Source organism: Akebia trifoliata, chromosome 9, assembly GCF_017979445.1.
Source record: "Akebia trifoliata isolate Shusen 1 chromosome 9, ASM1797944v1, whole genome shotgun sequence".
Lineage (NCBI taxonomy): Eukaryota > Viridiplantae > Streptophyta > Magnoliopsida > Ranunculales > Lardizabalaceae > Akebia > Akebia trifoliata.
The window spans coordinates 9953059-10025147 of NC_141383.1; the positions used below are offsets into that span (position 1 = coordinate 9953059).

The following is a 72089-nucleotide window of genomic DNA, read 5'->3' on the forward strand; positions in this document are numbered from 1 at the left end:
TCGAGGTGATAGTGGTAGCCGAGGTCGAGGGGTAGAGGGAGCTCGTGCTTCGATTCCTGCAGAGGCCAGAAAGGGTGTGGTGGATACTCCTCTTCTCATTGGATTGAGCAGGCACGTCTCGATGTACGTGCGAATGGACGTGCCGACTCCTTACCCATCCAGCAGCTACAGGGGTAGTTGGAGGACTTTTATGTTAGAGTTCACCCAGTTTACTGAGGATCTGAGGGGCCAGTTTACTCGGGCAGGCTTTGGAGCTTTCTTGAGGATTCCCTACTTTAGGTCAGACCGACCTATTTTTGTTGCGATGATGGAGAGGTGGTTCCCAGCCACGCATACGTTTCATATGCCAGAGACTGAGATTGGCATTCAGCCGTCCGATTTTGTCACTATCACTGGGATATCTATAGAGGGAGAGGCCATCTTTCCTCATATGCTGCCATTAGACGAGGTTGCCGAGTTGATTGGGGCTCCTTATATTCCCGCTGCCAAGATCGGCAAGCTACATAGGCTGGGCATGAGGTTTTTGTGGTCGACCTTAGGCCAGCGGGGTCGGACCGTGAGGCGAGGAGATGCTGACTTTGCTGCAGTCTTCCGTCTCAGTTTCTTACTTTTGTTGGGGAGCTGCTTCTTTTTGGAGGACGAATCCACGGTGATGACCTGGTTTCTCCCTTTTCTTCGAGACATCCGCCGAGTAGCTACCTATGACTGGGGGAGTCTGATTTATGGCACCATCCTTGGTGGCCTAGATCGTATCGTGGAGGGTATCACTTCCCCACGAGGTGGCGGTATCTCTGCCAGATTCTTCTGGCCCTTTATCGAGGTACTTTCTTTCTCAAGTCTTTGAATTTTTGGGCATTTCCTTTCTTTTGATTAATTGGTCTGATCTTGTCGTTCCCTTTTTCTTCCAGCTTTTTGTACATGTTCACTTCCCGTACTATCTGCCTGAGATGCGCCATCCAGATGAGGGCTATCCTCTCGGTGCTTTTTGGGCGACTCGAGACGGGAGCACTATCAAGAGCAATGCCCGTAGTGCCCGGGCCCATTTTGACAGGTGTAGGCTTCATGAGGTGAGTAACTTCTTTTGGTTTGTAGCACTAGAGCTTCTTTCCAATATCTTAGAATCTCATTGTTTCCCTTTTCTTTGTTGTGCAGATATTTTCAGTCACCTTTCCGGACCTCCCTCAGTCGGTCCAGTAGCGCCGAGAGGTGTGGGCAGCCTTCGATCGAGACATGCGACGAGAGCTCTATCCTTGTTTCATCGGTCGTCTCTTCTATGTGTACTACTTTGGAGAGCGGCTATTCTTTCAGCATGATTGATCTCTCAGTATCCCAACAGCTCCGGTGACGCCTTCTTCTATGGATCTATCGGTTGAGGAGTACTTGGCCCAGGTCGGTGGGGTACCAGCACGAGGGCTTCTAGTGGAGGGTGATTACATTGGTTGGTTCAGGACCGCCTCCATTGGTTGCCTGATGCCTGCTATGCCCATGCGTGCTGGGATTACTGAGATCGGCGGAGTCTTTATCCGGGAGCATGATGACACTGTAAGTTCTGACATTTCTTTTCCTTTCGTCTTTTGGTTCTCCATATCTGTTCAAGTCTGATTTGCTACTCTCTTCTCAGATTGATGATCTGCGTCGCCTCAGGGAGGGGTACAGCGTGATCGAGGCCCAGGCGGCCCGTTGTGCTGAGATGGAGGCTCGGTGGAGAGCGGCTCAGGCCGAGGTGGCAGCTCAGGCCGAGCATATTCATGAGCTAGAGATGAGGCTGGCCATGAGGGAGTCTCGTTCACAGGCTGAGATGGTACGTTCTTCTTTTCCCTTATCTCTTTCAATTCCGTATTTCTATCACTGTAGGCTGATTGCTTTGTTTTCATGTGATGTTTCAGGACTATCATCGACGCCATGATGGGGCCAGCACATCTGCTCATCCACCCCCCTACTCAGGTACCTTTAATTTCAGTTATTTTCTTCCATTAGCCTGCTTGCATATTTGCCTGTCATTTGAGTGCATCTGTTTATCTTTTCAGGTTTCGGATGGCGCCGGACCTTCTACCCGACCCCCCAGCTTTTACTGTAGATTCTTCTGATATGGGCTTAGGGATGCATGATCTGCCTGCCTCTTCGGGTACCGGCTCTGTCTTCTCCGGACTGAGGGACGTAGATCTTTCTGGTGTTGATTCTGCTGCTCGAGATGCTCCTGGATCAGATGATGATAGATCTTAGGATGTATTTATGAACATTTGAAACACATGTATATATATCTTTTTGTATTTCGTGCACATTGTGTGACTCATTTTGATTATATATATGACATTGTTTATTTCATTTTGGATCCTCTTGTGAAATGGTGATTAGACCCGTCGTTGAGCAATCGAGGCTGGGAAGTGGTAACATCAAATAACTAGGGTTTATGGGCCCCTTTATGTATTAATTCATGCATCAATTCAACATCTTGGATGTACTGGTCCGTGCATGAAACACGGACTGCGCTAATTTTGAACGGTCCGTGCTTCATGTACGGACTGTTTGAATTTTGAACGGTCCGTGCTTCATGTACGGACTATTTGAATTTTGAACGGTCCGTGCTTCATGTACGGACTGTTTGAAATTTGAACGGTCCGTGCATAAAGCACGGAATCAAGTGAATTTACTCAGTCCGTACTCCATGTACGGACCAGAACCTTTCATTTTGCCTTTTAACTCGCAGACCTTCATTTGGTCATTCTCTTTCACAATTTTTAGGAATTTCGCACCCCCTAGGGCATCAATGGAGCCCATTCATGTTTTGGAGGATTCCACCAACTTTGATCTTATGGTTGAAAGCTCGTCTCCCGCCCTCGAAGGTAACTTCAATCTTCCAAATCTCAAAAGGTATGCCGTTGTAGACCCATTTTTACATCAATGGCTTAGTTCTATGACCCATGAAGAGAGAGTTAGGTGGGATTCCAACAAGCTTGGGTTCACTCTCTCTTTGTCAAAGGTCACTATCATGTGGGACTTGATAGAGGCTCTTATGGGATCTTGGGTCCCGGAGCTCAACTTGTTTCGTTTTGGAGACAAAGAAATGACTCCTACGATTGAAGAGTTTGAGCGCATACTTGGCCTTTGCCAATCGCCTCGGGTGGTTGTACCACCCTTACGTGAAAGTTATAGGAAAGAAGCATCTGAATTCTTTGGGGTCACCAAGCAACAATTAGAACGGGTGAATGGAAACTCGAATCTCTTCAAGGTTTCTAAATAATTTTTGCTTCGATGGCTTGGGGACATGGATTCTCCATCTCGATTTGATGTTTTGACATTGGTGGTAATGAACCAACTCTTGTTCCCTCGCAATGATGAGTATGTGAATCTAGCTTTGATAAGTGTACTTGACCAAGTTCGACAAGGTTTTAGATTGGCTCCCATGCTTCTAGGAGAAACCTATTTGTCTCTCACGGCTTGTTCGAGCGAGGAGAGAGAGCGAGTGTATCATGGGTGTGCTCCATTGTTGCAGGTAATGTCCATTTCAAATTTGGAAACATCATGATTAGAGTTGAAGCTTTTAAATTTTGAGGGGTTATGATTAGAGTTGACTTCCCTTTTTGTGCAGCTTTGGTTCTTCGATCATTTGGCTTTGACTACACCTATTAGTCGTCCTTTCAACGTCCATGCTGATTTAGTGACTTTGATGAACAAAAAGAAATCTCCCGTCCATTCTGGTGGCAAGTTGGGTTGGTTTGAAGGTTTGCAAAGTATGCCAGATGGAGAGATACGTTGGTTAGGCACCTTCCAGCCTTCTACTTCACCGGTTCTCTCATTTTCAAAGAGTTGTTTTGCCGTATTGATTGGATTGACTGGGGCTACTCACTACATCCCTCTTCGTGTGTTGCGGCAATTTGGTGAAGAACAGGGTATAGTGACTCATGGAGATTTTGGAGAGTTGATCGGGTCTTTTTCTCCTTCTCCCCCCTCATGGCAATTGCGTAATGGTTAGAGAAAGCTTGGAAGAGCGTGGTGACTCTTGATCATCCTGTATTTCCAGGTTATTCTTTTCAAAACTACCAACTCTGGATGCAACAACAGATTGCTGAGAGAACTTGTGCCACGCCTTCAGTTCAAAGGAGGTCTTCTGATTCTCATTCCTCTGACCACCGTGATCGACTGGCGGAAATGAAGATGTCTCATAAGCGGATTGAAAAGATTTGGCTACGTTCTGAAAATGATCTGAAGAACCAGATAGTTCGACTCGAGTTTTTGAAGAATGAAGAGTCTTCTATCCTGAGGGCAGAGATTGAGGATCTCGGGGAAAGGCTTGCCCAGGGTCCTTGTTTTGATGCCTTTGCATCTTACCTGGTGAACCGTGATGCTTCGGATGCCGAAGTGGTAATAACGGGGCAAGCCGCCCGCATTCGTGCCTTAGAAGAGAGACTCGATTCCTTCTTCATTTCTCATCGAGATGTGTGATTGGCACCATTTTTTTTTTGTATTTTCTTTTCCTTTGCAAAACGTAATGTGAAACTTTTTGGAATGAAAGGAAAATAGGTTTTTTACTTACTTGGCCTCAAGTGTATCTATTGCTTTGAAAACATGATGTTTGAATAAGTCCTAGATTTTTCATCATCGGCCCAAAATAGTAGTTTTGAAAGCATTTGAATTTTTTTATTTTTGGGTTTGTCTTTGTCTAATTGGTATTGTAGATCCAAAATATGAAAACTTTTTTTTTTTTAAAAGACCTTTGTTATTTCGATGATATTTGTGTTTTTGCCAACTATTGAGGATATAGATGTCAGCAGTTCTCAAGCTCTTTTTAGAGTCATCCCCAGTGCCCCAGTACTGGGTGAATATCGATTGAGCATGGGACTTGGGAAATTTTCGTCGTTCATAGTTTATACTCATGCGGGCCAGGAGTTTTTCACTTTTTTTTTTTTTCTTTCTTTTGTTTTTCCTTATTGCCCCTGGTGCCAGTTACGGTTTTCACCAGACCCGATTTCCACATTTTTGCGCATCGACGCCTTTTTGGGTTTTCATCGTGCCGGTGGTTTTAATCTTGCCATAGTCTGATTCTTTTACTCATAGCGCCCTTTCAGGTTTTCACTATGCCCTTTCAGACTATGCTTGTATTTCTTTTAGATTTATACATTACAAATCTTATTTGGAGCCTCTGTGTCTTTGTGGCTTGGTGACTCAAGTTGAGCTTCGAGATCAGCGACTCTACTCTTGTAGTGGCACTCTTTCTCGAGTAACGGATCTAGATTCCCCTCTCGAGTTTGCTGACGACTGTTCGTGGCTCGACAACTCAAGTTGAGCCGCGAGATCGATTACTCTACACTTCGAGTACTCTTTTTTTTCGAATATTCGACCTGGACTCCCCTCTCGAATCTTCCAACGACTAGCAAGACTTTGGGGTCCGGACCAAGTCGCAAGATCATTGGTGCTGCCACCGTCATTATGATACCTTAGAACATTCCCTGATCTGAAAGGACTTTTGGTGGGACGAAATGTTGGCTAAGGCTAAGTGTAATGGAAAGGTACAAAAGAGGTTAAGGTCTGAGTTTATCTAAAGTGGGCTAGACATGAGGTTCGTCTATTTTTGTTTCGAAAAGGTGATCTATGTCTCCTCCCAGCATCTCTCGAACTTGTTTAGGCTGGAGATTTGGGTCGAGCTGAAAGCGCCCTCGACCCGCGGGGTGCGCGGATCCGCTTTTGACCCTTGAGGTTTGGGAGTCGCCACCTAGTTATTGTGGTCTAGGAACCAAACTGACTCTAAAATGGATAAAAACTAATCTACTATAAAAATCTGAATCCGGGGATCATGTTACGGGGTTAGTCCATACTCTCTTCCATAGGGCATCACCCCTATAGTATGATCATTTGAATTTAAATAGTCCACAAGTTTGTTTTCAAAACTGTGGCGCCCCGCCAAACGCTAACACAAATCCCCATGTCAAATCTCAAGGTATTATGTAACACCTCGAAATTTCGGCATGATCTCCTCTGTTTATGTTAGCATTCCAAGGCATTCAACCTGCACCTGATAACCGACATACAATCCTGCATACATATATAAAATATAATACTAGCGGAAGCTTATATACGTCTAATAACATACGAAAGATCAGAGTGCGGAAGAATAACTAGAATACAGGATTATACAAAATTTCTCACTCTAACAGAATTCCTAACACTCAATACAGAATCCATAAAACTACCTAGGGGAATTGACACCACTAGGGGGTATAACCCTAGTACTTACCAGGTGACGAACTCTGGTTGTCTATCTGACCAACCAGATGATCCTCATTCGTACTCTATACTTGCCTCGCCAAGCTCTGAATCTGAAACTAAAAAATAGAGAAGGAAAGGATGACTAACAATGGTTACTCAGTAGGGAAACAAACAATTTCTGCCAATAACCCCTCCTAGCATGAACGAATAAGCATACTGAATCATTTTAAAATAATCAAAGTTTTACATAATAAACTACGATTAACTGGTACATATAGCCAGGGATGAGCAACTAAATATTTTAAAACTGACATTACATCAATCAACAGTACTCACTATATCATTTTCTATATGTACAAATCTAATTGATCAAATGGAAACATTAAACATGTATTTCATTTTATATATCAACGTAAAGCAGCAGATACATAATACACAATGGTGGAGTATTGGAATTAGAGTGTTGGGATTCACGACTGGATCGCTCCCAGTCGGGACATGATGTTACAATTTCTCTCTGGCTTTTAGTTCCTGATTTTGTGGCCGGTCGCTGCCCTTACCACGTTTGGTTGACCATTTATCCGGCTCAGGCTGGCCGTTTGACGTGACCGTAAGCAATGGGTCTCTTTTCGATGTGTCAGAACGTTCGACTACTATAGATTGTTAGTGATCACTGACCAATCATCTTCGTCTATGCCTATCAGGCGTACATGTGATTCCCAAATATACAAACCATTCGTTACAAGTTCACTGGTAAAGATAGAGAGGAATAAACCCGGATTCCAGTTGTGACTCCACTCTCATACGCGTCCCATACCACGTATGAGCTTGGTGGTCCCTACCGTACATCCCAGGATAGTACACCACTCCGGATGATATGACGTACTATCCCTTCAGGCATTCACAAACTCTTTAACAGTTCACAAAATAGGTACATATATATATATATATATGGGTCCCCGTTCGGCACCCTAAGTTTTACCACACACTTTAACAAACGCGTTTTGTCTTACATGGGTTAGAAGTTTCGGAATGAGCTGATTTTTGGTGAGGATGATCTCTATGGTGAGGAGATCATCCTCACCAAAAATCAGCTCATTCCAAAACTTCTAACCCCATCAAAATTGATTTACAAAAAATGGACGGTTCACGGTTTTTCAACGTGTAAACATGGGGCTAAACATTTCGGAATGGGTTGATTTTTGGGGAGGATGATCTTCTAATCATAGAGATCATCCTCACCAAAAATCAGCTCATTCCAAAACTTCTAACCCATGTAGGACAAAAAACGTTTGTTAAAGTGTGTGGTAAAACTTAGGGTGCTGAACATTTTCCTATATATATATATATATATTATTTTCATTTGAAAACAAAAGAGAAATTAACAATACAAGGTTGAGAATAGATATCCAGTTTCCTACCATGCAAGTGTGGCCACCGGGCCTAAAATAAATAACATAACGGAGCGCCTCGCGCTAACAGAAATTTAAATAAACATGCAACTAACAATATTATCCCTGGATATCTATTCACCAACCTGCACACAACACAACAACGTAAAATACAGACATCACCCCTCGAGTGTGACTCTGACATTTTACCGTTTCATACCCTTTTTCCCTTTTTTTCGATTTTTACAATTTTCAATCTCTTCAATAAAACATCCATTTTCTGATATTCATCAACTCAATATGAGTTCATTGAATATTAAATCACATTTTCCAACTAACGAATTTATTTTTATCAATAATATTGAAAAAGAAAACAAATTTTATATCAAAACGGGGTCCGAGCAGTGCACAAGACCCAATTGATGGAAATAACCCGTTAAACTACCTTACCCACGTATAATTTGTTAAAAATACAATTAAACATATCAATCATGCAATTTTTGGCGTGAATTTTTTAAATGAAAAAAAACTTCTACATTTCGGAAATACATCCAAATTTTTTTTTTATAAAATCCTAAATGCAATTTTCACAATCTACGATTACTAATAGAAATTGAGAGTTCCTTACAATCACTAAGCGACGGAATTGAAACACGTGCGTGAAAATCGAGGCGAACGGCACGGAAATCGAGACGGACCGAACTTCGAAGCGGCTGATTTTCGAAACCGGCCCGGTGGTTTTGAAGATCTCGATGTACTCGTCTCTTCTCCCTTCTACGGCGAAAGACGGTTTGACCCCGAAATCGATGAAAATCGAGGTCGAAATTACGAAAATCTCCGTATAAAAATACGGCTGATTTTTGACTATACGGGGTGAAAAAGACAAGAAAACGGAAGGAATTTGATTGGGTTGTGTAGAGAATGAGGCTGCGGACGTTTCTCCCTTCTGCGTCGGAAGACGGTTTGACCTGGAAACGGACGAAATCCGAGGTCAAAGTTTCGAAATTTCCGTATCCAAATACGACTGATTTTTGACGATATCGGGTGAAATAGAAAGTGAAATGAAAAAAGGTTGGTGGGTTTTGTAGAGAACGAAGCTGCGGACCTTTTTCTCTTCTGCGGCGATCATCGAAAGTGGACCGTTTGCGAGAGATCTGAGGTGGAAGGTGGAAGAGAAAAAAAATGTCATTTCGTATTGGTCTCGGCTGTTTAGACGCGGTGGGGAAGATGAGATAAAAAAAAAATTAAATTTATTATTTAAATAAAATGTGGGACGAATTCGGTATTTTGTCAATTGTTTCGATCGATGATAACTTGATCATCCGGACTCCAAAACTGACGAATGAATACTCTATTTCGCCTAATTTTTCGTTCCGGATCTAATGGTGTAGTCAATTTCTACAAATTTTATCTCTAACAAAAATTTACATTTTTGGCCTGAGGTGACCCCTAAACTTGATGTCGTTTTCGTTTTTGGTGATAATTCGACTTCCTGATCTCCAAAAATGACAAATAAATAGTCTATGTTGAATAATTTTTTGTTATGAACCCAATGGTATGATCAAATTTTAAAAATTATTCCTCTAACAAAAAATCACTGTTTTAGCCTGGTCCGACCCGGTAATCGAGGATTTTGCAACTTTTATATTCGGACTCGCATTTGAGCGTGCTTACAGGCTAAACTATGTTTTTCTATCATTCTGAATCTAATGGTGAGGTCAGATTCCATTAAAAATGATCAGAAACATCCTAAAGTTTTACCCCTAAATCCCACTTTTAAGATTTTCTTAAAATTCCACTATTTATTTTTTCCTCGAGATACGAATTAAAAATTCGGGGTGTTACAAAAACTTTTGATGTTTTAAATCAAAATTCATAAAAAAACCTTGAACAAGTTGAAAACAAAGCTTTAAACAATTTTACACGTCGGGAATCATCTTATAGAGTTATTTGGAATAAAATAATCAAGTTTGGTCGAGATCAAAAAATATTTATTTGTAAAAATTCATTTTGTATTGGTGGCACCAATGGGTTTGTCGATGTTACCGATAAAGCCTTGAACGGTGGCTGATGGTGGAACCAACGAGTTTGTCGGTGGCATCGAGAGAAACTACTATAGAATACAAGTTTCTGCTAGGTGCGATCTTGGACTTCAAAATTTGATTTTTCTTCAATAAAATAGGAAAGATTAAATTTTAAAACTTGGTTTTATCTTGAAATTATCACACTACAAGATTGATCGTGAGTTTTGCAAAAATAACGGATTTTCTTATTTTTTAACAACATAGTTAAGGTTTGGATAAAAAACTTATGATGCATGAAAACTAAAACTATTATAGAAGTTTAGAAATTCCCTACTTGTTTTGACGCTAAAAATCCATGAAGAACGTAAAAAATCTGGCATAACTTATATGCTCTTCTCTTTGGAGTGATTGAAAACTTTAACTTTACATTTCTCCTTGAAGCTTTCGATGACTCAGACAATCTCATCTCCTATGAAAAACCTTAATGAATCCTCTCAGAAATCAAGTCAAAAAGTTTTTGGAGGCTAGAGTTTGCTCTATGGTTTTATTTTCTTGAAAAGGAAAAGTACGTAAAAAAAAAATCTGTAAATTCTTATTGAGTTTAATATTTAAAGAGTTAAAAAGACGTAACAGTCATTTGATAATTTATGTTAAGAACCTAAATGTCCTGTGCTTTGATTTTCAAAAAATTATAGTTTATTTTGATTAATTTTTCGTTGCGAATCTAATGATGTAATTGATTTCGTCAAATTTCAACTTTAAGAAAAAAATTCACATGTTTTAATCTAAATTTTTTTTCTTGAAATACACATAAAATATGTGGCATTACTCAGACGATTGGACTATGCCATCTAGGATCTTTGGGTTTATACTCCAAAATTGGAGTTGATGCCAAAGTTGACTCAACTTGACATTCCCTGTCTAGAAGGGGAGGCATTGTTGTAGGCATGCAAGGTGAAAACTTATTTTTAGGTAGACCATTTCTTTCTGTTAAGTGGTGTACAACCCTAAACATATGAGACCAATTATGGTATTTCTTTTAGAATATTTTTACATGTTTCAGAATTCTCTTATTGAGAGAAATAAACCCCTCAAAGTGTGACAATAGTTAAAAAATGTCGAATTCAACGATGAAAAAAAATCAACAACTAAAGTTGAGTTCTCTAAAAATGGCATAAAACTAACTACCCATGGGTTGCCTCTCAAGAAACAGTAAGTTTAATATCTTCAACCAAACTAAAGCCCTGGATTTGGCTTAGATGAGATAAACTGGTTCTTCAAGGGGAATTTCTTCACCCTCTAAAGGAATACACTCGAGAAAATATTTTAGACGTTGACCATTGACTTGAGAAGTTGATCCATCTTTTAGATTAAGGACTTTGACATCACCATGATGATGAATTGTTTGGATGATAAATGATCCAATCCAATGAAACTTAAGTTTCCTAGGAAAAAGATGAAGACGTATGTTATAAAGAAAAACTTTCTAGCATGGGTGGAATTCCTTCCTAATGATATATTTATTGTGTAAAAACTTGGTACAGTCTTTGTACCTTTTTGCACAATCATATGCATCATTCCTAAGATCTTTTAACTCATTGAGTTATAACTTACTTTTTTCACTAGTTTTGTTCACACAAACTTTCAAAAATTCTCCTTTCACCATGCAAAAGATGTTAGCACAAGTTGTAATCATTGTACTAGAAACACTTTTATCCATGGCTATCCACAATGGTTTCGTGATTTTTCAAAATTCAGGAATTCGATAATGATAGAATCTTATGTGACAACAAAAATTCTAATGTTTTTAACTTTGGCGTAGGGGAAAGTTGTGAGATTAATTCCAATTTTTCTTTTTCAACTTTGATGCCCATTCGAGAAATAATGTGACAAAAAATAATACCCCCTTTAAACCAAGGTCCAAGGGACTATTTATAAGCTTAAGTAGAGCATTTGAGGTTTATAAACACGTGAGATCAACGATTACAATTTTCAGTACAGAAAACAAATCAAGAGGAGGTCCATGACCTAATAAGATTCATGGGCTACGCCATGGCTTTCAAGAGGTGGTTTCACTCTAACTGTTGATGATTGAATAATTCACATGCTTGGATTGTAATGCAGCTTCTAGTTTTGCCTTTTAGGTCCTCAATTTATCTGACTTTGAGACACCTACAAAATAATTGTGCATAATTAGACTCCTTTAATTGCACATTAATATTGCCAAAATGCACGAATTAAGAAATTAATATGTGCAAGGCATGAAATTGACCTAAACATGATTTTCTAAGTAAAACCTTGAATGCTACCTATAAAAGTGGATATATTCCTACAAAATATATAAATAAATGTGAACATTTAGGCACTCATCATTGGGCACCCCAATCCTCGTCCTAAAGGAAGACTTCTTTTACCATTGCTTTGAAAAATATCTTGTGCTTTGCTTTGTGATTTGATATTTTGAGTGGTGAGTGAATGTGAGGATTCAATTTGAATTGTACTTTGTATAGGAAAAATGATAAATCGATTTGAGCTCTATTGATTGGTTTTGAGTGGGAAATAGAACGGAATAGCCTTTCGTCGTTTCATTTGGTCTTTCTGAGTGTACAATACACAAGGATGAACTCCAGATAATTTCATTATAGTGAGAACTAAAAACTAGATACTCGATTGGAAATTAAAACTTACAACATAAATAATTTATTTAATTACATTTTTATGCCTAGAAGCTCAATAGATGATTAAACAAAACTTTGACAGGGTTTAGCTTCTCCGAGTTGGGATGTCGATAGAGCTTCCCTTGCATAAAAAAAAATAGGGGCAATGCTTGATGACGATTAGACAAAGGTTCGACGGTATTAGGAAAAAGTGGGAGATGGTTTGAGTAAATCAGATAAGGGTTCATATATTTGAGGAATAAAGTGAGAAATTATTTGGTTGGTGCAAGCATAGGTTCGACTATGTGGGTGATAGGGGAGGAAATTATGCAAGTTAAAGTGAAGTAGATAGAGTTTCAGGGTCATCGGGTTGGGTTAGATCATTAGGAGGTTGAGAAAGACTTCTAGACAATAGAAAACTTAGTAGGAGAAAGTTAGAGCTTTAAGGAAAAGCTAGTTTTCTTGAATGAGGGGGGAGGGGGGAGGGGGGTTGACCTTTTTATTATACACATCATAGATCGATATTGAATATTGATTTGTGAGTTTTCTTCTCACACACATGTTGGGGGTAGTTGGGGTGGTTGATAAGTTAATTATGACCGACCAGATTGATCTTGCAAGTTGGTCTAGACAGTCTCTAATCAAATCAGATTGATTTGACTTGGAGAGTGGTTAGGGGTTGACTTTCAACTTGGGTTGGGCCTATGAGGGTTTTATAGAAGGTTTCGAGAGCTCGACAAAAATCCTTACTTTCTTAAAAATTGGGGGATTGATACAATAATTTGTAGGAAGGGTATTTGGGGTTCAGTAAGGTTGTAAGAAGACTCAGAATTGGTATTAGATTTCTAAGAAGAGTTGGGAATGTATCTAGGAAAGGTTTAGGATTTCAGGTCTGAAAAAGGTTCAGATGTCTAGGTTTCGGAAAGGCTTCAAGGGTTGGTCCAAGGGTTCTAGGAAGTGTTTCAAGGATGGTGGTGTGCTTTTTCTCTACCCACTAACTTCTTGGAGAATCATCATCTTATCAAAATACTATTGTTTTGTGGTAGAAATGACTGATGCTCAAATTTTTGGTATATACAAGCGATAAATGTTGTTCTTAATGATTTGAATCGTCAATCTCAATTATTAGATTTTTCTATTTAGCATGGGAGGGAGCATTAAGAAATAAATATTCTACTAACCGTGTTCTTGACGTTTCTCTCGAAGAGGAAGGTGCACTAAGGTGCTGTTTGTTAAACTGAAAAAAAGAAGTGTTGAATAGCATTAAACGTTAAAACTAATAAGTGCTGAAAAAATTATTTGTTTAGATGCAGAATCATGTTTGTTACACATTGTTGAAATTGATAAATTATCTTTTTTACCCTTATAATCATATTATACATTGTTTTGTATATTTTAAATGCCTATTTATTATTAATAAATTGAATAAAAAATATTTTTTTTATAAAATTAAAATACAATTCATTTCTAAATAATAAGTAATATTCACATTTTCAATTTATAAATAATAATTTTTATTTCAAAAAGCCCATAAATTTCAAATTAAAAATAATAATGTCATACAAGTCACAAAAATTTGAAATCAACATTGAAATAATTTAATTTGGGTTGAATAATTTTCGATGGAAATGAAGGATGTGTAATTGTAAAAGCACCCTACGAATTAACAAGGGCAACTTACACCACAACTAATTTTTTTTTGTCTTATATGAGTTAAAGTTTTTGAAATGAACTAATTTTTGGTGATGATGATATATATGGTCTAGAGATCATACTCACTAAAAATTAGTCCATTCCGAAACTTCTAACCACGTCAAAATTAATTTAAAAAAAAAGATGACGATTTACGATTCTTGAACTTATTTTGATTGGGTTAGAAATTTCAGGATGGGCTGATTTTTGGTGAGGATGATTTCCTCATTGTAGAGAATACTCTCACGAAAAATCAATTCATTCCAAAACTTTTAACTCATATAAGACAAAACAATTTGATCATGGTGTGAATTTATTAATTTGTGGGGTGCTCATATACTTATCTAGGAGATATAAGAAATAATATCCTTTTAAGTATGGGTCAGGTTCAAAGGACAACCATTTCTACACACATATAGACAACGTGTTTTGTCTTATATGGGCAAAAATGTTTGGAATGAACTGATTTTTTATGAGGATGATCTATGTGATGAGGAGATCATCCTTGCCAAAAATCAGCTCATTATGAAACTTCTAGACCGTCCAATTTTTGTTGAAAAATTATAGACCGTCCAATTTTTGTAAATCAATTTTGATGGGGTTACAAGTTTTGGAATGGGATGATTTTTTGCCAGGATGATCCCCTCATCACAGAGATCATCCTCACAAAAAATCAGTCCATTCCAAACATTTTTGCCCATATAAGACAAAACACGTTGTCTATATGTGTGTAGAAATGGTTGTCCTTTGAACCTGACCCTTTAAGTATAGGGAAGGGATCGGTAGACAAAATCTTAGACCAACATCTATACAAAATATCGTGATCATTGGATCACGATAGATCTAACGAAATCTCGCCGTAGAATTTGACAAAAACAGCATGTGCGTTTATTCACTTAAAACTTTCATTATTTAGAAATACCTCCCCGTATTTATAGCTACTCAAATCAAAATTTTCTCTTCCCCATCGTCTTCTCTTCTCTTCTGCGACTCAAACCCTAACCATTTCCATTCATTGAAGACGACATAGATCAGGTGAAGACACCAGATGAGAAAAATTTGTGGCCCAAGGGGCATATGATATGCACAACATCTTCCAGTCGCTTGATTTGGCATGGACACTACTTCGTATTTTCCCCGGTAAGCTCTTCCACCGCATATCAGCAAAGACCTTAGATGAGTTCTACAGTCGAGACATAGTTAACTGACCAACTCTTGATCCTAGTCTTTGCTTAAAATCTGTAACCTTAGTCTGTTTTTTTTTTTTTTTGCTTTCTTCATCCCCAATAGGCCACATAGTTTGTCAGATTCAGCATAAATGAATGTGGGTTTTTCTGTTTTTCTGCTTAGAATCGTTGAGTTTTCTAGAATCTATACTTAATATTTCTTTGAGTTAACTAGGAATGGCATGGGTAAGAAACAATTAGGGCTTTTGTGATATTCTGGGTATAATGCACTTTTGTGTGTCTTGCTTGTTGCTGGTTTGCCTTTCTTGAACGTATTGAGATCTTTGGAAATTATTTTTGTTTAAAAAATCAAAGATTTATTTGGATGCAATAGATCCTGTACTTGTACATTAAAGGTAGTTGCTGCTATTTTACAATTTATTTGCAATACCTCTATTTCTTTGAGATAATTTTTTTTTTTTTTTTTGTAATTGTATACATGTACATCTTTAAAAAAATAATAATAAAGTAATAATCAATGCGTTTCAAGTTAGGTTCTCAATGTTTATGTGGGGGTGTTAAAATTTGTTTTTTGTTAGACCCCTCTGAATTAGGTTTAAGCCTTTCAAAGTATTTAGATCCTTTTCTCATGCTGGAAAGATTGATAAAATAGAGTGTTTTCTAATTTTGTCTTGATTTATTAATTTATCTATGATGTCAAATTTAATTTCATTTTTTTTTCCTAGGTTTTATGACAGTTTTGTGTTCTATTAGTGTGATGCACAAAATAAAAAGGGATCGGTAGCAGCTCTATGGTATGGCATGCATGTGCATTGCACATGTAGGACGCACTAGTAACAATTGATAAGATCTCACTTAAACGAGAAATTTAGACCACGTAGGTGAGGTAGCATCATATTTCTTTGTGGGTCTTTAATTGATGATTCGTGCTGAAGTGACCTCAGGATTGTACCTCGTATCTGACGGGGAAGTGTGCAGAGATGCTTTTTCACTTGTTAAGCATCTATAATTTATGCACACTTCCCCGTTAGGGATGTGCGATATGAGGTACAATCTTAAGAGTTGTGACTTTCTGACTCCCTATATTACATATTTTATATTGATATTTTTACCAATTCATATTGGTACTGTAGAACCTCATCTTAATAGGGCATGTATTCCTTGATTCTTCAATTTTTTTTGGTTTCCTCAAGTTCAATGTTGCTCAACTCCTGATGTTACTCATTATTGCTTGCTCTGTAGCTTTCTTTTCAAATGTGGATAGACCAAATGCAGGAGACCTTGAATTCTAAGAAACATGGAGACACTGGTTTTCGAACAAAAGATTTTGCGACTGCCATCGATTGCTACACTCATGTAAGTCCTTAGAAGGAGAACCCACCAAGCTGTATAAATGATTATTAGCCATAGTTAGTGTTTGGCTTTACATTTTAGAAATGTAGATAAGAGATGAGCTGTTGGACATAGTGATCTTGGTTGAAATGTGACATTTCTATATATTTACATGAAAATTTAGATAGTAACATCTTGTGTGGATATTATTTAAATATGCCTTTTAGCCTAGACCAATAGAAATGCATTTGTAAATATGTACCATATACTTAATGCTAAAGGACATCAAACGATAAAATGAAATCTTGTCTGTAGCTTTATTTACATCCTTTATGTTCTTGACAATGAAACATTTTCAGGAAATACTTTCTGTGTCACATAGTTGTCTAGAACTGAATTAGATTGACTACTTGAGGAATTCTCCAATAGGTGCCACTTAATCACGATTAAGGTTGAGTTGAAGGGGTACCTCAGCCCTTATAACATTAAAAACCACAAGACTTATTTCTTTTAATATAATAAGACTCCCATTAGTTCGAACTAGCAAGTCATGGTTTTCTAGCTTAGAATCCTTGGCTAAGTTTCAAGTTGCAACAGCTTAAGCAGCCCCCCCTAGAGTTTGATCTATTCATTCATCATGTAATGATACAAACTATTTTTTGCATGTCTTTTGTACAGTTCATTGATGGTGGAGCCATGGTATCCCGACGGCATTTGCTTGGCACTGCTTGTCTTATTTGATGAGTGATATGCTACGAGAAGCCCTTGGGGATGTAATGGAAGCCCAAGTCATATCCCCTGAGTGGCCCATAGCCTCCTATATGCATGCTTCTGCCCTTTTTAGCCTCGGGAGGGAAATTGATGCCCAAGAGACTTTTAAAAATGTCACAGCCTGAGAGGCCAAGAAGAATAGCTGAAGCTGAAGGTGTATAGTATTTTTTATTTATTTTGTAGTCTTGTGTTTTGCGCCCCTTTTTTTCTGTATCTATTTTTTTTTAAAACCTTTGTATTCAAGTTTTTGTCAACCTAAAGGATTCTTTTGATCATTTATTATTGTTGTTCATGTTTATGGAATCTTGGAGGAGCTTCAATTGAATTCTTCATGCCAGGGATGGGGAATAATCAAAATTCTGACTTATGTTAGCAGTCGAAAAATAGTGATCATAAGGATAAATGAGTTTGGCACTGAAATTATACAATTTTCCTCATGTTTGTATGCATACTTTATTTGTCGTGCCGTGAAAAGCATTCAATTTAATGTCCCCACCAGATAGTATGAATGAACGTTCTTAATCACCAAGTTGCTTTAGTTCCAGTTTAATCACTCTCTGTAAGTCCGTTGAGAGTGTACTTGCACCCGCAAACCAAACGTTAACTGGCTTGACAGGGAAATAAGTCTCTGACCATCCTCCAAAGTCCCAGAATTCCAGATTGCCATAAAATAAAATAAATCCACTTTGGATTTATTTTTTCTTCCCTTTTTGGTAAACATCAAGCATGCTTTGCCGTAGTAGTGTAAGTTGGCAACTCTCGTTCGTACCACCATATGTTCAGTCTCTAACTTTGTCCAACGATTTAGTATTTACACAGTCACTGATTGGTTGTGCTCTATGAATGTGTTTCACACTGTTGTTACATATCAAGAAAGAAGATTTTCCATTTTTGGATCAGCACAATTCTCGAGTACCGCACAGATTAGGCAACAGTGGTAAACTGGAGATGGAACATCCCATATCTTCCCTGTCATGGACTTCAACCTTTCAAATGTACATATTACCAAAAGAAATCACCAAAAATAAAAAATAAATAAATAAAAATCACCAAAAGAAATGCTGAGAAAGTTAAATCAGACATACAATTGATTTCATTAGAATAGGTAAATTTCAGTCTAGTACAATATCCAACTACAAGATGAATGATACAATCACAAATTCAATTCATTTATATTGGTAATGATTTCCTAGCACGATCTTCCTCGCAGCTGAATCAAAAATATCTATCAGATTCTTCTTCACAACTTCATCTACTGCAAATTATTTGCTGAAATTTCTTAAGAATTTAGGTGATCCATGCAAATTGTTTGCAATACAAAGGCTTATCCAAGAAACAATAGCTACAATGGGAAGCAAACTTTTGTGACAGAGGAATGGAATTATGTTTTTCATCTTAACCTTAGATACGACAACTCTATTTCCACGCCAAGAAGAATTAAAACATAGAAATTACTCTGTTTATCTCATTCATTGGGTATGAAGAAATCAAAGATAACATCAACAGAGCCAGACCTTTCACCAATATCTTTGTACTCGATATTTGTTATCCCCCCAAATTCATCTTGGTCTTGATATTCAGGTTTCACCCACCAAACAGAAACTGTGACAGAGTACATGGTCCCAAGACTCGGATTTGTCGAGACACTGAGTTGGACCTTATCTTGTGACTCTATCTCCACAAAATCTGATAAAGCACTCACTATGTTGCTTACAATCTTTTGCTTTGCCTCGTCACTAACAGCACATCGATCAGAGTAGAGGATCATCTACATGCATTGCTTGGCGATATTCACATTTGAGCTTCTTTTCGTTGCTAGTGGTGGGAATAGAATCTTCCACGCCAAGTTTAAATTCTCGAAGAAACTCATATTTATGGCATTGAGGAGCAAACCCTCGACCTCCTTATTTATGGCTTTGGGAGAGAGACTATTCTCACTTGTAATCGCAAAAGACTTGTGGCAATGATACTGCATGTTATGGGATCCGACTTCATTTCGAGGCCAATTGGATGTAAACTCAGAAATGCTAGATACTCCAGTAAGGAAACCATTGAATCTAATCTGCAAGGCAACAAGAAAAAAGAAAGAAAATATGGGTTCTGTAGTACCAATATGAACTGATAAAAATATCAATATAAAATATATAATATGGGGAGTAAAAAAGTCACAACTCTTAAGACTGTACCTCATATCGCACATCCCTAACGGGGAAGTGTGCATAAATTGTAGATGCTTAACGAGTGAAAAAGCATCTCTGCACACTTCCCCGTCAGATACGAGGTACAATCTTGAGGTCACTCCAACACAACTCATCAATTAAAAACCCACAAAGAAATATGATGCTACCTCACCTATGTGCTTTAAATTTCTCGTTTAAGTGAGATCTTATCAATAGTTACTAGTGGGCCCTACACGTGCAATGCACATGCATGCCATACCATAGAGCTGCTACCGATCCCTTTTTATTTTGTGCATCACATTGATAGAACACAAAACGGTCATAAAACCTAGGAAAAAAAATGAAACTAAATTTGACATCATAGATAAATTAATAAATCAAGACAAAATTAGAAAACACTCTATTTTATCAAATCTTTCCAGCATGAGAAAAGGATCTAAATACTTTGAAAGGCTTAAACCTTATTCAGAGGGGTCTAACAAAAAACAAATTAAAACACGCACATAAACATTGAGAACCTAACTTGAAACGCGTTGATTATTACTTTATTATTTTTTTTATAAAGATGTACATGTATACAATTACAAAAAAAAAAAAAAAATTATCTCAAAGAAACAGAGTTTGTGCAAATAAATTGTAAAATAGCAGCAACCACCTTTAATGTACAAGTAAAGGATCTATTGCATTCAAATAAATCTTTGATTTAAAAAAAAAAAAAATTTCCAAAGATCTCAATACATTCAAGAAAGGCAAACCAACAACAGGCAAGACACACAAAAGTGCATTATACTCAGAATATCACAAAAGCCCTAATTGTTTCTTACCCATGCCATTCCTGGTTGACTCAAAGAAAATTAAGTACAGATTATAGAAAACTCAACGATTCTAAGCAGAAAAACAGAAAAACCCACATTTATTTATGCTGAATCTGACAAACTATGTGGCCTATTGGGGATGAAGGAAGCAGAAAAATAGACTAAGGCTACAAATTTTAAGCAAAGACTAGGATCAAGAGTTGGTCAGTTAGCTGTGTCTTGACTGTAGAACTCATCTAAAGTCTTTGCTGGTATGCGATGGAGGAGCACATCGGGGGAAAATACGAAGTAGTGTCCATGCCAAATCAAGCGACTGGAAGATGTTGCGCATATCATATGCCCCTTGGGCCACAAAATTTTCTCACCTGGTGTCTTCACCTGATCTGTGCCTTCTTCAATGAATGGAGATGGTTAGGGTTTGAGTCGCAGAAGAGAAGAGAAGACGATGGGGAAGAGAAAAATTTGATTTGAGTAGCTATAAATACGGGGAGGTATTTCTAAATAATGAAAGTTTTAAGTGAATAAACAGCACATGTTGTTTTTGTCAAATTCTACGGTCGGATTTCGTTAGATCTATCGTGATCCAACGATCATGATATTTTGTATGGATGTTGATCTGAGATTTTGTCTACTGATCCCTTCCCTTAAGTATAAAGACATACTTGTCTATGCCCAAAAAAATGAAAGTATATTTGTCCATGCCCAAAAAAGTTAAGTACTTATCGCTTCAACATTTTTTTTTAACATCAAAATTTTCAACATCAAAGTAGTGCAGAATTTTTTTTCACCAATAAACACTGAATAATAACACAAATAATTACCGCCTCAATAATTTTCTTCTAAAAGAATAAATGATAAATAAAAAAAGTGATCCGTGTCTTGGGATTTAAAGAGGTCCCAGCGTATGTCCGACTCTAATTGCATCTTCAAGCTTTTCTCTCTCTCTCTCTCTCTGCCTTTTCGCCGCTGTTGCAAACTTTATCTACCTCCTTCGTTTCCCTCTCTCTATCTAGCACGCACGAGCACCAAAGCGAGAGCCAGGGATCCAACTCTCTCTCTCTATATATATTTCTACATAAAAGATCCTCACATCTTGAAGGGCCACGTTCTTCTCGCCATCTCATCGTACGGTTAATACTTCCTTGTCAGCGTTTTCTACGTAGTTACTAAACTCATTAAAAAAACCATATTTTTTAAAAATCTATCTTTCTTTCTTCTCATCATTTTTTTAATTATAATAATTTGGATTGATCTTTGTCTCTCCGTCCACTTTTTTTAATCTCGTTTTCCTCATCTAAAGCTCATGTAATCAATTGGTAAGCCCATGTAATAATTTTTTTTCTTAATTTTATTTATTATTTATTGTTAGTTTGATTTTTTCGGTAGTGTTTGTTGATGACAAATTTGATTTTTTAATTACATGCAATATGCTTCTTAGGTTAGGAAACTTTTTCATTTATGGTGTTTTCCGATTTTTATTTTTTGAATGTTTTCCTTATTGGATGGAAAATGCAATCTGTTTATTTAATTTTTGTTGATTCAGGTGTTAATGTTTGAAAAAAAGATAAGTTTATCAAAAAGAAAAAAAGAAAAAAGTGTTGATTTTCGTATTTGTTTGATTGATTATTGGTTAAATAATTTGAAAATAGTACTTAAGCTGGTTTAATTCTTTATTTTAGATGTTAAATCTGCAGGTCGACATAATCTGTTATGTTTGTATGAATAATTGCGTGTATGGAATTTCGATTTTTGGTGGGTATTGAGAATTCATCGAATTATTAATATTAAGTAATTGATTTAAAAAAAAAAAAAGAAATTTCACAAATTTAAAACACACATGAACACGATCAGTTATGCTATGTAAAATGTTTTACTGTTGTTGGACCCCTGGTAGTGAGGTGGGATTCACAAGTGAAAACCAAGCTGAATTGTTTGAGAAAATGCATCAATGGGGATGTTGTTCATGATTTAGCTATAGACATAGAGAGTATAGGGTTGACATGGAGATGGGGTTCATTTTTTGGAGGATATGTTGTGTGGAGAATAATTTCTTAAATATGCTGATGGGGACATCACTCAGAGATCTTGGGTTGTCCTACATCATGTCAGAACTAAGATTGAATTCCTTTCAAACATTTTGAGTTAATACATCCTTGGTTGATTTCTTTCATGGTTCATTTACAATTGCAACTATTTTAAAACCATACTAATAGTTTGACATAATAACAAGTCGACTGGGACAGCTATTATATATGATTTGGAATGCTATTGGGTTATAAACGGACTTTGACTTCTAAAAGTTGTTCAGGAGGGGAAACTACATTGATTTTGTTCCCTCTGAATTCTGAAAGAGATGAAATTCTGATACCCTAATGTGTGCATGCCTCTAAAACCTTATTTTATTGATTCTATTTTTTTTTTAAGGCTTTGGTCATTCTCTGTTTATTGGGTTATATAATCATTCTGGGTTTACTGTACGGGCCATATTTTATTCGATTGCTTTTCATATGTTTTAATCATTCTAATATATACTGATCAAGTCATTCATGTCGTGCACCAAGCTACATTTTGTTAGTTTCTATTTTAGTTGTTTGTCATTTCTATTGAGTAGTAATTAATAAACACTGATATGCATGCATATCATATTGTATTAATTTTAGATGTTATGGTAACCAAAATCAATACTTAAATGCTTATTAATAATACCTTTTCTCTTTAAATAGCAATTACTAAACCTGTCTTTCACTTGCTAGCATAAGCTTTCTTGTGAGAAGTACATTGTAATGCAGATATGACTTCTGCTACTAGTTAAAAGTTTAATGATTAAGTGAAAGGTTCTACGAGGGTTTGTTTATATAAATCAGTAAGTCTACTTGTGTGTGCTTGCTTGCTTCAGCTGGAAACCCTTTCATGCTAAATATCTTAATGTAGATATAAGGAGAAGCTGGGGTTGGATAATTATTAACCATTTTCCCCTTTCTTTGGCAATTTGTTTTTTGTAGCACACCTAGGCTTTTCCGCAAGCCTTAGCCAATGCTATTTGAATATCTGAGGGTGACTTTACCTATCAAAAAAGAAAATAAAGAAAAAAATAATAATAATCTGAGGGCAATTTCTTTCTGTGCATGGAATTTGACATATTTTTCTCTTGAAACCGTGTGGAGAATTTATGCAGAGGATTTCCACATGAGCGAAGTGCCTTCATAGCTTTGGGACTGTTCTTGTTTTCCCTAGTTTATTCTTTCATGACTTCAATTTTTTGGTAGACCCAGTTAGTGTGTTTTAATGTTTGGAGTTCACATTGATAATGTGGTTGATTAGAATACGTGGCTCCCAATTTTTTTCACTTTAACTGACTTTTACTAATCTGCCTTTCACATGGCACTCAATAAGTTTTAGTATACACTTGAAAACTTATTTGCCTACCGATATGGTTAGATGATTTTTTCCCCATTTTCTGGAAGCTATATAAAAAGAACACTCCATTTTTCTATGAACTCACCAGGTCGGACACCTTCGGACTCGTGTTGCACACATGATTTTTTTGGACATTTCAATGTGCCAATTTTTTTTGCATCCATGTTCTGTTTATTGGTTCTATGATATTAAAGTATGTCAATTTATTTGAACATGTTCTATATTGTACACTTAGCATGAAGTTATGAATTAACATAGTTTCAATATACCTCTCAAACATATGGGATAAAATGTAATGGATGTCTTGGTGTATAGGGTTGTGAAAGTGTGACTGACACCGACATAAATTTCTGTGTCTCTGTTACATTTTCTTGAAGTAATATGATTTTGATGTGCTCATCTTGATTAAATATTCCATTGGTTGTTTCAGTACAGTTTCATAGACCTTGTCTGTAATTTGGGGGAGTCATTAAATGTTTAAAAAACATTCAAACTACTTATCCAAAAAAAAAAAAAAAATTTAAACCATCACAAACACTTCTCTTTGGAAACGGATACAGTGGCTCAGATGTTATGTGAGATAATGGTTTCTTCTTTCACTAATATTTCATGAGCCTATTGAATCCGACGTCCTGTTTAGTTTCTCTAGTACTTGCCTATCAGCCATGCACTAATGCTAGTGAGGATTCACATATCCTGAAACAAGATTGCCAATTTTTGGTATTGCTTTTGTAAATATAACCAAATATTATCTGTCCCACAAATCAAAATGTTCTTCTATGATTTGCAGGGAGTAAGTTACACCACTAGAGAACCAGGCCTATGGAACCCAATGGTCACAAAAAAACAAGAAGGGATCTTATTGTTCGAGAAAACAACGAGGTGAACTTGCTGAATGGTGGCGATGAACTCGATCCATGGACAGCATGGGCGTACAAGCCTCGTACTGTTTCCTTGCTACTTATTGGTGCATGCCTACTTATGTGAGTACCAATGCTCATGAAGAGTTAAGCGATTTTAGGATGCTTTTCTTTTTTTAACTTTTCCCTTTTTTTGTTTTTTTTGTTTTTTGTTTTGGTGAAACATAGTGTTTCATTGTCTTATGGGATAAAGAATTTAAAAATTTTCCTTTCCATTGTAATATTTGCTTGTTTGTTTTTTTTCTCTCGAAGGAATTCCTATGTGCCCGAAAATATCATGTAATAACTTTTTGATTGTGTCTGGTTGGAATTTTTTTTCTTTGATTGTTTTTGTCCTTTTTCTTTTAATGATCTATTAAATCTTGTTGCTTTTGTTGGCGTTGGTTGGATACCAGCAAATACCACCATACATTAATTTCACTTAGTGCTGTCAAATCCAGTGCCTTGACCAACTTTTGCTGTAAATTTGCATCTTCATGTTTTGACCCATGGTGAACCTCTAGCAATTAGAATCATGTTTATCACTCATTTAGGAAGAAAGATAACTGGATTTTGTTCATTGACATGTTTTTTTTTTTAATGTTTCCATAGAATTCTCATTATTTTACAAAGAGCTTCATCGAGGGAAAGGAGCTTGCTGTTAATGAAGTCAACGTCAACATTTTGGGGTTAATGTGTTTGTGGTGTAAGGTATTTAAGGAATTTAGGGATTTCTTTTCCGAGGATTTCATGTTTAGGTGGCATTCTTTGAATAGTGAGTATCCTTAAGGGTGGGTGTTTGTTCAGATCTCATGGGGCCTTGTTTTACCTTTGTTGTTTTATTTTTTATTTATTTATTTTTAATTTTTAATTATATATATTATTTTTTGCATACTTGCCTTTTCTTTCTTAGTGAAATCTTTTTACTTGTCAAAGAAAAGGAATAATAACACAATCTCTCAAATTAGAAAACTAGGGCAAAGGAGCTTAGGATTCTCTCAAATAAAATGAAGACGGAGGAAACCATTTCTGTTTTGGTGATTTTTGACCTTATTGCATTAGGCGATGTTATGGTGAAGGAACAAAGGAAAACCTTGTTTACTTAGTTGTGTTTTTGCCTTGATAGGATGAGGTACAAGCCTCATTCATCATCTGGTCATCTCCCAACGGAAAAAATAAGCGTTCGAGGTCAGTTGAATGAATTTTGTTCTTCAATTCAATTCTGTCTAAGGCCTCAATGAATCCTGTTAAAGCTTAAGCCTCAAAAGTTGCTTCTTTCATGCCTGCAAGCACTTCTTTTCAAAAGGTAGTATAGCTGTGTAGTTCATCAGAAGGGATGTGGTTAATATTGACTCATGTTCAAATCTACTGACCGCAAGACTCGTGTTTTTCATGGCCTATGTCCCTAGTTCTGTTTATGTGGAGATTAAGGACAGGGTGATGTCAAAATTTTATTTTAGGAAAATGATTTGAAAAACTTCAAAGCAAATAAGGATCATTGATGGTGGAAAAAACTGGTCCCACATGCCTTTCTTTTTGTTGCTTTTTCTCTTCTTTGTATTTGTGGTTGGTCTCCTCGGCCTCCTTTTAGTATTATGAACATATTTGTTTGCCTATCAAAAAAAAAAAAAAAAAACTGGTACTACATGTTCACCTAGCTGGATTATAGGTAGAAACATAATTCTCCATTGAACAACCAACCACCGGCCCTGCTTCCAAACACATACTGATCTTACCGATCAAGAGGAAGAGAAATGCATATTGGCCTTCTTTTGGTAGGGGAGGTGGGAGAACTTTGATATCTACTTCTCTAAGAATTAAGGGTCATAAATGTATAATGCTTGATAAAATATGGATTTGATTGATGATATGGGATCCAGAAAGATCATATTTATCACTGGAAATTTCGAGGGCATCCCAAATTTTCCTTATAGATTATGTAAATGATTGTAATGCAGGAGTTTCTTTGACTAACTACTCAAATAATTTTTTTTTAAATTTTTGTTGCATGTCCTTATCAGTTGGGCAAGTGGGGCACTTGATCCAGAAAATAGTTCATCTGGAGAAATTGTTGTTATATCTGTGAAGAGGTACGTTGCTGTTTGAATATTATTTTAATGACATGATGGACATTGTTGAAAGTTTCTGTTTTTTATAGACTTTGTTAAATTGTTGCTGATTCCTATTCATTGTTTTCGATAGGGGGGTGTGGGCGATGATTGCTGTTTTCCTCACTTATTGCTTGCTTCAAGCACCTTCTACGTAAGTTAAGAGTCCAATTACAAGGATGTAATGATTCGTGTTTTACTTTTAGCACGTGAATAGAAGATTCAAAGATACAAGTCATTTCTTTTATTTTGGATGTAGTGATTGTTGTTTTCCTTCTAGCACGTGAATAAAATAATTGAGAAGATTTTAAGATACATGTCTTTTCTTTTATTTTTGAAACATTTTATTATGATATATATATTTTTTTGATAAGTACAAAGTTTTAAGAAAGAGAAGGAAAGACTGTACAAAAGCAGGCCGAGGTGTCCGACCAAAAAAGACAAAAGACTACCCCTGGCCCTCGCACAAAAACTCCCAACGGAAGAAAAATCCTTAAAAAGACCCCTCTAAATTCTGTACAAAGCTTACACTTTCACCAATAAAAAAGAAGCCCAAGTACCTCTAACAAAACATCCTCTGACTTGAAAAATCTGCATCATTGAAGTTAATTTTTATGTGAGTGGTAAGTGACACAACACCTTTTCCTCAAACTTTCATTATTTTCTCCTCTTTCATTATCTCCAAAACCGTAACCCTATAAAATCTACTATTTGAATCTCTATTGAAGTGTCGATGATCCATTTTCTGCCTCCATTTGTTATTTTTTTAAATAATCAATTATGGTTTTTTATTGGTGAAAAGTCTTGTGTCCCCATAGAGCAAGATCATTAGTTTTAGTGGGGTGGTGTGTTGAAGTCAAGGGTATGTTGTTTGTGTATCATCTGGGAAAGTTCGTAGCTCTCACATGGCTTATATTAGTTCTCAACAAGTGTTTTCGTGATTGTCCTTAGTGTATTTTTCCATGTCGGAAGTTAGTCAATCTTTTAATGCATACCTGATGGGTGGTGAGAGCATGGATTTGTCTCATAAGGAGGCTCTGAATTTTCAGATTGCAATTATGAAGCTTAATGGTCACGATTTCCTTGTATGATCTCAATTGGCCATATTATATCTCAAGGGTAAAAGAAAGAAGGGGTATTTGACAGGTGACAAATGTTCTCCCTACCCAAATGATCCATCTTTGGGAGATGGGATGCAGAAAAGGCTATTGTTAGGTTTTGGCTACTCCGTTCTATGTAGCCAATCATTAGTAGTAATTACTTGTTTCTATCAACCACATATCGGAATTAGGATGCTACCAGAAAAATGTTTTTGAGGTAGGCAACATGGCGTGAGTGTATAAGCTACAACAAACTATTTGGAAATGGAGAAAGTCGAAAAACCCATATCCACATACTATACAACTTTCGTCTTTTATATGAGGAGTCAGATCATTATCAGAATTCTAGGCTTAGTGTTTGGTTGATGCAGCCACTTATAAGAAGTTGGTAGAGGAGAATCGAGTGTTTGAGTTACTTATAGGGCTAAATCTTGAGCATGAGCAAGCCCGTGTCAAAATATAGGAAATGAGCAACTTCCTTCTTTGACAGAGATGTATGCTTATTCATGTTGTGAGGAGCATCATTAGAGTGCTATTGTCACGCCCCAAAAATTCAACCCGAATCCCCATGATTCCCAAGTTAAATTCCGAGGCATGATATAAAACCCATGTCATGATAATCAATACATAAACTTGAACGACAAATAATATAACTATATGTCATCCCTGATCATTGCTCAACAGAACACACGTATCCTCAAACATAAAAAACACTTGACATATATACATAAAACAGTAATGACATACTATAGTGTTCATAATTACATAACAAAAAACGATAGCTAAAGACTTAAACCTAACTCTAGTTTAAGACTTATTACCAGTAATACCCATACTCCACTCCTGAAAGCTTGGACTGATCATCTATAAGGCCCTGGCACTGAGCCTCCTCGGAAGGATCATCTAAACCAGGTGCGCCTGAAATTTGTGATGTCGTAGGGTTGAGTAACAGGGGAGTTACCCAATAGGGGAATCTTACAATTCTAAATAACAGCATCCTATATGCAGTTTAAACATTCTAAGAATTCATAAATCATGCATATTTGATATTCAACACATAGTTAAAAATAATTGAACACCGATATCATAAAATTTAGTAGGAAATTAAAACACTTAAAAATCTGAAGAAACAATTGTTCGTAATATAATCATCAAATAATAGAGTACTATAATAGAGAGTTGAGGGTCACGACTGATGTGAACATCTCAGTCAAAATACGATTATTCCAATACTTTACCAGTGTGGAACCCCACCGTTAGTTCCTGATTCTATGGCCAGCCTCTGCCACAATTTGGGTAACTTTTTTCCGGCTCAGGTTGGCCGTTGATCAAGGCCTTAAGAAACGGGCCAAATCAAGGAGGTCATTCTTTCTTGACTACTCTAGACTATTAATGATCATTAACTAGCCATCTTCATCTATGCCAATCTGGCGTGCATGTGATCCTCGATATTCTCTATCAATCATACAACTATCTACATCTTGTTCTCTATTAAAGATAGAAAAGAAACTCCCGGATTCCTGTTGTGATGTTGTGTTCTTATGCATCCAATAATACATAAGAACTCAAACAACGCAACTGTTATCCTAGAATAACATATCATTCCGGAAATGTCACAACATGTTATTCTTTATAGGTTTTCACAATCTCTTTAATAAATCACTAAAATACTACATATAAGTATTTATTTTCTTTTCAAAACGTAATGAAAATAAAACATACACGTGTTTTAAATACCCAGTCCATTCTTAAATGTACAGTCTCATATCTCTTTTCTTTTTCTTTCTTTCGTGTCTTACATGACCCTTAGTCGAAGCATTTCACTCATTCGTGTCTTACACAGTCTATGACTGAAGCATCACTTCATCTTTTCTCTCCTTTTCATGTCTTATACGGCATACGCCGAAGCATCTCACTAACTGGGTATTTTAAAAGTACGACATTCAATTGAGAACTCGTTCTTATATTTATTTTAATAAATTACTTTTCTACCCAACTTTTAATTAGAAACATTTCTTGGAAATCCATCACTAAAATGATTAAAGTAAACTGTCCACCAGTTTAACTTATTAAAAAAATCATGTATGTTTATAAAAATGTGAGCAAAATATATATATTGTATGTAAAAACAACAACTTATATAGTTGTTGTATTTTCTTTTTGATAAGTACAAAATACGTATAAAGTACTTATAAAATACGTATAAAGTAACCAATATTTTGAGCATTCATTTAAAGTATATATAGTAAAATATTATATAAAAACAGCAACTTTCATAGTTGCTGTATTTTATATTTAACACGTATAAATACGTATAACGTACGTATAAAACACGTATAACGTATGTATAAAGCAACCATTTTTTTAAAATATCCTATCTAGCATATATATTGTCAATTTAATACAAAAAAAAACAGCAACTTTCATAGTTGCTGTATTTTGTTTTTAGCATGTATATTTACGTATAAAACATGTATAAATCAATTACAAGCATGTAATAATTCCTTTTAAACAAAATAACAAATACTAGCATGCTTTAAAATCATAACAACAATAATATAAATATGTATAAAGAATATGCATGTTAAAAATTTACAAAACAATTTTAACTTTAAAATTTCTAAATCAAAATTGTTTTTAAAAACAAAACAAATCCAATTTTTACAACTATAAAATCAGCATTATATATATTTACTAAAACTATTATAAATAGTTGCAAGGGCCTACCTTCTTTCTTTTCCTTTCCTTCTTTTCTTTCTCTTCCTTCTTTTCTTCTTACTTTTCTCTTCTTTCTTTGTGTAAAGAAAATGAAACAACAAACTAAAAAAATCAGCTAATATCTTTATTTGATATTTTCAAAAAAAATATCTAGATATTTTAAATATCTAGATATTTTAAATATCTAGATATTACAAAAATTCTAATTCTTTTAGAATTTCTTAAAAATATCTTAGTCAATTTGACTTAGTCAAAGTTGTTTGACTAGTCAACAATAATTGACTTGACTTGACTTGAGTCAACAATAGTTGACTTGACTTGACTTGAGTCAACCTTAGTTGACTTAGTCAACATATATATATATATATTAAACATTACAGCTATACACTTACCTACCACACTAGAAAGACCAGCCCAAGCCTCTTTGTCACTGAGGGGTGGCTAAGATAGTTGTCGTGGTAGGGGAAGAGGTCGTTCAAGCATGCCAATGATGATCGTGATAACTTGGAAGTGTGAACAATGTGGTTGAACTCATCACACCAAGAAGACAAGCTGGGAACTCTATGGCTGTCCACAATAGAGAGGTGGAGGTTGAGGAGGTAATCATTATAATGGAAGAGGTGTCTTGAGTATTCTTTTTGTTACCTTCACTAAGACCTTGGAGCATGATCATATGCCTACTCACACTTCAGGATAAACAATAAAAACATGTAAATTGTTTTTGTGAACACTTGAAGAATAGGGAGGTCTACAATATTTGGCAAATTCACACACTTCACATTGAAGGTTTGAAACAAAAATAGAAAGAAACAATTGAGGAAACATACATCTAAGAAACAAAAAAGATGGATGCAAGTTTGGGGTGAAGGGTTTTGGGTGGGAAAGTGAAGCTACAAAAGAGATAAATGGGTGCAGGGTGTAGAAAGGTTTGCCCATGTTTACAAGAATGTTAGATTTAAGGTTGGGCAGGGGAACCAAGTTCGTTTTTGGGAAGATTGTTGGTGTGGTGACACGTTGTTCATGGAGAAGTTTCCTCTCCTATATGAGTCATCCTAGATAAAAGGCGATATTTGCTTCAGATCGGGAGAAGAGAATTCAGTCACTTGGGACCTTGGCTTCAAGAGGGGTTTTAATGTTGTGAAGTGAAGGAGTTGGGGAGTTTATTGAGATGTTTAGAAGAGTTTCATCTTAATTGGGACTTTGAGGATAAGCGACTTTGTGATACAGGAAGATGAGGGAAGAAGATAAAATATGGGGAGATGGGAATCTGGTTTGGGATTTTGGGTAAGGATTTGGGTTACAACTTACAATAGGGTTATCTTAAAAGTTTAGGTTAAAACCCTAAGGGTTTGGTTGTGGGGTTTAATTATAATGGTTTGCAATTACAAATAGGGGTTTAGGCTTGTATGGTAAAGGAAATGGTTAAAGGTTGAGAGATTTCATGGTACCATGGTAAAGACTGTCAACTAGTAGAGTCAAACTGACCATACTTTTCATCAAGTACTCCATCGAGAAAGTTACATCACTTATTGTCTAAGTGATGATGATATTGTAGTAACTGAGAACGACCATGATGAGATGAGGAAATTTAAAGACTAACTAGTGAAAGAGTTTGACATTAAGGATCTTGGTCAACTGAGGTACTTTCTTGGGATTGAAGTTGCTCGGTCCATGTAGGGCATTTTCATTTTTCAATGAAATTATGTTCTTGGCCTTCTCTAAGACACATGTATGATGGAATGCAAACCCTATGATAATACCGTTGGAACTTACTCATAAGCTTAGTGAAACTAGTGGTTAGCACCTCATGGATGTTGACATATACCAGAGACTTGTTCGTCACCTTATCTCCCTGATTTGACCAGACACTGCATATGCACTTAGTGTGGTAAGTTAGTTTATGCATGTGCCAACTACAACACATTTGGACCCCGTATACATAACACTCAAGTACTTAAAGTCCACCCCCTAGAACAAGGGTGGTTGTATAGTTGTCATGATAGCTTGGGAGTCGAAGTTTAAAATGATGTAGATTGGGAAATACTAGTGTTATAAATGCCCTACTTCAAGGTATTGCACATTTAGGAGGGGAAAACTTGCTAAAGGGCTACGAAAGCGTCAAGAGTAGAATTTTTTTAGGATTTTATTTTCAGCTAAGTACTTTATAGGAGCCTATGACTAATTCCTATTAGTTGTAGGGGGTAATAATAAAGTTTTAGTTTAAATTCTTTTGGTTAGTACGTGGACAGGGGCGGAGCCAAGATTTTGATCTCATGGGGGCAACTAATAAAGGAAATTTTTTTGTGGGGGCAATAGGGGCGAATTTTCTTATTGACTACTGTTATCCGTCACAACAACTCATTTGTACTCATAGACTTCAAAAATTCCTATAGGGGCAAGTGCCCCCACTATCCCCAATGTAAATCCGCCCCTATATGTGGAGATCAAATCCTTGTATGATTTGGTTTTTTATATTGATAGTCTAATCTAGTTAGGACTCTAGGATTATATTTCTTCTTTGATATTTTAGTTTTATTCAGATTCTTAGATTGGTTTTCTTTAAACATAGATTGTACTAGAATTTATTACAGAGAGTTTGAATAAAGAATTAGTTTCTTTTAATGGAGTTTCTTGGTGTGATTTCTTCATTGTTTTTGGTGTGATTTCAAGAATCCTTGGTGTGATTGCAATGCCCTTACGCTTCTTTCCCTTCCTTTCTCTTCTAATCTGATTTCCCTTTTCTTGGTTTTCTTTAAATTTTTTTGTTCTTGGTTTTTTTTGAATTAAAGAACTCTTAAATTCTTGAAACCCCTTTCCTTCAACCCTTAATCCTTTCCCCTCTCTCTCTTAACCCATACTCCTCAATCTACAACCCTCAAACGATCCCTCCATCAAATATTCCTATGATGGGCGGTGGGTGGGAAATGAATAGAATATTTCGTAGGTAAAGGGGAAGGCAATAGGAGCGGTGGGGGGCAGACCAGTGGCGTTTTACAGTGAGAAGTTGGACGACGCCAAGCAAAATGACTCCACGTATGATCAAGAACTGTACTCAATGGTGAGAGCACTGATACGAGACACTATCTATTGCTAAACCATCCCTCCATCAAACCTACCAAAAATTTTTACCTTTCAACATATAGCCATTGAGATTGTGGAAACCTTTCACAATGGCCAATAAAACCTTCTGGGTCTCAAACAATTTTTTAGTTTTTTATTTTTTTAAATCTCTTTTTCCTAAAACCTTAATCATTAACCCACTTCTGAATCAGATTCCCTACCCCATATTTCATCTTTTTCCCTTATTGTCCTGCATCAAACAACATATTGTGGTTGCATGATCGAATACAGAAGCTCAATTTAGGTATATGGCTTATGGAGTGTGTGAACTACTTTGGCTTAAAATCTTTCTAATAGAGTTGGGCCTTACTATTTATTGTCTTATGCTTTTGGATTGTGATAACAAAATGGTGATCAATATTTATAATAATCTAGTACAACATAATGAAACCAAACACTTTGAGGTAGACCGACATTTCATCATAGAGAAGTTAAAATCTTGACACATTTGCACTCTATTCATGAAGACTAGAGACTAGTTATTTGACATCCTGGCTAAGGGATTGAGTAGTCCTCAGTTTTGTGGTGTTTTTAGTAAGCTGTGTATGTGTAATATCTATGCATCATCTTGAGGGGGGTTATAGGAATGTAGGAAAACTCATGTAGGGGTGTTTTGTGTAATTAATAGTTATCTAATGGCTATATTATAATAAGTCTATCTTCCTTGTTTATTTTCTAAGATATGTGAAATACATCATGTGCATGAGTGTTCAATAGACACTCAACACTTTTTCCCTTGGAAGTTTTATTCTTTTTTTTCTTTGCCTTCTTTCTCTCCAAAATCCTAACTCTAGAAATCTACTTGGTCTGGTTGGGTTGATTAGAACCAGATCTATTTAATAAATGATCCAGTCTTTGGACCTACATTTGTCACCCATAACTTAATTAATCAGTTTGGGTCTTGGTTCCCCATTGGGCCAAGCATCTCATTTATAGGTTTACTAACAAAGAGTCCAAATAAAAAATTATACTTGTAACTGCAGGAAAGATGAAGAAATAAGATAAAAAATTCCTTATAGATCCCCTCAAATTCTAACACGGATCCCCCATGATCCCATGCTAGAATCCTAAGCACTAATACAACGTTCCCAAAGATGATAATAACATAAATAAATAAAGCAGTGATGGATTATAATATAGTAGCGGAAAAACAAAGAATCTGAATTATAAATGTAATATCAGTTCACAAAATCTCGGTGTGTACGGGTACTTGAATACTGAAACTCAAAATATATGGAAAAATAAATATTGGCATAACATTGCCGATACACAAAATTCCTCACTCTAACATCAAACTCCTACTCTCGTACTCAAACAAAAGAAAATTTAACAAAGATCCTAATTCCTAAACTGTAATGGAACTAGTAGAAATAATTCCATTTCTCACCTGGAAGTGGACTCTGGTCGTCCGTGTGTCCTACTAGTTGGAACTCCTCTACTGGGGGGGGGGGGGGGATCTGTGATTGGCACATTTAATATTGAAGAGTAGATTTTAGTTTTGATTTAGTTTTCTATTTTAGGACTTTAATTTTATGTTTTTGGGCTTATTTTGATGTTTTATTAGTCTATAATTTTAGTATAGGTGTTAGGGGGCAATTTGGTAACTTTATAATGAGTTTTAAATTGGCTGAAAATTCTTGGGAAATAAAGTTATAGGATTGAGACATAGATGGTATTTCTACTTTTGTTTTAAGTTTTATTTACAACTATTGGATCTCAATATTTTATTGGATAGTTGAGATTAGATTTAGGGTTTAAAGAACATTATAAATACTTGCTTATTGTTGTAATTTTCAATAATGAAGATTTTGATGAATAAAGGTTGAGTTTCTTTCATGTAGTGAAGTGATTCTCCACTATTTTTAGTGTGATTTCAAGGTTCTACCTTTCTATTCTTTTTTTCTAATCTTTATTTTTCTTTTATATTCTTTTGTTTTTCTTAAATGTTTTTTTAGTTCCTTGTTCTTGATTTTCTTGATTCTTGATTGTTAAAACATCTTTCTTGATTCTTGTACGGACAAAGGTAACCTCAACCTTTAATCCTTTTCCTATTTTCTTTAACCCTTATTTCATTAATCTCTTTCCCAAATCTTTAACCTTTAATAATTCTTTCCTTACCCTATAAATCTTTAACCATTTTCATTTGGGATTATGGTCATACCTGCAATTATTGAAATAAAATTTTCATTTTACCTTTTTGGGTTTACCCAATTCTAAACCAAATTCCCTAAACCGCCTGATTTTCTTTTCTTCCCTTACTATCCTACATCAATCTGCAACTGAAATGGTAGGGTGAGTAAGGGGGAGTTATCCAGTAGGAAATAACTATCTCAAACTAATAGTCTCCTAAACATGAGGGTTAAAAATCATTCTAAAATATTGAAACATATGCAAGTTTTCAGTGTAAACAATAGCAGTAGTGTACAATCATGTTGGAATAATAAAAGCGACACCATTAAATATAGAAGTAATACCATTTAAACAATTTGCAATTAATCTTGATTCAATAAAAGAAAACATGTACACCAGATTTGAATACAAACAATGGTAGTATAGTTGATAAGAGCATTGAGAATCACGACTGGATCCTCTCAATCAGGATTCAAAATGTTCCAGACTTCATTGGAATCCCACCATTAATTCTTGATTTTGTGGCCGGTCGCTGCAGTTACCACAATTGGGTGATCATTTATCCGGCTCAGGTTGGCCGTTGATTGTGGCTATAAGGTATAGGTTCTTTCACGAAGTGTCAATACGTTTGACTACTCTAGACTATTAATAATCATTGACTAGCCATCTTCATCTAAGCTTATTGGGCAAACATATGATTCTCGATATATATCTCTTCACATTCACAAATTACCGTTACATCACATAGTTCATTGGTAAGATAAAACATAATTATCTTGGATCTTAATTGTGATGTTACTCTCCTATGCATCCCTTACTAAATAGGAGTTTACCTTCCCAATCGTTCATCTTAGGATAGTATGTCACTCTGGAAATAACATGACAGACTATCCTTTCAAGCATTCCTAGACTTTTTAAAAAATCCCAAAATAGCTACATATATACTTTTCTTTTTTTCTTTGAAAACAAAACATAAATTAACATTACAAGTGTGTGGACTGGATATCTAGTTTCCTACCATCCAACGGCTCAACCCGTAAAAATAAACAATAGTACTCATTGTCTCGTGATAATAAAAATCAAATAAACATGCAATATCGCCTTGCGATAACAAAAAAGTTAATCCACTTACCAACACAGACAAATACATGAGAGTCCACACCCTCAATCATAGGGCATCGCACCTAATATGTGATCCCATGTACTCTTTAGTAATTCAAACCACTTTATTTTTAAAAATATCGATCAATATCCTCTATATACCTTGAATGGTTAAAATCAAAGTTTTAAACAAGTTTAAATGCCAAGAATCATCTTTTAAAACTAATTCGAAGAATGACAAAAAATGATTGAAAACAAAACATAATTTTTTGTGACCGAAAAATGCTTCTGCTTGTGGCACCGATGGAACCTGTCGGTGGCATCGATGGGTTTGTTGGTGGCACCGACAAAACCTTTTCCAGAACGAAGGTTTTCAAAGTTGCGATTTTTTTGATTTTTTTCCAACCAAAACGAAAAGGCAATTTTTAAAACATGGCTTCATGCCTAAAAGCACCAAACAATAAAATCGAACATGATTTTTGTAAAAATAACATATTTTTCTTAGTTTTTAACAACATACTAAAATTTTGGATTGAAAACTACGATGCTCGAAAACTACGACTACTAGTAATATCCAAAAATTCCCTACCTTAAAAAGGAGTCGAAAAAATCCGTTATGGATCGAAATAGGTCGAAGGTTGTCATTCGAAAATCGTCGAAGACTCTATTTTTTCATTTCACCTCGAAGCTTGTGACAAGTTAATCACTTATCTCTTCTACGCCGAATCTTAAAGGAACTTCTAAGTAGGTGGAAGTTGAGGTAGAAGATGAAAGGAGACTAGAGTTTTCTCTAGGGTTTCTTTTTAGAAAAGAAAAGGACGTTGGAGAAAATAAAAATCTGTAAATTGGCTTAAGTTTGGTATTTATAGAGCTAAAAGTACGTAAAGGTCATTTGTCAAATAATTTAAAAAGTCTATGTCCCGAGCTTCTTTTTTAACGAGCTTAGTCTATTTTGGGTGATTTTGGGATACGAATCCAATGGTGTCATCGGATTTACAAAATTTTGATCCCATTGAGTTATCCTCCTTTTGGGTAGATATTTGACACGCAAATCGAGGATTTCAATACTTCCTCCTCCAGACTCGAATTGACGTGTGCTTACAGGTTAAAGTATGTTTTCCTCTTGTTTTGGACCTAATGGTGATATCAGATTTCCTTAAAATTTTGTGTTTTTAATCCCTAGTTTAAATTTAGATTTCCAGAGATAATAACTCAAAATTTCATCGGGATACGCATCAAAATTTCAAGTCATTACATTCCAGTTTAGTAAAATATAGGAAAATATAAAATTTTCATCAAAACATATCCATGAGAGAATTTTTCTACTTCCTTTCAATGCTAAAATTATCATTGCAATGAAAATATAAGCCTTACTTTTAAGCGACAAGTGCTTTTTTTTTAATTGCATTGGAAGTTTAATGTAACTAGGGGTGTCAACAGGTTGATTTCCCATATGCCTAGAACTGAAACCTAAATGAAACCTTTGTTCAAATACTGGTTCCAGGCATGAGATCCTTGGAACCTCGGGTATGTGATCCTTGGAACGAGAAGCAAATCCCCTATACTCATTTGTACATGTCGGGTACCCATTAAGATAAAACATTTTTTTGTGAATGAGATGGTCAATTCAATTATAGAGGGGAAGTGGGTTCTCCTTTCAGCCTTATCAGGAGCAGGCAGGAAGTTGCTTGTAATTCCTCAATTGAGAATTAAGATAGAAAATGAATTCTTCAAGCAAATCAAACTTTTGGGAATAGAATCTTGGAAAATTATTGTATGGAGCATTTATTTGTTGTTGAAATTGAATAAACATGTGGAAAATGAATGGATGTTTGTATAGAGGGTAGGTAAATTTTTTTTTTTTTTGATTGCTCTAAAAAAAGAAAGACTTCACATTTTGTTTATATTTTAGATTTAGGTAAATTACATTTACTTCAAGATATTTCTTGGTTACTATTTTATTAGACTTACTTTTTTGTAAATGTTACTGATAAAATGAATTTATTAGTCGAGTACCCGAAGGAGACCTATTCTCATAAGTGGTAGATCCAAAACCAACTAATTGGTTTCAGGTACGTTGGGAAATTGGGTACCCATTGAGACCCTTAATTGTAACCAGCTACTTTACCCTCATATTAATTCTATTTTTTTTTTTCGATTGGTAAGCTGGGGTTAGAGGAACCCTACCCTTTTTATTAATCTTCTACCGAGAATAATTACAAATTAAATCATCAACAAGAATACTAGATAGTTCTTGAGGTATGTTAGAAACATCCTCTATTAGAAAAAAGGCTTCTTTCATACGCCCCAAGTCTCTCCAAAAAAATTCGGACAAGCATCTTGTAAACTTCAATGCTAATTGCTGATTTTCTTTCACCAGTTCTTTGTATTTCCAAGCTGGTTCAAGTATCCCCGTGAAGATGTTTATTGAGTATAGAGAATCTGAACAAACTTGCACAATTCTATGCTATTATAATATGTATAAATACTAAAAAGTCCAAACTTGTATAGCGTCGTCGATATTTGCCTCCACAAATGTGCTCCTGGATTTGGGTTTTGGTCTATGGGCCTCGGTCTTCTGGGCTATGTAAACATGCCTTACTAACCTTTTACAATAAAAGTATAAAAAAAAGCAAGAATGATGCTTTTTTATGCTACCAAACGAAGAAACATTTATCTCTTGCGTTGTAAAATACTCATATCAGTTTGTATTGTAATTGTTGCTTATGCATCATTAAGGGAAGGAGTTCTAATTGAATTCCATTTTTTGTTTGAATCTTTTCTTTTCAGGGTACTTATAAGGCCACATCCTGCAATTTGGCGCTTAGTTCATGGAATGGCAGTTATTTACCTTGTTGCTCTTACATTTTTACTTTTCCAGGTTGGTTTCTTCTAAGCCACTACTTGTAAGGCCCAAATTCCTACATACTATTATTAATATTAATCTCCTGATTGTATCTTATGTTTCCTTTGAGTAAAATAAGTTGAGTGTTTATGCTTGTTACTTTCTCACTCCTGTAGCTCAATTACTATCCTATCAAGATATAGATGTCAAGCTAAATAATTGTCAACTAGGGATGATAATACTAGAAGCACAAAAAGAATTTCTTTAGCTTATGTCTCAACATGGATACTGCCTCTGATATTTTTTTTTTGGTTAAAATGACTGTGGAACCCCTAATATAACTTACAATTTTCCAGCGTATTGGTTTTGAATGTCTTTGATGTTGATTGCTTCTGATGGTGTACACTAATGTTATTTTCTTTTCATGTAATAATAGATATGTATACCTTACTGATGGCTTTGAATTTGAAGTTCTTATTCAATTTCTGAGCATTATTCTCTTCTATACTCTTTAAACTGCATGGGGGCATTAATTGTAAAGTATTAAATTTTGGTTTCGATAACACTTGATATGGAAATATTTTGATCCGTGTTAAAATTAATACTAACTGCATGGGGTCATTAGTACTTTTACAAGTCATCAAACTACAATAAATAACCATATGGAATGCAAAAAGGAAGATCGTTAGCGTTCTGTTATCTATTGATGCGGGTATATGAATGCCCGATTGCCCAAAGAAATAATATTCTACATGGAAAGGAAAATAACTACATACACCTTAGTAAATAAAATATGTGCTTAAATGAACAGACCGTTAAATACCACATGCACACATTACTATTATAATTTTTTGTTTTAAACATGTATGAAGAAATTACTTATGTTATCCAAACTGATTGGGACATAGGTGATTGTATGCGTATGCTTATTACTTGACATAGACATATTGCATCAAAATAAGTGGTATATGAATGATACTCTCAAATGAGAGAGTTTGATGGAACTAATCATAATTTATTTCTAATATTGAATGAAAATGATGTATTTCATGGAAATAGTCAAAATTTAATACTATGGAGCTAAGTATCTGTTTTTTTGCTTTATTTTTCTTTCTTCTTGGAACTTTTGTTTTTAACCTTTGTATGTATATTGCTTTGAGTGACTGACCAAACCATCTTTTCTTTTTTCAGAAGCGTGATGATGCTCGGCAGTTCATGAAATTTCTCCACCCAGATCTTGGTGTTGGTATTGCATCTTTCTTTCTTTTTTTTTTTTTTAACCTTTTCTTTTCTATTTCTTTTTGAAAATTATTGGTATTGCATAACTGTTGCCTCTACTTTCCTGATATGGAAGTGCTCATTGGACGCATATTCTTTGAAATATGAATTTTCAACTAATCTTTTCTTTACTTTGTGCAGAGCTTCCTGAAAGATCGTATGGAACAGATTGCCGTATTTACCTACCAGAGAATCCTGAAAGCAGGTTTAAGAATGTTCATGTATTATTCCTTCATTCGCTATCCATCTGTTTTAATTTCATTTGGACATTCCTATGTTTATCACTTACATCACCACAATACTTGGGATGCCATCGATGATTGATCTGATTTTTAATTCTTCTAGGAGACGTTGTTTGATGAATTTGTTCTTGCTCATATTTTTGGATGGTGGGGCAAAGCTATAATGATTCGTAATCAGCCCCTTCTTTGGGTATTGTCGATTGGATTTGAGTTAATGGAGGTTTGTTCTTAAATTAGTTATGAGGTTCTCTGTTATTTGTGCAATTGATTCATGGTTCCTCTGCACTCCTATAAAAAAAGAAAGTATTGTGGTATCTGTGCATGCAAATGTCTGTGAAAGTCTATTTGCTTGTTAACTGTAATAATTTTTCTTCAATTTCATATTTATATTTTTAAATGATGTCTGTAAGAAATATTCATTCTTATACTTAACATTTGCAGCTCACATTTCGCCACATGTTACCAAATTTCAATGAATGCTGGTGGGACAGTATTATTCTGGATATTTTAATCTGCAATTGGTTTGGTGAGACCCTTGAAGTTGTTTTTTGTGTGTGTGCGTGTGTGTACTTTATTGAAATATAGCATGCCTTTTTGACTTATGATCCTTTGCAACAAATTGGTTTCTCATTCTTGAAACAGCATACCAAGATGTTCATGCCGAGTTGTCTAGCTCATTTCTTCTTTTTTGGCCCACAGATTCAAGTCTATTAAATATGATCATGATTGTATATCCTTTCGTAAAACTTATTCGTAGATATAGTTGCCCTTCTTCTAACCATTACTATGCACATGGAGTATACAAGTTATTGTCGTGCATATCTAGTCAGCTTAAAATACAGCATAGATGGACAACGCGGTTGTCATAGGAGAGAAAAAAAACAACCAAACCCATTTATGATCATTCCCATTTACAAGATCCTTGACAAAGAGAGCTTACGTTCTTCAACTTATGAGTTCCACATGTATGACAAGGAATTAACCAACGAGAGTTTGGTGTGATGGCCAGGACCATGCCTCAGTAAGCAGAGGTCCTGAGTTCGAATCACTTCACCCCTTGTTGGCCACCACCCTTGTGCTTTAAAAGGCCAGGTACACAAGGCACATGCTGGAAGTGGTGACGGGCATGTCCATGGGATTAGTCAGATTAAGTTTGGGTACCCATGTATATAAAAAAAAAACAAATGTATGGCAAGGCATTAATCTTCAAAATGATCTTGTGGACATTGTGAAAATCTAGTTCTAGGGTTTGAGAAGAAAGATGGTGAGAAGAGAAGAAGAGGGAGAGTCGAACTAGTAGCTTCGGCCTCGTCTCTCCATATATATATACATTAAGTGTTGTGGGCCCAATATGAGTTAGGGACATTCATGTTGAACATGATTGTGCGAGCAGCATCAAGTAGATGGTTGTATTTGCGTTCGACAGCCACATTTTATTCAGAGGTAAACATGAACTCTAGTGAATAATGCCATTAATAGAACACAAATTTTGAATGGAGGATTGCATATATTCAAGGGCATTGTCAGAATGCAATATCTTGATGGGTTTGCCAAGTTGAATTGATATTTCTTTGTAAAAGGTTAACAATACAGTAGGTAATTCAGAACTATCTATTAAAAGAAATGGGCCATGTTATTCTAGAGAAGTCATCCACAAACACAATGAAATAATAATAACCAGATAAACTTTTTATTTGAGAAGAATGCCAAATATCCGTATGAACTACATCAAAAGAACTCGATTGACGATCGTTGAGACAAGAGGGAAAAGAATTACAGCGATGCTTGTTAAGTTGACAAGCTTCACATTCTAAAATAGACACATGACTCAATTTGGGAGTTGGGAATAAGCTGATGCAATTTGGACACTAAAGGATGCTCCTAACGATAATGCTATTGCAGTGGAGAAACAGTTGCAGATAAAGCTAAAGTAGAAGATGCTGGTGCAGAAGAGTTGAAATAGTACATTCCATTATTCTCATGCCTCAAACCAATCACTCTCTTTGTCTTGAGATCCTGAAATACAAAAGAAGATGGAGTAAATGTTACAAAACATTGTAAAGATTTTTTAATATGGTTGATAGACAAGAGATTAAAAGGGACCTAGGAAGATTTAAGGTGGAACTTAGAGGAATAGATGGATTAAGCACTTGCCCGGTGAAACCATGGATTACTATAATATTTGAAGTAGAAGGCTGAAAGGTAGAAAGGATAGAGGATATACCAGACATTGCAGCACTGGTTCCTGAGTCTATGAGCCAGGAGGACAGAGACTAGGCAACCAAACATGCAATATTTATTGACTCATAATCTTTTATTGGTAAATAAAGATTTGCTACTTGACAACTGAAAACAGACTTTCCAAGTACTTACTTATGTCTTATGTACAATTAAGAAAATTTGATTTCATGGATTCATACCCGTATTGGCCATAGTTGCAGTAGCAAAAGAGGAGCTAAGAAACATAGAATTCAACTTCTGGAGGAGTTGGCTGAGCTGAGCATAGAGATTATCATGAGCCATAGTGGGAGAAGGCACGACACTAGTAGATGCTTGGGAGGATGCCTCAATAAGAGATACAGATGATTCTTCAGTTTCATGATTAACCCAAGTTGGCTTGCCCCATTTATCCCAGCCAAAGTCCTTCGCCACCATGGCCACCTCGACCACCATGACCACTAGTGTGACCACCATGGCCTCATGAAGTATCAGATCGAACATTGGACAGGAGCCGAAGATTCCTTGGGGAGAGTAGCAGACCTAAGGGAAATGCACTGTAAATGAGAATAAGCATTGGAAGCAATAGGAAGAGACGCACTCGCCAAAATCCGCCCCTTGATATCAGTAAATTCTGGATTTTGGCTGGAGAGAGAGAGCAGCCTTAAACTCCTTGTGCTGTCTCTTTTGGGTCTCCAAGTCAGTTGTAAGGGTCTGATAAATCTGTAGTTCTTCCCACATGCCTCTCAGGAAACTATAATACTCACTAAGAGTCTTGTCCCCTTATTTGGTAGAGAACATAAGCTTGTACAAATCATAAACATGGGAAATATTCCGCTCTTGGGTATACATCTCCTTTGCAGCATCCCAGATTTGCTTAGCTGTAGTCAAATACATCACATTAACAGAAACTGATGGCTCCATACTATTCCATAGCCAAGTCATGGTAGCCGAATTGTCACTTTGCCAATATTCATAACTTTTATCATCCACTTGACACGGATCCTCCTTAATAAACCATTGCTTCTTGGCACACATGTGCCCATGGAAAGTAATTAGTGCTATTCAACCTTATTTTTGTAATCTGGGCACCAACACCATCAGATAATCTCACAATAGGGGATTTTCCATCACCAGAAGCAGCCATGGAGAAGAAAGAAACAAATCAATCTTTCACCAGAGAGCCACAACTCGAAAAAATGGTGCAAAATCTGACCAAAAACACTCCAGTTGTGGTGTGATTCCACTTTGATGAAATCCAGAGAGATTGAGAGATGAAGAACTGATAAAAATCCAAGCTCGAAAAACTCAGTTTCCAAAAAGTCGCTAAAAAATTCCGAAACTGCTGCAAAGGTATCACCAAAACACCTCTGAATGGTGCGGTTTGGGTATGGGGGCTATATCTCTACAATTTTTGCAAAAATAAAAATCCAACGAAGCCTAAAAAAGCTAAGAAACCAAAAACCTGCCTAGAAGCTCAAACGAACAGGACAAACCTGGTTTGCTTCACCACAATCATTGAAGAAAACCACCAAACCAACCTACATCCACATTTAGGAACAAACAAACCAACTAAACAGTGGTTTAGAACAAAGAAACCTTTTTCAAAACGTGGGTTTAGAGAATACCCAACAAAGAAAAAAAAGGGTAGAAAGGAAAAAGATTGAGAAGACAAAAAAAAAAAACTAGGGTTTCATAGATCTTAGAGGTGCTCTGATACCCTGTGAAAGTCTAGTTCTAAGGATTGAGAAGAAGTTGTTGAGAAGAAAATGGGAGAGAGAGAGAGACGAACTAGTAAGTTTGGCCTCCTCTCTAGAATGTCTTGCATCTTGAGTCGTCAGCATTAATCACTCCTAATGCATTCCCAAGCCAAACCAACTATTTGTGTCTTCTCAAATGTTGGCATTCCACTTTTCACTTATAAGGCAAGGAGACGTCAACTTCTCAAAAAAAACTTATGTGCATGACACATGCATTTGATGTAACACACATGGTTTCAACCACAAAATGAAACCCTTATTAGGATAAGTCTTTTTTTTTTTTTAAATATATATTTTTTCTAATATTCATTTAGGTTTTATTGGATTGTATTGTTTACAAATTTATATTCACAATTTTCTTCTTATGCTATACTTTTTGAATGTATTTATACATTTTCATAGATAAAATGACATGACAAGTTTATAGTATGTATGTATCTGACACTGACGTACTGGCCTTTGTGCATGTTAAATTGTTGTTCAGTAATGGTATAGATCAGTGTTTTCAAAGGCACAAGCTTACGCCTTGAGGTGTCCCAATGTGGGGCGTATTGGAAATGCCTTGAGGTGTACACCTCATGTTAATCTTTCTGTTTTTTATAACTGCATATTAGTATATATTCAATTTTTTCTCTTATGTTTCTTTATCATTGTTGGAATCCAACATGATTGAACATGTAGAAATAAATTTGAATATAAAGTTGTAATCATGGCTTAAAAGTTTGTCTTATTTCGTATGAAACATTTCAGAATTTTAGCTTACAGAGGCGAAACATGCAATAATCTATTAATCTGTCAATGTTTCGATTTGTTTCGTTTGTATCGAAATGTTTCGTCCAATACAAACCTAAAAACCCAAATAAAAAAGGAAAAAATTGTGAGAAAGAGAAAGATTGCTAAGAGAGTGACAAATCTACAGGGAAAGAGATAGAGAGAGAATCTTGGATTGTCTGAGCTGTCTTCTTCATCTGGTTTTCTTTGCTTTGGTTTGATTATGAGAATTGAGAATGAACCTGTGTTCTCAAGGTGATAAGTGCCCTTAACCTCGGTCTTCTCTTGAAGACTGACTCATTAATACAACTTCCCTTCACATTTTGTAAATATTTAAGATACCCCCGTGTTTTTAAATGAATGGCATGCACCTTGACTTAGGTATCTTCTGAAAGACCTCTATAAATGTTTAATTTTATGTCTTAGAATGTTTCGTATGTTTCAGAATATTTGTGTAATGTTTCAACAATGTTTCGGTTTTTGGAAAAACCGAAACAATGGAGCAAAACAAGATTTTAAACCTTGTTGTAATATATGCAATTAAAGTTGAACTAGTATATTCATTAATAATTTCTTTTTTGTTGTTGTAGTACTTAGGATTCTGCTAAGTTAGTCAAAAAGCCATATTTTGTTAAAATTTTCCCATAACTATAAAATTGTAATTTACTTTGGAAACTTTTATTATTCAGATATAACATTCTTTTTGTAAAAATATAAATAGTAGTATTTTCTATTATTATTGATGCAAGGGATTAAGCTTTGAATTATTTATTTGGATTTGAAACTTAAAATTGAAGAACATGTGGTGGCTACCTATTTTTTTCGTTATTAATTATTTCTATACGTTATATTATTTATTTAAAAATTGCATACATGAGAGGCTTGTGCCTTATCTTGAGGCTTACACCTCGAGGCACTGGCCAGTCAAGTGCCTTGCCTCACGCCCTCAATGTCTTAAAACATTGGCATAGATTATCATCATCATCAAAGCTTTATCCCAAAAGTTTGGTCTCTCAGCTATTAATTCTAGTGAAAAGAAGTTTATAGATTATTGTTGCTACTGCTTATAATGACTTTCCCTTGGTTCATTATGCAGGTATCTGGGCAGGAATGCATACTGTCCGGTATTTTGATGGCAAAACCTATATATGGGTTGGTATAAGTCGTCAACCAAATATCATTGGTAAAGTATGTTCTGCAACTGAGTGTTTCATATTTTCTTTTCATTATATTTGATATAAATCTTTTTTGGCTTCCGAAAAGTCTCTTTGTACATTTCTACTGTTTGTTTAAACTATCTTGACGGCACGCAACTTCCTATTTTTGACTTAGAATTTTCAGAAGGGGAAGCATAGCTCTAAAACTTAAGGTGTACCAGAAAAATCGATTGAGTTGACTGGATGGAATTTTGAGTGACGATATACAAAGTCGATGTGTTGATTTACTGAGTTGACTTTGAAGCTCACTTAGTCGACTCGAAGACTCACCGAGTTGTATTGGAAGCTCAACTGCGTTATAAGTGTATATTGAATGTTCTTTTCGAAAAACAAACAATAAATATGGTTTTTAAAATTTAAATTTAAATAAACAGGGCTTTAAATTGTATCCATACATTGTCTTTTGTTGAAAATTCTTTATTTAATTTAAAAGAACATATTGTGAGGTGAAGATCTATACTAACCATGTAACCGGACTCATATCGGTCTATGACATGGCTACAAAGTGTTTGACATTGACCCCAGCAAACCAGATGTGCTGACACATCTGCATGTTACGTTTCCTATGTTAGGAGAGACATGTTTGAAGTAGTGCTAGTTGATGAGACTAGAAAGGGAGTTAATAAAAGACTAGAACACTTGAGAGGTGCTTAGGAGTCCAAGGGCTTTAGAATAAGTAGGACCAAGTCAGATTATATAGAGTATGGAAGGTGCCAACTTGTTGAGTTGGTAATAAATACTACAGACATGGGATCAACCCCCCTGGCCCGCATTTACCTTTAAAAAATATGTACATGGAGTGCAGCTCTTTAGTGAATGCAAACATAAAGGTCTAGTAAAAATTGATGGCCAGAAAAATACCCCAACGCAACCATTTTCTTTAACACGGTTACGCTATATATATAGGTACACACATGGAGGAATTGGGATGGAATGGATGTTCATAAAATTCGAGCAATTAGAGCTAGATGGTTAAAGTGAAGATGTGCTTTTGGAGTGCTACATGATTTACATATCCCAATCAAATTAAAAGAAAATTTTATAAGATGACATGAAAATTGGTTATGCTGTATAGTGTTGATTGTTCAGAAATCTCTAAACAGCATGTTCATAGGTTGATGATGGCACCAAGGTATATCGAAGAATTGATTTAGGAGAAGGTCTGGAGAAAGCCAATTTCTAGAGAGAGAATCATCTTAGAGGAAGGTATATTGAAGGATTGATTTGGGGGTGATTCACAGTCTCTTCCTCGGGAGGAGAATAAAAGGATTGTCTGCATCTTTCTGTGTGTATCCTTTCTTTCCTTGGTTCTCTTTTGCAAGAGTTTTCTTGAAGGCTTTTTGGTTTGTGCCAGGATTTTACGATCGACTATTGGCATATCATGCTTAATTTCTCTTCCTCAAAGAATATGAAATCGATTTGGTTTAAGGAGAGGATTGAAATGGCTGGTTATTCTACAAGAGTCTTTAAGTGAACTCCTCTTTTTAGGCCTTTTCCAAATCTTCCCTACTTCTGTTATGAAAATAAGAATTTTGGCGTAACTTGGCATAACTTGGCGTTGGTAGTAGGTGAGGTTTTGGTGTTTGATCAAGACACTGGAAAGGCAAACAATTTGAATGTTGCTCTTGTAAGTGTACTAATGGATTTAAGGAAACCATATCCAAATTGAGTTTGGATTGGAGTTGGACCTGAGGAATTTTTGCAATTGATTGATTATGGATCAATGCCAGGATATTGTGCTAATTGCTGCAAACTATGGATGCTTAAAAAAACCTCTTAAGGAGAGATTGGTACCAAAGAACAAAATAAAACAAACTTGGATCCCAAGTCCAAAGGTGGTATAATCTTTAATAAAAATCTGACTGTTACTTGGAAGAATCCAGTAGTGGAAGTTAAAGAGAAGGAAGTGGTTGAGGTTCTTTCGTGAACTATGATTCCGAGGAAGATGATGATATGGATCTGAATGCCAGCAAGTTACCATGCCTACTAACTTGTTATATTTAGTTCATTTGACATGTCGAATTTTGCTATAACATAAACAACTTTTAATTTTTGAAACTAGGAAACAAATTAAACAAAGTTATATAGATCAGTTTTAATCACTGTTTCTTTTCATAATGTGTCAGCAATGGGTCAGTGCCCTATCTATGCATGCCATCATTTTCGTGATAATTAGTAGATCTAATATTGTTAAAAACTGTATATAGAAGGGATGTGTGTGTGTGTGTGTGTTCAGCAGGAGATGTTATAACCATATATTTAAGATGGGATATTTATGAGTAGTGGTGCAGCAATGGTGGATATGCCTGGTTGAACTAGAAACTTCTATGTGTGGGCAGTATTTAGCTTTTACTGTAAATCAACTGTGATGGATGGAGACGTTGACCATGCCATTAGAGAGGAAATTGATATGTACTTGATTTCGAAATGATTGTATAAGTAACAGGCTTCTCACAAGTTTATGTAGTATTGTCTTGAGAAATATCAAGAGCTTTAGTCTGGTCATATCTGTGGTTCTCCAGCTGACATTGTTTTCGTTTGTTTTTTCAGGTAAAACGAACATTAGGCCAATTCACACCAGCACAATGGGACAAAGATGAATGGAACCCTTTGCTTGGTCCATGGCGGTTCATCCAAGTTCTCAGCCTTTGCATTGTGTTCTTGACAGTGGAGTTAAATACATTCTTCCTCAAATTCTGTCTTTGGATTCCTCCTCAAAACCCTGTTATCGTGTATAGGTTGATTTTATGGTGGTTGATTGCTATACCAACCATCCGCGAATACAACTCGTATCTTCAAGATAGGTACTCTCTCTACCTCCGCATCTCTTTATTTCAAATCATTCTTGTATATATAATTAACTGAAGTTATGACTTTTATCTTTCTTTTAGTTACTTATCGACTCTGTTGATTTCAGAAAACCAGTGAAAAAGTTGGGTGCATTTTGCTGGCTTTCTCTTGCTATATGCATTGTAGAACTCCTTATTTGTATCAAGTTTGGCCATGGTTAGTCATCCCATTCTTATCACCTTAATTAGTGTTCTTTGGGTTATTATTGTATTTCATTCACTCACCAATGTGTTAATCACTGATGCATTAATGGATCCCAGCAAGGTTTTTGAGGCTATGTCCGTGTCATGAAAAAGAGTGTCTTGACCAAGACATTCCCAATACATTCAAATATTTCGGGGTCAATATTTAGATGGCATGAAACTTTTAACAAATGGGTAGGGCTTGGACCTGCAGTTCAGTTACTTGGCATATTATAGTGCAAATTCAAGGTTATAGGCACTGCGTCAAATGTTTATTGGGAATGTTTCGGCACAACAATGCAGTTTTTGCTAAGATTGGAATGTAAGATTGATGTCGAAATATTGGATGTTTTAAGGAATGTTTCAGTCCGGACCTCTTTTTTTTCTCCTGACAAGCATTGCTTTGAGACTATATTAATCATTGGTTTAAGGTTCAAGTCCAGCTTACCATGCCAAAAAAAGAAGAAAAGCTCCTGATTGATATTAACAAATACTTCTTACTGGCACCATTGTGGCAATTGACATCTTTGATTTCCAGGTTTGTTTCCCAATCCAATGCCTCTATGGTTGGTACTCTTCTGGGCATCGATGGTGGCGGGCCTTCTGTCATTCCTGCTTATGTGGTCATGGAAACTGCATACGACTTTGGGGAGAAAGAGGCTATGATTTTGCCCTTTTAGTGCATCAATGGTTTTGTTTTTTGTTTTTTTGTTTTTTTTTTTTTGTTTTTTGTTTTTTTGTTTTTTTTTTTTGTGGGGGGGGGGGAGGGGATTTCCTAATTTTGTTTTGTTAATGTTTGGTGTCCAATTTCCATCGTTGTTCATAACACCCTCCTTCATGATCTGTAAATGCCTACGCTCTTATTTGCTACTTTGCGGCCATCATTACATAATTGAAAAACTTTTAATGTGGCTAATAATAAGATCAGTAATAGAATTCACCTATTTCATAAATTGTATTTAATCAACATTTGCAGACTAATAAAGTGCACGTGTATATATAATTGTTTGATAATAAATTAAAAATTATTATTTTAAAATTTTACATTAAATAGAAGATACACATATTTCCTATATTTTTGTCCCTCTTATTTGCAAGTAGGACATCAATGGGAGGAACAAGATTGGGTTTAAGAGACGAATATCCCCCAACCCGAACCCACCAAAATATAAAAAGAAATAAATAAAAATTGACTCAATATATTCTATTTGGTATCATAACTTGACCATGTAAATCCCCACATTTAGCGGTTACATGGTATTATGATCATAGCTTTCTTCAATAATTGAGGCATTCAAGTAGTACATTCAATCGTAATATGGACTTTGAATTGGAGCACAAGATATATATTTGTACCAGTTGAAAACTTTTCCAAGAATACGTATAAAATCGCTGAGGGGAGGGAGTGGAAGGGGTTGTAGCATAGATAACATATTAATCAGAAGTAACCACACATTCAGACTCTTGTTTTCAATCAGTCCATGAAAATAATTCAATAACATATTCCTTATCAAGGCTAACAATGATATCATGCTTACCCCATATGAATGGGCTAAAGTCAATGACCACAAAAATGATTATAGTTATTCACGAATGTCCTAGGAAAATGTCTTTGCTAGAAGAAAGTGTAGAAGTGGAAATCATAACAACACATTAGCAACTTACATGTTAAATCAGGAATGACTGTCAAATATTGAAGAGATCTAGGGCACACTCTCAAGATCGATAACTTGTCGTAATGGAAAAAGTACAGTACAACTCTCTTTAGAATCTAGTAAAGTCGAAGTCACTTCTGATTTTTGATGTCAGTTATAATTCAAAACATTTATAAAAGATAAGTTAGAATTTGATGTCAGTTATTCACATTTCAAGTATTCATCCATACTAGATTCATGGAACATTTATTAGAACCTTTGCGATCCAAATTAATTGTTGTTTCAGAGCTTTGGCTCCCAATGAAAGATACATGATAACTTAATTGTTGGAACAACTATACTTTCTTGCAATTAGAAAAATGATCATAAAATAAAAAACCAATAGAACATAAACTGTAAACACAGATCTCAATAGTTTCTTACAATGTGTTGCACACATCTAAATTTAAACACAAGAGTTAGGATGACAAAGAGGAAAGTTTGAACATGTTCCTATTTTCCTCTCATCTTCTTGATGGAGTACAAAAAAGTAATGACAAGTCTTACCCTGGAGTACAACGGTACAAATATTAATTTGTTTTGCAGCTTAAATGACAATCTGAAACAATGTATATTTTAAAAAAATAATAATAATAACAATTATGTTTAATTATAAGTCATTTATGTATTTACCTTGTCATTTACCTTTTGTTGACACAATACTTCTACAGATGAATAATTAAATCATCAGCATTCCAGAAGTGACACAAAGAATTTAGGAGGCATAAAAAGGTAGATTAAATTTATGAGAATGGTATATCATAATACTAGATAAATAAAAAACTAAAATAAAATAGTTGATAGAAATTCACTCTCTGTTGTCATGTCAAGCCTTCATGGTTGCAAATTTTATCAACAAATAATCTACCCTACAAAATCTCAATCTAAATCCTTTAAAAATGAAGAAAGGTTTTGTGACAATTCAAAAGGGAGACTATAGAAATAGAAACTAACTAAAAAGAGAGTATATCCTCTTGATCAACGTCCCTCTTTTTGCCTTTTTTTAGATGGGTAAGCTATATTTGATCCCATGACCTCAAAGTTATTTTGCAATGTATCAAATCAACTGATAAGTCATTTAGGAAAAACCTTAAAGTGTTTTTCCCACCGATTAACAAAAGATTACTATATATTCACACACATAACACAACAACAAAATAGCAAAAATTAAAACAAAAAGTACAGAGATGGAAAAAAAGAAGAAAAATAAAATGCAATATTTACAAGAAAAAATTTCACACTTTGACAAGTGTGTTGGATCAATTTCTTTTTCATGATTTTTGAGGTCAAACCTGATATTCTTTGATCATCTTTTTGATCTGTAGATATCTCTTTGTTCTTTGTGGGGGGGAATAATAGTAAAAATCACAACAAAAAGAACAAAGAAAAAAAAGAAAGAAAAAGAAAATGCAATATTAACAAGAATAATTTTTTCACTTTGACAAGTTTGTTGATCAATTTCTTTTTCATGAGTTTTGAGGCCAAATAAATACCAATTTGTTTCCCAAGCTCTTTCCTCTTTATATAATCTAAATGAGCAAGGAGGGAAGAATAAATTCTCATTTAGGTATTTTATGTTGGGTATGTGAACACCTTTGTAAAGCTCACTTAGTAATTTGATCAAACACCTATTGGGTATTTTATCAAACACCTTGTATGCTACACCTTCGAAGACCTTATTTGATAATGACAATGAAGGATAATCCAACAAATAGTACTAAATGCAAAGAAGATAAATAACCACAAAAAAAAAAAAGAGTAAGAACATAATACTCACAACATGATATTTTATGTGATTCATCCGAAGATTACGTCCACGGAGGTATGAACGTTAGAGTTCAATTTCACTATGAAGAAAATGGGGTAAATCGATACAAGGACTCCCTTTATCACTTTACTTCACCTTCTTCTAAATTTTAATCTTCCTAAACCTCTCAACCTCTTCTTTCTTGGGATTCTTTCTTTCTCTACTCTTTTTTCTAGAAAAGACTTAAACTTGATGTTAGACTTATTAGAACAAAAGAAAACAAAATCCTTTATAGAAACACCACATAAGTGGACGACTTACATAAGTTACAAGTCTAACCTAACTTACCTTGGACCGACCCAAAAATACACACATTTATATTGGGCCTAATTTTTTTTTGAGCCATACTTCAACACTTTAAACATCACCCATGAATTATGTCATGAGGAAAACTGGCATTAATATTTGTAGCATGTGCATGGTTATTTTGTTGGGTAGCAGGTGTTAATTTTGAACAAGTTCTTTTTAAGGGTTTCAATGGTGTTTTTAGAAGAAGAATTGAAATGTGATCTTCCCCTCCAGTTATCACTATTGGAACCATTAATAGAAAAATCATGAATACAGATGATCGAATTTGTGAAGTTCTTTAGCTTTGTTAAATTCCAATTTTCTCACAAAATATTGTCAACTTGGACTTAGAAGTTATTGAAACCTCGAGAGTAATATAATTATTATGTCCTCAGGTGAAAATGCAAGATCTAATGAATTGATATGAAGCTAAGGTCCATCATCTCAATAAATACTATTCTTCCATCCAGTGCCCGTGTGTTGCTTAAAAATAATTAAAAAAGAAAATCCACATCTTTCGAATTTTCAATTCACATTAATATCGTATTTGTATTTCTCGCTATTATAATGAATTTTTATAGAGATTATGCAGTTGATAATTGCCCCTTAACTATGCTCCCGGTTTGATGTTTTTGGATTGGGCCTGTTGTGGTCATTCCACGACTCCCAATTATATTTTTAATATTTGATGCGTGTAGCAATTGACATACTAACAATGCTTAAACCCTATCTATTCTTGGCATCCACAAACTATAAAATGGTGAACGTGATAGGTTAAAAAGCTTATTTAGTTTTGTCTTATAAGAAAATCAGAATGACGTCGGTGTTATGCTATCCTAAAATGGAGGACATTTAAAATATAGCATATGCATTTCACATCATTTAAGCAAATGACATCCTACCATAATTAAAACTAATTAGAAAAGAAAAACAGGAAGAAGCGTACTGTTGCAAAGTAAGAAAGAAGAAAGATTCCATTCAAACCAATCAATCGATCAAAATTCAGATGGTTCAAAAAATGAAAAATCTAGAATGTGCCAAAATACAACATATTCAAATTTTAATCATCAATATAAAGAGATAAATTGGCCTTGGAGAGCAATTAAGAACCATTATAATTTTATAAAAAACCACAAATTGAAAGAAATCAGTTCATTTGGAGAAGATATGCCTACCCAAAATCACACAATAGGTGATTTGAGAATCCTCTTATAGAGTTGAAAATTCTAATGGTGCTCTTATTATACACTTGCTTGCATTCCTGCCAAGAGAATCTATTTACCAACACATACTAGAGTTTCACATGATTCTTTAACATTGTGTCTAAAAACGTCCTAGATTTGGGGGTGCGGATCCACTCTTTATTTTTTGGGAGTCGTCACCTAGTTTTATGGTCTAGGAATTGAATTATGACTCTAACCGGATAAAAAACACTGAACTACAAAAAAATTGGTTTGGGGATCACATTACGGGATTGGAAGGTGTTAGGTACCAATCTCTCTTGGTGAACACTAGTCTTTACTTTTCCCAAAAGTTTTACATTGAAAAAAAATGGTCAAAAAAATTAAAATAAAAAAATTACCTTCTTTACCTAGGTGATTGCGACGGTCGATTCACTCAAAACTGGTAGAGAGCGTTCCTCGTGTGAATCTTCTCGCTTTTGTCTCCATTGTTAGATCTGCTTCCGATCTCTGAAATAAAATTTTCTCATCCTAGATTTGAATATCTTTTGACTTGTCGAGGTGTTTTGAGAATTTATGGGTATTTTTTTAGGTTAAAAATAGGGTTTGAGTGTTGGATATGGACTTGGAACTTCAGATTTAGGATTTTGGAAAGTCTTGGGAGAGTTTTTTACCTTTCTTTCCTAAGATTTTTCTTGACCTGCAAATTTAGGTGGTGGAGGCTCATTTTTAAAGAGCTTTTTGGGATATTAGGATTTTGATTAGGTCTCTTAGAGATAAAGTATAGTTGTTTCAATTAGGATTTTGAATTTTGAATTTTGAATTACATAGAATGATAATTTTTTAGTTTTTGGAATGAACCCCCCAATAGAGGGTTTTTTATTTTTTTATATTTATAATTCTTCGAGACCCCCGGTGGAGGGTTTTTTATTAAATGTCATGTGGGCCCCATTTAAATAAATGGGTCACCACTTAAAATCTGACACGTGGGCTTGATTAATTGATTTTATTTGTTCAAAAATTTTAATTTAATTTATTAAGATTTCACTTTACGTTAATTAATGTTTTAATTATTAGTTTCAAATTTTTGAATTTTAGGGTTGGAAAATTACCATTTTGCCTTCAAAGAGAGCTTTTGAGTTGAGAAGTTGATTTTCGATGTTTTGGAATGTTTTAAAACCAGTTTTTTTTGTAAAGAATTCAATGAGAAAATCGGTTTGTGTTACTTATGAGTTTTTGGAGTGAAATGATTGTGGACCCTATGAGGGTGTTTTCGTAATTTTGTGAAAATTGATGAAATAATTTATTTAATTTTAATTTGTATTTTATGGGTTTAAAAGAATTTTCCTAAGTGTAATGTATGTTCTATGAATGTTTTGATGTTAGGGATATTTTGATAATTTGATCATTTTTTAGTGATATTTCTCGTAAAACTTATTTTTTTTCAAGAATGATGATTTCTATTTTTTTGGTCATATTTTCCTAGCATAGTGTGGTTTCTAAAGTTTACTTGTTTGAAATATCTTATTCGAACTTTGGAAATGCATCTAATAACAAATAAAAATATTGTAATATTCATCCATCACTAGGAACCGTTACAATCGGATTGACGAGTTGATTAATCAGGCGAGTGCCAAAATGGGGTGTCTACAGATGTCATTCTTTTGCAGAGGGTCGAAGCAAAATAGATAGTAAATCTACTTTGGTAGATAGTGCGATATCTGAATGCGAAAGTTTGTGATAGTTCCTGATTCAACAATTCGTCGAAGCGTTCGGATCTTTGAGGGTAAAACTCTCTCTAAACTAAAAGTTGTCAAGTCCTCGAGCATGAGCTCTTACTAACAGTGTCAGATCCTTGAATCTTAGAAAAGTCTCACTGATTGATGCAAATGTAATGAATGTGCACGTGTGTGCAATAAAGTAATGATGATGTTGAAAAAGGCCCGCCTCTATTTTGCGCATTCGTTATGGGAGAATGATGAACTTCAAAATGAAAAATGAAGTATGATAAATCTGAGTAGATCTGAGCAAAATCTGTGAAAAATTTGTGAAAGGTCTAAGTAAGTCTAAGCAAAATTTGAGTAAGGTCTGAGTAAGTCTGAGCAAAATTTAAGAAAGGTCTGAGTAAGTCTAAGCAAAAATCTGAGAAAAATCTTAATAAAATCTGAGTAATGTCTAAGTAAGTCTGACCAAAATTTGAGAAAAATCTCAGCAATATTTGAGTAAGGTTTGAGTAAGTTTAAGCAAAATCTGAGTAAGGTCTAAGTGAGTTTGAGAAAAATTTGAGCAAAATCTAAGAAAAATTTGAGCAAAATCTGAGTAAGTCTGAGCAAAATCTGAGAAAAATCTCAACAAAATCTTAGTAAGGTCTGAATAAGTTTGAGCAAAATCTGAGAAAAATTTAATAAATATCTAAGAAAATTTCTGATAAAAACTTAATAAAAATTTGAGAAAGATCTGAGAAAAGTTTTAAAATCTACGTAAAATCTAAGAAAGATCTAAGAAAAATTAGGAGAAAAATTAATAAAAATCTGAGAAATATTTTAGAAAAGTCTACAAAAAACTTGAAAATTTTTTGAGAAAAATCCTAAATTTTTTTTGAGTAAATGTTGAGAAAGATCTAAGAAAATTTTGATTTTTTTTTTTAAGTTCTCAAAAAGAATTTGGAAATATTTTGAACAAAACTTGAAGGCTGAGAAAACTTCTGAGAAAAATATTGTGCATGTTTTAGGAAAAAGTCTAAATTATCAATGAGTTTAAAGATACTTTTATCCCCAAACATGAAATTGAATAAATACCGATGAAAAAAAAATTCAAAAACGTTGAAATCTTCTATTCTAAACATATTGGGCAACTTATTCAATTTTGGCCTATGTTCCAAATTGACTTTGGATCATTCCATTTCTTCTTTAAATTAAAGAATATAAGAGTTTCTCTATTTATTTTATTTGGACTATTACTTGGTGTACCCTTGGGGCATATTTTTATTATGAGATTATTTTATTGTACATCACCCTTTAAGGAATTGTATGGATGCACTTTAAAATAAATAAAATTGATTGTTTGTAATATTACCATTTAGAGTGGTAACTTTTTGAGTTCCTCTTTAAAATTTGCGAATTACGGATTTAGCAATTAAGATCAAAAGAGATGATTGCTAACTTTAATAATCACCAATGTTTAGTTTTTTGATCTAATGTCATAACATTGATCTTGATTGGCTGATTTGAGGGATTGAGCAAATATTTTGTGTGGCATAATTGAATCAAAAAAAGAAAAAAATAATATGATGTATATATATTTTTGATTAGTGCACATTTTTTTTGCATTTATACAATAAATTGCAATGGCATCTAAAAACGTAGTAGTAGATTTAAATAAGGGAGAGAAACTAGATGGTAATTATAAAGAAAAATAATTACGTGTTAATCCAAGCCGTACATGTGTCCAAATCGGCTAAGTGGTACTAGGCACGGAATAGTATACGGGGCGCAACCCTACAAGTAGTATATGTCAAAGTGGGGACTACCCTAGTCTGGCTGGCAAGTTAGCAAAGTAATAAGCTAGACCAAGCTTGCCAAGTAGGGTAGGCCAGGTCATAAGAAAATCGTAAAACTGATACGTGCAAGCCAATCCCAGAGATCCTAAAAAAGATTTTTGTAAATAAGTACGATCGATCCAGAAGATCCCGATTAGGTAAACAACTCCACATAGTTAGTGGAAATCCCATGATTATAGCCTACAGAGAGGTAAATCCCATAAGGGGCCAAGAAGGATAAATAGCATAGTAAGCACTATTGAAAATGATCTTTTTGGAGGAGATTAGAGTCTAACTAGTACTAGGGACAGCTCCTCTACTTCTCTAAGTTGAGCCTCAAAATGATTTTGGCAGGTACCACATCGCTCCGAGAAAGGATGAGCTAGGAATGACTTTAGATCGGTGTGGTTGGATCTATCATACTCGCCCATCAGATTTCAATCATACAGAATTGGCGTCGTCCGTGGGAACACCAAAAGTAGATTGATTTCAGTTGAAACAATGGTGAGATCCACAAGAACAAATGAAGTCAATATGCCCCCACTAGCGGTTCTAGTTGCAGATGCATAACTTTTGACGATGTTAGATACCATGAGAAAATAACAGGAGGAAATGCAGAAGAATATAGATGACTTGATTGAACAAAATCGAAACTTAAGTTAGCGTCTCAATAACTAGTAGTCGGTGAGGCAAGATAACTTATCGAGAGATTTCTAACCGGCAAGCAAGGATGACCATGCTTCAAGTACGGAAGGGAGCGCACTATTACTAATCCCCACAGGGGAAGATTGAATAAAGGTTGCTATTACAGCCATGTGGACTGAGTCCGTAATAGGCTTAACTCGAGAAAAAGTTAGAGAAATGATTAGAAGGAAGAAGGAGATGATGAAGAGTACTGATGTAGGCATGGTAACAGAGCAAGCCGTTTGGGGCATTCAGAAGTCTCCTTTCATGACGTAAATCTTAATCGAAGAGATCCCAAAGAAATTTGAGCCATCGCGTTCACCGCTTATTCCAGGAGAAAGGACCCGATAAAGCATTTTTCTACTTTTGATAGATGCTCGTATTGTGGAAGGAGAGAGAAGGATTGATGTGTAACTTGTTCCCCTCGAGTTTGCAGGGGAACACACTGACTTGGTTTCACAAGTTGTGCAGATCCATTACCTTATTCAAGGAACTCTGCACTGCCTTCGTAGCATGATACATTGGCAATAGGAAAAGTGGAGAAGATGTCAATACATTGCTTAGCATGAGGTTGGGGTCTAGAGAAAGCCTGAGAGAGTTCACGACGAGATTCAGAGAGGAGGCAATGTCTCTAAAGAGTTGTAATGAGAGAATAGTCGTGGTGGAGTTCAGAAATTCCTTACCATCTAGCTTGGGATTGTATAGGTCCCTAGTGAAAAAGAGACTTGAAACTTTGAATGAGTTGTTCGAAAGAGCGAAAAAGTATATTTGCTTAGAAAATGATCCCAGCAGTTCTACGGGGAAGAACAAGGTTATATATGCTGTGAAAAAGCCTAGTAAATAGCATTAGCCATAACAACAGGATAGGAAAAGGTCGCTAGAGCAAGATGGGGAGAGAAGAAGACGAGGAACATATTTTGATATGCCTCCCAGCGAGATCTTGCTTCTCATCGTGCATGAACCGTATTTCGAGTGGCCGCGCCTCTTCCTTGAGATCATATTTACCAAAATGAGAGATACTGTGAATATCACATGGTACGGGCGCACACCACTAATAGATGCCAAGCCTTATGAAGATTCTTACAAAGGCTAGTAGAGTAGGGTAGGTTGAGAGATTTGCCAAGAAGACAAAGAGAAGACCCGCCTTGAGACAGGAACCTTAAGGCTGACCAGCCACCTGTTGAAGGGTAGGATGGATGGACAGTAGTGATACATGTTGTCTTTAGAGAGAAGAGTAGAAAAATAAGGCATAGTAGGGTTGGGAAAAATGTTAAAAGAAGAAGGGCTGAACACCTAGCACACATCTTTACAACAAATAGCGGGTCTACAGAGAAAATAAGGTCCTTTGGGTAACAAACAGTGGCATTCTCTAAGAAAGACTTGGAAAGGGTAGTGAGGCCTCATATAGCACGCTGGTGGTAACGCTGCTAGTGGGAACTTTTATGCTTAAGAGGGTGTTGATTGACGGAGGTAGCTCAGTAGATATTTTGTATGCTTCTACCTTCTTGAAGATGGACCTTAGCAGGAATGTGCTCATCCCAACGGGAGCACCGTTGATCGGGATTTACGAGAGATCCAATTAGTCTTGGGAGGAAATAGTATTGTCGGTACAGGCGGGACAGTTGACCTTGATGACTAGGTTCGTGGTTGTTGAGACGAGTTCACCATACAATACTGTTCTAGGGAGATGGTAAATAGATGAGATGCGAGCGATCACGTCTACGTATTACCAGGTCCTTCAATTCCCCATATTGCAAAGGATGTGGGACATACGGGGCGATCAAGTGGCAGCTCAGGTATGCACCTTGGGTAAGGAAGGGTCCTTCGAGACCGAAAGACAACAATAACAATTATAGTGGTGAAGGTCAAGTTCGGTGAGTCCTCATACCTAGAAGACATTCCGATGGTAGATGTGGGAGAAGGAAAACAGATTGAAATAGGGGCGGAGTTGGAGCTAGAGGAGCTAAAGTAGTTAACAGGTTGCATAAGGAGGAATCGAGATGTCTTCACCTGGTCCATCGAAGAGATGTTAAGAATCAATCTGGAGGTGATTTGCCACCACTTAAATTTAGAGTCATCCTTCAAGCCTGTCAAAAAAAATCCAAGGAGATTAACACCACAGTTCAGAGAGGTGGAGAATGAAGAAGTGAGCAGGGTTCATAAGAAAGGTGTAGTTCCCAGAATGGATAGTGAACATCGTGACAATACCTAAAAAAGAATGGGAAAGTTAGAGTCTGCATTGACTTCACAAACTTAAATAAGGCCTAGTCCAAGGATAGTTTCCCCAATGTCAAGGATAGACTAGCTGGTGGATGCAACTTTCGATTACGAGAGGCTGTCCTTCATAAATGGCTACTCTAGGTACAATCAGATACAGTTCAACCCAATAGACCAAGAGAAGATAACACACATTAAGAAGCACGGGCTCTACTGCTATAGAGTGATGCCTTTTGGCCTAAAGAATGTGAGAGTTACCTATCAAAGGTTGGTAACAGAGCTTTTCAAAGACTTGTTGGGTAAAACAATGGAAATATATGAATTTGCATGATTGTTCCTCTTATTTTAGATATCCAAAAAACAACCAAAAAATAAATATTCCTCAAAAATCAAAAAAATTAAAAACATCTCAAAAGATAAAAAAAATCTAAAATCTTTCAAAATTGCAAAAAAAAAAGAAGATATTTTCTAAAAATAAAAAAAGAGCTTTCAAAAGATTTGACTCGATCAAATGAGTACCCAAATTGAATAGAATTTGAAAAAAATGAGTTTGATTTCGATCTTTAACTCGACTTTGACCACATGCAGATCGAAGAAGAGTTTGAGAATGAAATAGAGTACCCACCCAAAGAAATCAAAGACTTGGTCACTAAAAGCGCTCACAATCCACGGGGTACGCGGATCCATTTTTTATTTTTGAGGTTTGGGAGTCTCCACCTAGTTATTTCGGTCTAGGAACCAAACATTGACTCTAAAAGGTAAATAATAGTAATCTACGAAAGAAAATATGGATCTGGGGATCAAGTTACGAGGTTGAAAGGTGTTAGGCACCAACCTCGTCCGGCAAGCACAGGTCTCTACTTTTCTCAAATAAAACTACATTGTTAAAAGAGCTAAATAACGAATAAAAAAAAGTTACCTTGCTATATACAACGATTCCCTCATCACTAACGAAGAGTATCCTCGTATGTATTTCCTTGTTATTCTCCTGTCACCGGATCTGCTTCTGATTTCCAAGTTGATGTATCTTTTTCTTAGGTCTGTGAGTTTTCTAATTTTTTTTTATATGGATTTCTAGGTGTTTTTAAAAGGTTTTTGGGTGTTTTTTGAGCAAAATTTGGGGGTTGAATGATAAGTAAGGGGTTAGGACTTCAAAATTAAGATTTTGGAAAGGTTGGGGAGGCTTATTGACCTATTTTTTCTAGGATTCATTTATTCATACGAAAATAGGTTGTATGGACCCCTACTTATAGATTTTTTTAAGAGCTCTTTAGATAGAGTTAGAGTTTAATTATGTTTCTTTTAGGTAGTTTTAGAGTTTAATTATTTTTCTTTTGGATAGAATTAGAGTTTAAGTAAAATTCTTTTAGATAGTTTTAGAGTTTAATTATGTTTCTTTTTTAGATAGTTTTAATGTTTAATTAGAATTCTTTTAGATAGTTTTAGAGTTTAATTAGAATTCTATTAGGGTTTGACTTTGGTCTCACTTGATTGACTAGAATTTAGGATTTTGACTTAAGTCTTACTTGATTGACTTGAATTTTACTGTACATTAATTAATGTTTTAATTATTAATTTCAGAATTTTTAATTATCATTTTGCCCTCGGAACGGACTTTTTGTGTTTTAAGTCATTTTTCAATGTTTCAGGATGTTTTGGAATCAATTTTTTGTAAGGAATTCAATAGGGATATTGGTTTGTGTCATTTATGAAATTTTTTGTGCAAAATGGTCATGAACTTTATGAGGGGCATTTCGTAATTTTGTCAAATTTTGTAAAAATTAGTGAAATGATTTATTTGATTTCGATTTATTGTTTTATGTATTTGAAAGGATTTTCCTAAGCGTAATGTAAGCTCTAGGGATGTTTTGAGATTAGGAGTATTTTGAAAATTTAGTCATTTTTAGAGATTTTATTGTGAAACTTCTTTTTGTCTGTAAAATGATGATTTTTGAGTTTTTGGGATTATATTTTCCTAGCGTAGCACGGTTTCTATAGTTTTGTTAGTTTGAGATACCTCATCTGAATTTCTGAAACATATCTAGTAACAAATAAAGTATTTGAATGACCATCCATCATTGGAAACTATTGCAATCGGGTTGACGAGTTAATTAATCAGGCGAGTGTAGAAATGGAGTGTCTACAGATGCCCCTCTTTAATAGAGGGTTGAAGCAAACTAGATAGCAAATAAATTTTGGTAGATAGTGCAACATTTGAATGCCAAAGCTAGTAACAGTTCATTTTACAACCTGATTTAGCAATTCGTTTTGACGTTCGGATCCTTGAGCGTAAAATTCTCCTCGAACTAAAATTTTTCAAGTCCTTGAATTTTAGAAAATTCTCTTTAACTAATGAAACAAATGTGCAAGTGTGTGCACTTAAAATTTGAGATAAATCTCAGAGGTGAAAGCGCCCTCGATCTGTAGGGTGAGCAGATTCGCTTTTGACCTTTGAGGTTTGAGAGTCGCCACCTAGTTATTACGGTCTAGGAACCAAACTTGGACTCTAAACGGATAAAAATAACTAATCTACTTTAAAAAAATAACTGAGTTCGGGGATTAAGTTACGGGGTTGGAAGGTGTTAGGCACCAACCTTGCCCGGCAAACGCCGGTCTCTACTAATTCCCAAATAAATTACATTGCTAAAAGACCTAAGTAATAAAAAAAATTAAGAAATTTATACTTTTTCGAAGACAACGTTCTCATTCCCTCAGAGTCGACAGAGTAACTCCTTGTATAGTACTTCTCGCTTCGTTCTATCTCCGGATCTGATTTCTAATCTCCGAGGCGAGGTATCTCTTTCTTAGATCTGGATTCTTCGAATTTGTTTATAGATTTCTGAGTATTTTTGAAGGGCTTGTAGGTGTTTTGGGGAGGCCAGGAAAGTTTTTTGACCTACTTCTCTTAAAATTTATTATTTGATGCTAAAATAGGTTGTGAGGACCACTATTTATAGATTTTTTAAGTGTTTGTTTAGATAAAATTAGTGTTTAATTATAATTCTTTTAATTTAAGTTATATTTTAATTAGAATTATTTTAGGTAGAGTTATATTTTAGTTAAAATTCTATTAAATAAGTTATTATTTAATTAGGATTGTTAAATAAAATTATTTTTTAATTAGAACTGTATTAGGGTTTTGACTTTTGATCTTTAAAATTTTGACTTTAGTCTTACTTGATTGAATTTAATATCTTGACTTTAGTCTTACTTGATTAACTTTAATTTTGACTTTAAACTTACTTGATTGAATTTAATATCTTGACTTTATTCTTACTTGATTGACTTTAATTTTTTAGAGAACCGCCCTCTATTATATCTTTCCCCAAATGGAGGGGTCCTTGATAAATATCTTGGCAACCATCAACAATTTTGGCTAAGAGCCTGATTGATCGATTTTTTTTTGTTCAAAATTTTAAATTAATTTTATTAATGTTTCACTTTAATTATTTAATGTTTTATTTATTAATTTCGAAATTGTTAATTATAAAAATTGTAAAATTATCGTTTTGCCATCGGAGAGGACTTTTTGTATTTCAAGTCGATTTTTGATGTTCTAGGATGTTTTAGAATCGATTTTTCGTAAGGAATTCAATGGAAATATTGGTTTGTGTCATTTATGAAAATTTTTTGTGTGGAATAGTCATGAACTTTATGAGGGGTATTTTCATAATTTTGTCAAATTCTATGAAAATTGGCGAAATGATTTATTTGGTTTCGATTTGTTGTTTATTTGTTTGAATGGATTTTCCTAAGCGTAACGTAGGCTTTAAGGATATTTTAAGATTAAGGGTGTTTTGGTAATTTAGTCATTTTTTAGTGATTTTTATCGTGAAGCTTCTTTTTATCTGAAAAATAATGATTTCTTAGCTTTCGGGATTATATTTTCCTATTGTAGTGCGGTTTCTATAGTTTTGTCAGTTCGAGATACCTCATCCGGATTTCTAAAACATATCTAGTAACAAAATAAAATATTAGAATAAACATCCATCATTGGGAACCATTGTAATCAGGTTGACGAGTTGATTAATCAGGCAAGTTTAAAATTAGGTGTCTACAGATGCCCTTCTTTGGCAGAGGGTTGAAGCAAACTAGATAGCAAATCTATTTTGGTAGATAATGCAATATCCGAATGTCAAAGCTAGTGACAGTTCATTTTGCAGCCTGATTTAACAATTCGTCGGGATGTTCAGATCCTTGAGCATAAAACTCTCCCCAAACTAAAATGTTGTTAAGTCATTGAGCGAGAACTCTCACTGACAGTGTCAGATCCTTGAATTTTAAAAAAATCACTTTGACTAATGTAATAACTGTGCAAGTGTGTGCACTTAAAATCTGAGATAAATTTCGAAGAGTTTAAGTTGGAACTGAGTAAAATTTGAGCATAAAGTGAATATAAATTGAGCATAAACTGAGCATAATTTGAGCATAATCTAAGCATAATCTGAGCATAGACTGAGCATAGACTGAGCATAAACTGAGCATAATTTGAGCATAATTCCGAGAAAACCCTCGACGGCAACTGAGCATAATTCTGAGAAAGCCCTCGATGGCTTCTGAGCATAGTTCCAAGAAAACCCTTGGCGGCATCTGAGCATAATTCCGAAAAAGCCCTCGACGGCATCTGAGCATAGTTTTGAAAAAACCCTTGACGGCATCTGAGCATAATTTCGAGAAAGCCATCGACGGTAGCTGAGCATAGTTCCGAGAAAGCCCTCGGCGGCATCTGAGCATAATTTCGAGAAAGTCCTCAGTGGTAACTGAGCATAATTCCTAGAAAGCCCTCGGCGGCATCTGAGCATAATTCCTAGAAAGCCCTCGATGACATTTGAGCATAATTCCGAGAAAGCCCTTTATGGCATCTGAGCATAATTTCGAGAAGGCCCTCGGTGGCATCTGAGCATAGTTTCGAGAAACCCTTGGTAGTAACTAGCTGAGTAAAACCGAGAATGAATGAATAAATCTGGGAAAAAACGATTGAAAATGAATCAGAAAAGGAGTGATTGAATTTGGGAATGAATAGATCTTGGAAAGAATGAATGTCCTGTCTCCTATTCTAGGTGAAAGGGTTATGAGTTAATATCTAAGCACAACTAAATGTGAGATCCAAAATACTTTTATTTGAACCTCAAGGTTTTATCCAAAAGTTTTATGAATTTAAAACCTGAGTTTTTATTTCTTTTGAACCTCAAGGGTTTTTCGAAAAACTGTTATTAAGAGGGTAACCTTAAGTTTGGGGTTCCCATTGTCTTTTAGGATTAACATTGCTAAAAAAAATGCCTTTGGTTTGATAACAAATATGGCATTGGAGATCATAAAAAAATGCCCCTAATATAAGGGGGAAACTACATATTTAGAGGAAAAAGAAAATGCCCCTTGTATGAAGGTTTGAAATATTTGATCATCACAAGCGCAATAAATATCCAACTTTGATTAATTTTATAGAAGATTTTGAGTTAGGCACAAGAAAACAAAATATTTTCCTTTTGAGACACATCATAAAATTCACCCTTCTCTCCCTTGGTTCACTTGGGGAAGTAAAAATTTTCAAATCGATCGTAGACAAGATACTTGTGACTTTTGAGTCTGTGCCTAGTTTAAGCTAAGTATTGAACTTGATTATTTGGACTTTTGATGTTTCAGTTCGAACTGCTCTTAGTTTTTCTTCTGTTTTGCTTTGTTGCTCTAACTTTTGCCTAGATCGCCTTTTCAGGTTTTTAATTTAGCGAGCTTACTCTAACTTTTGCCTAGATCACCTTTTCAGGTTTTCAATCTAGTGAGTTTTTTTTTTACTCTGATTGTTGCCAAAGTTGTCCTTTCAGATTTTCAACCTTACGAGCTTGCCTTAATTTTTGCCTAAATCGTCTTTTTGGGTTTTCAATCTAGCAGGCCCTTTTTCTTTTTTTATTTTATGGAATGGCTGTTTGATCATGCTTTGCTATCTTCCTTGACTTTTTGTACGGTACTTAAGAGGATTTTTATAAGTAAGCTTAGGACTGGGTATAAAAAAGAAGGGGATTATGAGGCTCAAATACCCAAATGCTTCTTGTGTGGCTTTTATTTTATTTTGCCTTTAAGTTTCTCCCCCATTTTGAAGATATATTTTTTTTCTTATGAATTTTTTTTTAGATTTATTTTGATGTGTAGGGAAATAGATTTTTTTATTTTGATATGGTCGGGCCTGAAGTAACTTCTCAGGTTGCCTACGTACCCCAAAATTTTGGGATCAGACCAAAACGTAATTTGAATCTTCCCTCCCCTAGGTTAGGTGATCAAGCTAAGAAATAAAAAGGCACGATTTTTTTTTGAAAAGACTGCAAAGGTGTTAAGAAATGATATATTGAACTGGGTAATAGGAGAATTTATTCGACCAGAGATGGCCTCCTTAAATGAAGTACCGTTTGATTTGGTCAAGGTTGGTTGGTTCTGGTAATTCGATTCCATCATGATCTTGAAGCCCTACAGCTTTTCCTGATTATATTTCCTTGATGATGAACGGACCTCCCTAATTTGGTTTGAACTTCCCTCTAGGGTCAAAGATAGGTGTCTGATTCTCTTTGAGTACTAAATCCCTGACTTGTAAGTGACGAACATTGATCTTTTTGTCAAATGCACGGGCGACTCTTCTTTGATAAGCACGTGATACAAAGCTCCTTGTCATTTTTCTTCGATCAAATTCAATTTTTCATACCGTTGGCAAACCCAATCTATTTCTGACAACTGACTTTCCAACAAGACCCTGAGAGACGAAATTTTTATTTCAATTGGTAAGACTGCTTCCTTACCATACACTAAGGAGTAGGGAGTAGCTCTAGTAGAGGATCGAATTGAAGTTCGATATGGCCATAGTGCAAATGGTAGTTTTTCTGACCAATCTCGATATGATTGACACATTTTCCTGATGATAATCTCAAGATTCTTATTAGCTGCTTCGACTGCTCCATTAGTCTGAGGGTGGTAAGGAGATGATTTGTGATGTGAAATTTTGAGCTTTGAACATAATGTAATAACCTCAGCTTTAAAGTGTGACCCGTTATTAGAATTTAACTCCGAAGGTATCCTGTATCGACTGATGATGTTTATTTAGATAAACTTTGCAACTCAAGACGCAGTGAGGACAGCATCAGAGGTAGTTTCGACCCACTTAGTAAAATAATCGATAGCAACTAGAATGTATTCATGCCCATTTGATGCCTTAGGCTTTATTTTACTAATAATGTCAATTCCCCAAACTGAGAATGACCATGTTGAAGTCAAATCAACTAATTGAGATGGTGGCATATGTATGAGATTTGCATGTATTTGGCATTTGTGGCAGGTTTTGACCATGTGATCACAATTTATTTCCATCGTGGGCTAATAGTATCCTTATCTCATGATTTTCTTAGCTAATATTTTTCCACTCATGTGGGGGCCACATTCTCCTGAATGTAATTCAACCATTATCTGTTCAGCTTGATCTTCACCGACACATGACAAATGAATCCCATCATAAGACTTTTGTATAAACTTCCTATGCAAATGATGAATTGAGACGCTAATCTTAGTAGGATTTTTCGTTCCATCCTCGATGCTTCTTCCAGGAATTCTTATTTTTCTAAGACTCTTTTTATATCTGTGTACCACATTGGGTAGTCGAGTAGCAATGTTGATCTGATGGCAATATACGGGTTTGTCTTTGACATTGACAGTGATTGGCCTCAATTCCATGCTAGGGGCAAATGGATCATTGAAGATAGAGTGGCTAAAGAGTCAGCAAATCTGTTACCCACCCTTGACAAGTGTTGGAACACGATAGCTTTAAACTTACTCACTAAGTTTAACAGATACTCATGATAAGGCTTCAACTTTTCATCCCTAGTCTTCCATTCTTCCAATGACTGATGTATGACCAAGGTTGAATCGTCAAAAACTTCAATTTCTGTAATGCCCAAATTCAAAGCAACTTCGAGTCTAGCGATACATACTTCATATTCCGCTGTGTTATTGGTGTTAGAAAAAGCTAACTTAATGACGATCGGAATGTGACATCCTTTTGTAGAAAATAGGACTACTCCTATCCCATACCCATTCTGATTGGCGATTCTATCGAAGTACAGCTGTCATGTTTGGTTCTACTGTTCTTCTTCAACTTGCAAGATGTTTTCATCTGGGAATTGATCAGCAGGCCTTATTCCTTCTACTTCAGGGTGATCTGTCAAGTATTTTACTACAACTCTCCCCTTGATAGATTTCTGTGTAACATGCGTGATGTTAAACTCTAATAACAACAATAACCATTGCGCGGTTCTCCCTGTCAACGTTGATTTCTCGAAAAAATACTTGAGTGGCTCCATCCGAGATAATAAGATAATTGAATGAGATAGCATATAGTGCCGGAGTCTTTGAGTAGCTCATACCAGTACCAAACAAGTTCTTTCTAGGACTGAATACTTTCATTCATAGTCTAACATCTTTTTGCTGATGTAATATATAGTCCTTTCTTTGCGAGTATCTTTGTCATACTGTATAAGCATGCATCCCATAGCTTCTTCCGTAACTGACAGATAAAGAAGAAGTAGTTCACCTGGTGTAAGTGGAACCAAAATAGGTGGGTTCAAGAGATACTCCTTGACTTGGTCGAAAGTCTTTTGACATTGCTCATTCCAAACAGTTGGTTCAAACTTTTTGAGGAGCTTGAAAATAGGTTCGTAGACATTGGTGAGTTGAACGATGAATCTACTGACATACTGGATTCTGCCTAAAAAATCACAAATTTACTTTTCAGCCTAAGGCGGTAGCATCTCTTGGATAGCTTTAATCTTCACAGGGTCTACTTCAATCCCTCTTTGACTGACCACAAATCCTAATAATTTTTCAGAAGTTACTCCAAATATGCATTTCTACAGGTTGAGGCGGAGTTAGTACTTTTGAATCCTTGTTAGAAACTTTTCTAACGTAGTGACGTGCCCAAGTCGTTCCTTAGATTTGACTATCATATCATCTACATAGACTTCGACTTCCTTATGTTTCATGTCATGTAGTAAGGTCGTGGCGGCTCTTTGATAGGTGGCTCCGGCATTCTTCAAACCAAAAGGCATAACCTTGTAGCAAAAGGTTCCCCACTACGTGATGAACGACGTTTTTTGTATATCTCGAGTGTCCATTTTTATCTGATTGTACCCCGAAAAACCATTCATGAAGGACAACAAAGCGTGCCCTGTTGTATTATCTACTAGAACATCTATGTGTGGTAAAGGAAAACTTTCTTTTGGACTTGCTTTGTTTAGGTCTCTGAAATCCACACACATTCTGACTTTTCCATCCTTTTTGGGCACCAAGACGACACTGGCAATCTACTCAGAATATTCTACTACTTTCAAAAATCTAGCGCTAATCTGCTTCGTAACTTCTTCTTTAATTTTCAGAGTCCATTCCGACTTCATACGTCGAAGTTTCTATTTGATTGGTCGAGCATCAGGATACAACGAAATCCGATGTTGAATAATGTCTGTGCTTACTCCTGGCATATCCTCATAAGACCACGCGAACACGTCTTTGAACTTTCTGAGCAAGTCTACTATCCCTTTGCATTCATTGGGAGATAAGGTGATCCCAATCCGAATCTCTTGAGGACTTTGTTTTTTTCTGAGGTTGAGCCCGACGTTCATCTTCTTGTTCAAGTAACTTGATTATTTCAAGGGGAGGTTCTTCGTCAAAAGACTCTCCCTCCGAAACTAGATTATTAGTTAAATTATTATTGCACTCAGGGTAATCAAAAATTTCTTTCATTTCATTAAAAAGAGATGGGGTAACAAGACTCATTGCAGACTTGACAGACTCACTTGACTCAGCAGGAAAAACAAACTCATTAGAAATAACAGACTCAGCAGAAATAACAGACTCAACAGAAACAACTAACTTACTTGACTCAACAGAAATAAACAACTTATCTTGCATGTCAGACTGAACAGGACTAATAGGATTGACATACCCAGTTTTGTCGTGCAACATAGGACTAATTACATGATAGTTAGAGAGACACCCAACAATGGGTTTGATTATAGATTGAGGATTTGGAATTCCCTTCTCAACTGATAACACTAAGACACTGTGATCTTCAATGAATAACTACTCAATATTGAGGGAATCCAAATTGAGCTGCCAGTCTTCAACTTCCTTTTCTTCTTCTTCTGTGCTTACTTCATTTTCAGGCCAATCCATGCCAAAGAAGATTTCAAATCCCGACAGACGAGTACTTGTGATGTGATCAATGAATGGCTCTAGGAACCCACAATAACGGAAGTCTTCTCCTTCTTTCATGAAATAGCCATTAAGGGTCTTACGATAGGACTTTATTTTAATGAAATCCGTGGTGTGCCTTTGCCTTTTTCCAATTGCCTTGTCCCGTTTTGTCTTACAGTATTGGGCTCAATCTTCCTTAGTAGGCTTATATCCTAACCCGAATGTGCCAATGACTTCTTTAATCATCG

The 72089-nt window shown here is 35.4% G+C and overlaps 1 protein-coding gene, 1 long non-coding RNA gene and 1 pseudogene across 5 annotated transcripts; 2 read left to right on the forward strand and 1 right to left on the reverse strand.

Moving 5' to 3' along the window:
• Positions 1-14942: 14942 nt before the first annotated feature.
• Positions 14943-17666, forward strand: LOC147394264 (uncharacterized). The gene is made up of 3 exons (XR_015181510.1): positions 14943-15108; positions 16398-16511; positions 17166-17666. It is a non-coding gene; the product is annotated as an uncharacterized LOC147394264 (long non-coding RNA).
• Positions 17667-18329: 663 nt separating this feature from the next.
• LOC147394265 (cell division topological specificity factor homolog, chloroplastic-like) lies at positions 18330-20863 on the reverse strand (annotated as a pseudogene). Its single transcript, XR_015181265.1, has 2 exons — positions 20350-20863; positions 18330-19320 (listed from the first exon to the last, which is right to left on the reverse strand). The product of XR_015181265.1 is annotated as a cell division topological specificity factor homolog, chloroplastic-like (transcript).
• A 306-nt stretch (positions 20864-21169) lies between these two features.
• Positions 21170-51182, forward strand: LOC147394266 (CDP-diacylglycerol--serine O-phosphatidyltransferase 1). Of its 3 annotated transcripts, none has more exons than XM_086453057.1 (13): positions 21170-21378; positions 24461-24653; positions 26591-26659; positions 26772-26831; positions 39637-39727; positions 40883-40937; positions 41111-41190; positions 41315-41431; positions 41653-41737; positions 47056-47147; positions 49727-49980; positions 50094-50182; positions 50747-51180. In XM_086453057.1, the coding sequence occupies exons 2-13, from the start codon at positions 24493-24495 to the stop codon at positions 50872-50874; spliced, it is 1281 nt and encodes a 426-aa protein (XP_086309183.1). In that variant the 5' UTR covers positions 21170-21378; positions 24461-24492; the 3' UTR covers positions 50875-51180. The 3 variants fall into 3 exon arrangements, with proteins under 3 accessions (XP_086309183.1, XP_086309185.1, XP_086309186.1); XM_086453059.1 differs by lacking the exon at positions 21170-21378 and adding an exon at positions 21448-21569 and having other exon boundaries at positions 50747-51182; XM_086453060.1 differs by lacking the exon at positions 21170-21378 and adding an exon at positions 25182-25280 and having other exon boundaries at positions 24514-24653; positions 50747-51181.
• The last annotated feature ends 20907 nt before the right edge of the window (positions 51183-72089 follow it).

Bases quoted from the DNA above. Each gene is read 5' to 3' on its own strand.
- LOC147394266 (XM_086453057.1), top strand. From the start codon at position 24,493: ATGGAACCCAATGGTCACAAAAAAACAAGAAGGGATCTTATTGTTCGA. The intron at 39,728-40,882 runs GTTGGTTTCTTC...TTCTTTTTTCAG, and splicing joins TTACATTTTTACTTTTCCAG to AAGCGTGATGATGCTCGGCA. The intron at 41,432-41,652 runs GTTTGTTCTTAA...TAACATTTGCAG, and splicing joins TTGGATTTGAGTTAATGGAG to CTCACATTTCGCCACATGTT.